The sequence below is a fragment of the Oncorhynchus tshawytscha genome, linkage group LG10, assembly GCF_018296145.1.
Source record: "Oncorhynchus tshawytscha isolate Ot180627B linkage group LG10, Otsh_v2.0, whole genome shotgun sequence".
NCBI lineage: Eukaryota > Metazoa > Chordata > Actinopteri > Salmoniformes > Salmonidae > Oncorhynchus > Oncorhynchus tshawytscha.
In genome coordinates, this window is record NC_056438.1 from 70012582 (window position 1) to 70084670 (window position 72089).

Sequence of the window (72089 nt, forward strand, 5' to 3'; positions counted from 1 at the left end):
TGGAGGTCATCCAGGAATTAAATGAGACGCTCGGTGTTGTATGGCCCAACCCTTCCATGTAGGTCATCCAGGAATTAAATGAGACGCTCGGTGTTCTATGGCCCAACCCTTCCATGGAGGTCATCCAGGAATTAAATGAGACGCTCGGTGTTGTATGGCCCAACCCTTCCATGGAGGTCATCCAGGAATTAAATGAGACGCTCGGTGTTGTATGGCCCAACCTTCCATGGAGGTCATCCAGGAATGAAATGAGACGCTCTGTGTTGTATGGCCCAACCCTTCCATGGAGGTCATCCAGGAATGAAATGAGACGCTCGGTGTTGTATGGCACAACCCATCCATGGAGGTCATCCAGGAATGAAATGAGACGCTCGGTGTTGTATGGCCCAACCCTTCCATGGAGGTCATCCAGGAATGAAATGAGACGCTCGGTGTTGCATGGCACAACCCTTCCATGGAGGTCATCCAGGAATTAAATGAGACGCTCGGTGTTGTATGGCCCAACCCTTCCATGGAGGTCATCCAGGAATGAAATGAGACGCTCGGTGTTGTATGGCCCAACCCTTCCATGGAGGTCATCCAGGAATGAAATGAGACGCTCGGTGTTGTATGGCCCAACCCTTCCATGGAGGTCATCCAGGAATGAAATGAGACGCTCTGTGTTGTATGGCACAACCCTTCCATGGAGGTCATCCAGGAATTAAATGAGACCAGGCCCAATTCCATGGAAATCCAGGAATGACATGAGACGCTCGGTGTTGTATGGCCCAACCCTTCCATGGAGGTCATCCAGGAATTAAATGAGACGCTCGGTGTTGTATGGCCCAACCCTTCCATGGAGGTCATCCAGGAATGAAATGAGACGCTCGGTGTTGTATGGCACAACCCTTCCATGGAGGTCATCCAGGAATGAAATGAGACGCTCGGTGTTGTATGGCACAACCCTTCCATGGAGGTCATCCAGGAATGAAATGAGACGCTCGGTGTTGTATGGCCCAACCCTTCCATGGAGGTCATCCAGGAATGAAATGAGACGCTCGGTGTTGTATGGCACAACCCTTCCATGGAGGTCATCCAGGAATTAAATGAGACGCTCGGTGTTGTATGGCCCAACCCATCCATGGAGGTCATCCAGGAATTAAATGAGACGCTCGGTGTTGTATGGCTCAACCCTTCCATGGAGGTCATCCAGGAATTAAATGAGACGCTCGGTGTTGTATGGCCCAACCTTTCCATGGAGGTCATCCAGGAATGAAATGAGACGCTCTGTGTTGTATGGCACAACCCTTCCATGGAGGTCATCCAGGAATTAAATGAGACGCTCGGTGTTGCATGGCACAACCCTTCCATGGAGGTCATCCAGGAATTAAATGAGACGCTCGGTGTTGTATGGCCCAACCCTTCCATGGAGACATCCAGGAATGAAATGAGACGCTCTGTGTTGTATGGCCCAACCCTTCCATGGAGGTCATCCAGGAATGAAATGAGACGCTCGGTGTTGTATGGCCAACCCATCCATGGAGGTCATCCAGGAATGAAATGAGACGCTCGGTGTTGTATGGCCCAACCCTTCCATGGAGGTCATCCAGGAATGAAATGAGACGCTCGGTGTTGCATGGCACAACCCTTCCATGGAGGTCATCCAGGAATTAAATGAGACGCTCGGTGTTGTATGGCCCAACCCTTCCATGTAGGTCATCCAGGAATTAAATGAGACGCTCGGTGTTCTATGGCCCAACCCTTCCATGGAGGTCATCCAGGAATTAAATGAGACGCTCGGTGTTGTATGGCCCAACCTTTCCATGGAGGTCATCCAGGAATGAAATGAGACGCTCTGTGTTGTATGGCACAACCCTTCCATGGAGGTCATCCAGGAATTAAATGAGACGCTCGGTGTTGTATGGCACAACCCTTCCATGGAGGTCATCCAGGAATTAAATGAGACGCTCGGTGTTGTATGGCCCAACCCTTCCATGGAGACATCCAGGAATGAAATGAGACGCTCTGTGTTGTATGGCCCAACCCTTCCATGGAGGTCATCCAGGAATGAAATGAGACGCTCGGTGTTGTATGGCACAACCCATCCATGGAGGTCATCCAGGAATGAAATGAGACGCTCGGTGTTGTTGGTATGGCCCAACCCTTCCATGGAGGTCATCCAGGAATGAAATGAGACGCTCGGTGTTGCATGGCACAACCCTTCCATGGAGGTCATCCAGGAATTAAATGAGACGCTCGGTGTTGTATGGCCCAACCCTTCCATGTAGGTCATCCAGGAATTAAATGAGACGCTCGGTGTTCTATGGCCCAACCCTTCCATGGAGGTCATCCAGGAATTAAATGAGACGCTCGGTGTTGTATGGCCCAACCCTTCCATGGAGGTCATCCAGGAATTAAATGAGACGCTCGGTGTTGTATGGCCCAACCCTTCCATGGAGACATCCAGGAATGACATGAGACGCTCGGTGTTGTATGGCCCAACCCTTCCATGGAGGTCATCCAGGAATGAAATGAGACGCTCGGTGTTGTATGGCCCAACCCTTCCATGGAGGTCATCCAGGAATGAAATGAGACGCTCGGTGTTGTATGGCACAACCCTTCCATGGAGGTCATCCAGGAATGAAATGAGACGCTCGGTGTTGTATGGCCCAACCCTTCCATGGAGGTCATCCAGGAATGAAATGAGACGCTCGGTGTTGTATGGCACAACTCTTCCACTGAGGTCATCCAGGAATTAAATGAGACGCTCGGTGTTGTATTGCCAAACCCATCCATGGAGGTCATCCAGGAATTAAATGAGATGCTCGGTTTTGTATGTCTCAACCCTTCCATGGAGATCATCCAGGAATTAAATGAGACGCTCGGTGTTGTATGGCCCAACCTTTCCATGGAGGTCATCCAGAAATGAAATGAGACGCTCTGTGTTGTATGGCACAACCCTTCCATGGAGACATCCAGGAATGACATGAGACGCTCGGTGTTGTATGGCCCAACCCTTCCATGGAGGTCATCCAGGAATTAAATGAGACGCTCGGTGTTGTATGGCCCAACCCATCCATGGAGGTCATCCAGGAATTAAATGAGACGCTCGGTTTTGTATGGCTCAACCCTTCCATGGAGATCATCCAGGAATTAAATGAGACGCTCGGTGTTGTATGGCCCAACCTTTCCATGGAGGTCATTCAGGAATGAAATGAGACGCTCTGTGTTGTATGGCCCAACCCTTCCATGGAGGTCATCCAGGAATGAAATGAGACGCTCGGTGTTGTATGGCACAACCCATCCATGGAGGTCATCCAGGAATGAAATGAGACGCTCGGTGTTGTATGGCCCAACCCTTCCATGGAGGTCATCCAGGAATGAAATGAGACGCTCGGTGTTGCATGGCACAACCCTTCCATGGAGGTCATCCAGGAATTAAATGAGACGCTCGGTGTTGTATGGCCCAACCCTTCCATGTAGGTCATCCAGGAATTAAATGAGACGCTCGGTGTTCTATGGCCCAACCCTTCCATGGAGGTCATCCAGGAATTAAATGAGACGCTCGGTGTTGTATGGCCCAACCCTTCCATGGAGGTCATCCAGGAATTAAATGAGACGCTCGGTGTTGTATGGCCCAACCCTTCCATGGAGACATCCAGGAATGACATGAGACGCTCGGTGTTGTATGGCCCAACCCTTCCATGGAGGTCATCCAGGAATGAAATGAGACGCTCGGTGTTGTATGGCCCAACCCTTCCATGGAGGTCATCCAGGAATGAAATGAGACGCTCGGTGTTGTATGGCACAACCCTTCCATGGAGGTCATCCAGGAATGAAATGAGACGCTCGGTGTTGTATGGCCCAACCCTTCCATGGAGGTCATCCAGGAATGAAATGAGACGCTCGGTGTTGTTGGCACAACTCTTCCATGGAGGTCATCCAGGAATTAAATGAGACGCTCGGTGTTGTATTGCCAAACCCATCCATGGAGGTCATCCAGGAATTAAATGAGATGCTCGGTTTTGTATGGCTCAACCCTTCCATGGAGATCATCCAGGAATTAAATGAGACGCTCGGTGTTGTATGGCCCAACCCTTCCATGGAGGTCATCCAGGAATTAAATGAGACGCTCGGTGTTGTATGGCCCAACCCTTCCATGGAGACATCCAGGAATGACATGAGACGCTCGGTGTTGTATGGCCCAACCCTTCCATGGAGGTCATCCAGGAATTAAATGAGACGCTCGGTGTTGTATGGCCCAACCCATCCATGGAGGTCATCCAGGAATTAAATGAGACGCTCGGTTTTGTATGGCTCAACCCTTCCATGGAGATCATCCAGGAATTAAATGAGACGCTCGGTGTTGTATGGCCCAACCTTTCCATGGAGGTCATCCAGGAATGAAATGAGACGCTCTGTGTTGTATGGCCCAACCCTTCCATGGAGGTCATCCAGGAATGAAATGAGACGCTCTGTGTTGTATGGCCCAACCCATCCATGGAGGTCATCCAGGAATTAAATGAGACGCTCGGTGTTGTATGGCACAACCCTTCCATGGAGGTCATCCAGGAATGAAATGAGACGCTCGGTGTTGTATGGCACAACCCTTCCATGGAGGTCATCCAGGAATTAAATGAGACGCTCGGTGTTGTATGGCCCAACCCATCGATGGAGGTCATCCAGGAATTAAATGAGACGCTCGGTTTTGTATGGCTCAACCCTTCCATGGAGGTCATCCAGGAATTAAATGAGACGCTCGGTGTTGTATGGCCCAACCTTTCCATGGAGGTCATCCAGGAATGAAATGAGATGCTCTGTGTTGTATGGCACAACCCTTCCATGGAGGTCATCCAGGAATTAAATGAGACGCTCGGTGTTGTATGGCCCAACCCTTCCATGGAGGTCATCCAGGAATGAAATGAGACGCTCGGTGTTGTATGGCACAACCCTTCCATGGAGGTCATCCAGGAATTAAATGAGACGCTCGGTGTTGTATGGCCCAACCCATCCATGGAGGTCATCCAGGAATTAAATGAGACGCTCGGTTTTGTATGGCCCAACCCTTCCATGGAGATCATCCAGGAATTAAATGAGACGCTCGGTGTTGTATGGCCCAACCTTTCCATGGAGGTCATCCAGGAATGAAATGAGACGCTCTGTGTTGTATGGCCCAACCCTTCCATGGAGGTCATCCAGGAATTAAATGAGACGCTCGGTGTTGTATGGCCCAACCTTTCCATGGAGGTCATCCAGGAATGAAATGAGACGCTCTGTGTTGTATGGCCCAACCCTTCCATGGAGGTCATCCAGGAATGAAATGAGACGCTCGGTGTTGTATGGCACAACCCATCCATGGAGGTCATCCAGGAATGAAATGAGACGCTCGGTGTTGTATGGCCCAACCCTTCCATGGAGGTCATCCAGGAATGAAATGAGACGCTCGGTGTTGCATGGCACAACCCTTCCATGGAGGTCATCCAGGAATTAAATGAGACGCTCGGTGTTGTATGGCCCAACCCTTCCATGTAGGTTATCCAGGAATTAAATGAGACGCTCGGTGTTCTATGGCCCAACCCTTCCATGGAGGTCATCCAGGAATTAAATGAGACGCTCGGTGTTGTATGGCCCAACCCTTCCATGGAGGTCATCCAGGAATTAAATGAGACGCTCGGTGTTGTATGGCCCAACCCTTCCATGGAGACATCCAGGAATGACATGAGACGCTCGGTGTTGTATGGCCCAACCCTTCCATGGAGGTCATCCAGGAATGAAATGAGACGCTCGGTGTTGTATGGCCCAACCCTTCCATGGAGGTCATCCAGGAATGAAATGAGACGCTCGGTGTTGTATGGCACAACCCTTCCATGGAGGTCATCCAGGAATGAAATGAGACGCTCGGTGTTGTATGGCCCAACCCTTCCATGGAGGTCATCCAGGAATGAAATGAGACGCTCGGTGTTGTTTGGCACAACTCTTCCATGGAGGTCATCCAGGAATTAAATGAGACGCTCGGTGTTGTATGGCCCAACCCTTCCATTGAGACATCCAGGAATGACATGAGACCATGGCCCAACCCTTCCATGGAGACATCCAGGAATGACATGAGACGCTCGGTGTTGTATGGCCCAACCCTTCCATGGAGGTCATCCAGGAATGAAATGAGACGCTCGGTGTTGTATGGCCCAACCCTTCCATGGAGGTCATCCATGGAATGAAATGAGACGCTCAGTGTTGTATGGCACAACCCTTCCATGGAGGTCATCCAGGAATGAAATGAGACGCTCGGTGTTGTATGGCCCAACCCTTCCATGGAGGTCATCCAGGAATGAAATGAGACGCTCGGTGTTGTATGGCACAACCCTTCCATGGAGGTCATCCAGGAATTAAATGAGACGCTCGGTGTTGTATGGCCCAACCCATCCATGGAGGTCATCCAGGAATTAAATGAGACGCTCGGTTTTGTATGGCTCAACCCTTCCATGGAGATCATCCAGGAATTAAATGAGACGCTCGGTGTTGTATGGCCCAACCGTTCCATGGAGGTCATCCAGGAATGAAATGAGACGCTCTGTGTTGTATGGCCCAACCCTTCCATGGAGGTCATCCAGGAATGAAATGAGACGCTCGGTGTTGTATGGCACAACCCATCCATGGAGGTCATCCAGGAATGAAATGAGACGCTCGGTGTTGTATGGCCCAACCCTTCCATGGAGGTCATCCAGGAATGAAATGAGACGCTCGGTGTTGTATGGCACAACCCTTCCATGGAGGTCATCCAGGAATTAAATGAGACGCTCGGTGTTGTATGGCCCAACCCATCGATGGAGGTCATCCAGGAATTAAATGAGACGCTCGGTTTTGTATGGCTCAACCCTTCCATGGAGGTCATCCAGGAATTAAATGAGACGCTCGGTGTTGTATGGCCCAACCTTTCCATGGAGGTCATCCAGGAATGAAATGAGACGCTCTGTGTTGTATGGCACAACCCTTCCATGGAGGTCATCCAGGAATTAAATGAGACGCTCGGTGTTGTATGGCCCAACCCTTCCATGGAGGTCATCCAGGAATGAAATGAGACGCTCGGTGTTGTATGGCACAACCCTTCCATGGAGGTCATCCAGGAATTAAATGAGACGCTCGGTGTTGTATGGCCCAACCCATCCATGGAGGTCATCCAGGAATTAAATGAGACGCTCGGTTTTGTATGGCCCAACCCTTCCATGGAGATCATCCAGGAATTAAATGAGACGCTCGGTGTTGTATGGCCCAACCTTTCCATGGAGGTCATCCAGGAATGAATTGAGACGCTCTGTGTTGTATGGCCCAACCCTTCCATGGAGGTCATCCAGGAATGAAATGAGACGCTCGGTGTTGTATGGCCCAACCCTTCCATGGAGGTCATCCAGGAATGAAATGAGACGCTCGGTGTTGTATGGCACAACCCATCCATGGAGGTCATCCAGGAATGAAATGAGACGCTCGGTGTTGTATGGCCCAACCCTTCCATGGAGGTCATCCAGGAATGAAATGAGACGCTCGGTGTTGTATGGCACAACCCTTCCATGGAGGTCATCCAGGAATTAAATGAGACGCTCGGTGTTGTATGGCCCAACCCATCCATGGAGGTCATCCAGGAATTAAATGAGACGCTCGGTTTTGTATGGCTCAACCCTTCCATGGAGGTCATCCAGGAATTAAATGAGACGCTCGGTGTTGTATGGCCCAACCCATCCATGGAGGTCATCCAGGAATTAAATGAGACGCTCGGTTTTGTATGGCTCAACCCTTCCATGGAGATCATCCAGGAATTAAATGAGACGCTCGGTGTTGTATGGCCCAACCTTTCCATGGAGGTCATCCAGGAATGAAATGAGACGCTCTGTGTTGTATGGCCCAACCCTTCCATGGAGGTCATCCAGGAATGAAATGAGACGCTCTGTGTTGTATGGCCCAACCCTTCCATGGAGGTCATCCAGGAATGAAATGAGACGCTCGGTGTTGTATGGCACAACCCATCCATGGAGGTCATCCAGGAATGAAATGAGACGCTCGGTGTTGTATGGCCCAACCCTTCCATGGAGGTCATCCAGGAATGAAATGAGACGCTCGTTGTTGTATGGCCCAACCCATCGATGGAGGTCATCCAGGAATTAAATGAGACGCTCGGTTTTGTATGGCTCAACCCTTCCATGGAGGTCATCCAGGAATGAAATGAGACGCTCTGTGTTGTATGGCACAACCCTTCCATGGAGGTCATCCAGGAATTAAATGAGACGCTCGGTGTTGTATGGCCCAACCCTTCCATGGAGGTCATCCAGGAATGAAATGAGACGCTCAGTGTTGTATGGCACCACCCTTCCATGGAGGTCATCCAGGAATTAAATGAGACGCTCGGTGTTGTATGGCCCAACCCATCCATGGAGGTCATCCAGGAATTAAATGAGACGCTCGGTTTTGTATGGCTCAACCCTTCCATGGAGATCATCCAGGAATTAAATGAGACGCTCGGTGTTGTATGGCCCAACCTTTCCATGGAGGTCATCCAGGAATGAAATGAGACGCTCTGTGTTGTATGACCCAACCCTTCCATGGAGGTCATCCAGGAATGAAATGAGACGCTCAGTGTTGTATGGCCCAACCCTTCCATGGAGGTCATCCAGGAATGAAATGAGACGCTCGGTGTTGTATGGCACAACCCATCCATGGAGGTCATCCAGGAATGAAATGAGACGCTCGGTGTTGTATGGCCCAACCCTTCCATGGAGGTCATCCAGGAATGAAATGAGACGCTCGGTGTTGTATGGCACAACCCTTCCATGGAGGTCATCCAGGAATTAAATGAGACGCTCGGTGTTGTATGGCCCAACCCATCCATGGAGGTCATCCAGGAATTAAATGAGACGCTCGGTTTGTATGGCTCAACCCTTCCATGGAGGTCATCCAGGAATTAAATGAGACGCTCGGTGTTGTATGGCCCAACCCTTCCATGGAGGTCATCCAGGAATTAAATGAGACGCTCGGTGTTGTATGGCCCAACCCTTCCATGTAGGTCATCCAGGAATTAAATGAGACGCTCGGTGTTGTATGGCCCAACCCTTCCATGGAGGTCATCCAGGAATGAAATGAGACGCTCGGTGTTGTATGGCACAACCCATCCATGGAGGTCATCCAGGAATGAAATGAGACGCTCGGTGTTGTATGGCCCAACCCTTCCATGGAGGTCATCCAGGAATGAAATGAGACGCTCGTTGTTGTATGGCCCAACCCATCGATGGAGGTCATCCAGGAATTAAATGAGACGCTCGGTTTGTATGGCTCAACCCTTCCATGGAGGTCATCCAGGAATGAAATGAGACGCTCTGTGTTGTATGGCACAACCCTTCCATGGAGGTCATCCAGGAATTAAATGAGACGCTCGGTGTTGTATGGCCCAACCCTTCCATGGAGGTCATCCAGGAATGAAATGAGACGCTCGGTGTTGTATGGCACCACCCTTCCATGGAGGTCATCCAGGAATTAAATGAGACGCTCGGTGTTGTATGGCCCAACCCATCCATGGAGGTCATCCAGGAATTAAATGAGACGCTCGGTTTTGTATGGCTCAACCCTTCCATGGAGATCATCCAGGAATTAAATGAGACGCTCGGTGTTGTATGGCCCAACCCTTCCATGGAGGTCATCCAGGAATGAAATGAGACGCTCTGTGTTGTATGACCCAACCCTTCCATGGAGGTCATCCAGGAATGAAATGAGACGCTCAGTGTTGTATGGCCCAACCCTTCCATGGAGGTCATCCAGGAATGAAATGAGACGCTCGGTGTTGTATGGCACAACCCTTCCATGGAGGTCATCCAGGAATGAAATGAGACGCTCGGTGTTGTATGGCCCAACCCTTCCATGGAGGTCATCCAGGAATGAAATGAGACGCTCGGTGTTGTATGGCACAACCCTTCCATGGAGGTCATCCAGGAATTAAATGAGACGCTCGGTGTTGTATGGCCCAACCCATCCATGGAGGTCATCCAGGAATTAAATGAGACGCTCGGTTTTGTATGGCTCAACCCTTCCATGGAGGTCATCCAGGAATTAAATGAGACGCTCGGTGTTGTATGGCCCAACCCTTCCATGGAGGTCATCCAGGAATTAAATGAGACGCTCGGTGTTGTATGGCCCAACCCTTCCATGGAGGTCATCCAGGAATTAAATGAGACGCTCGGTGTTGTATGGCCCAACCCTTCCATGGAGGTCATCCAGGAATGAAATGAGACGCTCGGTGTTGTATGGCACAACCCATCCATGGAGGTCATCCAGGAATGAAATGAGACGCTCGGTGTTGTATGGCCCAACCCTTCCATGGAGGTCATCCAGGAATGAAATGAGACGCTCGGTGTTGTATGGCACAACCCTTCCATGGAGGTCATCCAGGAATTAAATGAGACGCTCGGTGTTGTATGGCACAACCCTTCCATGGAGGTCATCCAGGAATGAAATGAGATGCTCGGTGTTGTATGGCCCAACCCTTCCATGGAGGTCATCCAGGAATTAAATGAGACGCTCGGTGTTGTATGGCCCAACCCTTCCATGGAGGTCATCCAGGAATTAAATGAGACGCTCGGTGTTGTATGGCCCAACCCTTCCATTGAGACATCCAGGAATGACATGAGACGCTCGGTGTTGTATGGCCCAACCCTTCCATGGAGACATCCAGGAATGACATGAGACGCTCGGTGTTGTATGGCCCAACCCTTCCATGGAGGTCATCCAGGAATGAAATGAGACGCTCGGTGTTGTATGGCCCAACCCTTCCATGGAGTCATCCAGGAATGAAATGAGACGCTCGGTGTTGTATGGCACAACCCTTCCATGGAGGTCATCCAGGAATTAAATGAGACGCTCTGTGTTGTATGGCACAACCCTTCCATGGAGGTCATCCAGGAATTAAATGAGACGCTCGGTGTTGTATGGCACAACCCTTCCATGGAGGTCATCCAGGAATGAAATGAGAAGCTCGGTGTTGTATGGCCCAACCCTTCCATGTAGGTCATCCAGGAATGAAATGAGACGCTCGGTGTTGTATGGCCCAACCCTTCCATGGAGTTCATCCAGGAATGAAATGAGACGCTCGGTGTTGTATGGCACAACCCTTCCATGGAGGTCATCCAGGAATTAAATGAGACGCTCTGTGTTGTATGGCACAACCCTTCCATGGAGGTCATCCAGGAATGAAATGAGACGCTCGGTGTTGTATGGCACAACCCTTCCATGGAGGTCATCCAGGAATGAAATGAGAAGCTCGGTGTTGTATGGCCCAACCCTTCCATGGAGGTCATCCAGGAATTAAATGAGACGCTCGGTGTTGTATGGCCCAACCCTTCCATGGAGGTCATCCAGGAATTAAATGAGACGCTCGGTGTTGTATGGCCCAACCCTTCCATGGAGACATCCAGGAATGAAATGAGACGCTCGGTGTTGTATGGCCCAACCCTTCCATGGAGGTCATCCAGGAATGAAATGAGACGCTCAGTGTTGTATGGCCCAACCCTTCCATGGAGGTCATCCAGGAATGAAATGAGACGCTCGGTGTTGTATGGCACAACCCATCCATGGAGGTCATCCAGGAATGAAATGAGACGCTCGGTGTTGTATGGCCCAACCCTTCCATGGAGGTCATCCAGGAATGAAATGAGACGCTCGGTGTTGTATGGCACAACCCTTCCATGGAGGTCATCCAGGAATTAAATGAGACGCTCGGTGTTGTATGGCCCAACCCATCCATGGAGGTCATCCAGGAATTAAATGAGACGCTCGGTTTTGTATGGCTCAACCCTTCCATGGAGGTCATCCAGGAATTAAATGAGACGCTCGGTGTTGTATGGCCCAACCCTTCCATGGAGGTCATCCAGGAATTAAATGAGACGCTCGGTGTTGTATGGCCCAACCCTTCCATGTAGGTCATCCAGGAATTAAATGAGACGCTCGGTGTTGTATGGCCCAACCCTTCCATGGAGGTCATCCAGGAATGAAATGAGACGCTCGGTGTTGTATGGCACAACCCATCCATGGAGGTCATCCAGGAATGAAATGAGACGCTCGGTGTTGTATGGCCCAACCCTTCCATGGAGGTCATCCAGGAATGAAATGAGACGCTCGTTGTTGTATGGCCCAACCCATCGATGGAGGTCATCCAGGAATTAAATGAGACGCTCGGTTTTGTATGGCTCAACCCTTCCATGGAGGTCATCCAGGAATGAAATGAGACGCTCTGTGTTGTATGGCACAACCCTTCCATGGAGGTCATCCAGGAATTAAATGAGACGCTCGGTGTTGTATGGCCCAACCCTTCCATGGAGGTCATCCAGGAATGAAATGAGACGCTCGGTGTTGTATGGCACCACCCTTCCATGGAGGTCATCCAGGAATTAAATGAGACGCTCGGTGTTGTATGGCCCAACCCATCCATGGAGGTCATCCAGGAATTAAATGAGACGCTCGGTTTTGTATGGCTCAACCCTTCCATGGAGATCATCCAGGAATTAAATGAGACGCTCGGTGTTGTATGGCCCAACCTTTCCATGGAGGTCATCCAGGAATGAAATGAGACGCTCTGTGTTGTATGACCCAACCCTTCCATGGAGGTCATCCAGGAATGAAATGAGACGCTCAGTGTTGTATGGCCCAACCCTTCCATGGAGGTCATCCAGGAATGAAATGAGACGCTCGGTGTTGTATGGCACAACCCATCCATGGAGGTCATCCAGGAATGAAATGAGACGCTCGGTGTTGTATGGCCCAACCCTTCCATGGAGGTCATCCAGGAATGAAATGAGACGCTCGGTGTTGTATGGCACAACCCTTCCATGGAGGTCATCCAGGAATTAAATGAGACGCTCGGTGTTGTATGGCCCAACCCATCCATGGAGGTCATCCAGGAATTAAATGAGACGCTCGGTTTTGTATGGCTCAACCCTTCCATGGAGGTCATCCAGGAATTAAATGAGACGCTCGGTGTTGTATGGCCCAACCCTTCCATGGAGGTCATCCAGGAATTAAATGAGACGCTCGGTGTTGTATGGCCCAACCCTTCCATGTAGGTCATCCAGGAATTAAATGAGACGCTCGGTGTTGTATGGCCCAACCCTTCCATGGAGGTCATCCAGGAATGAAATGAGACGCTCGGTGTTGTATGGCACAACCCATCCATGGAGGTCATCCAGGAATGAAATGAGACGCTCGGTGTTGTATGGCCCAACCCTTCCATGGAGGTCATCCAGGAATGAAATGAGACGCTCGGTGTTGTATGGCACAACCCTTCCATGGAGGTCATCCAGGAATTAAATGAGACGCTCGGTGTTGTATGGCACAACCCTTCCATGGAGGTCATCCAGGAATGAAATGAGATGCTCGGTGTTGTATGGCCCAACCCTTCCATGTAGGTCATCCAGGAATTAAATGAGACGCTCGGTGTTGTATGGCCCAACCCTTCCATGGAGGTCATCCAGGAATTAAATGAGACGCTCGGTGTTGTATGGCCCAACCCTTCCATTGAGACATCCAGGAATGACATGAGACGCCGGTGTTGTATGGCCCAACCCTTCCATGGAGGTCATCCAGGAAGAATGAAATGAGACGCTCGGTGTTGTATGGCCCAACCCTTCCATGGAGTTCATCCAGGAATGAAATGAGACGCTCGGTGTTGTATGGCACAACCCTTCCATGGAGGTCATCCAGGAATTAAATGAGACGCTCTGTGTTGTATGGCACAACCCTTCCATGGAGGTCATCCAGGAATTAAATGAGACGCTCGGTGTTGTATGGCACAACCCTTCCATGGAGGTCATCCAGGAATGAAATGAGAAGCTCGGTGTTGTATGGCCCAACCCTTCCATGGAGGTCATCCAGGAATTAAATGAGACGCTCGGTGTTGTATGGCCCAACCCTTCCATGGAGGTCATCCAGGAATTAAATGAGACGCTCGGTGTTGTATGGCCCAACCCTTCCATTGAGACATCCAGGAATGACATGAGACGCTCGGTGTTGTATGGCCCAACCCTTCCATGGAGACATCCAGGAATGACATGAGACGCTCGGTGTTGTATGGCCCAACCCTTCCATGGAGGTCATCCAGGAATGAAATGAGACGCTCGGTGTTGTATGGCACAACCCATCCATGGAGGTCATCCAGGAATGAAATGAGACGCTCGGTGTTGTATGGCCCAACCCTTCCATGGAGGTCATCCAGGAATGAAATGAGACGCTCGGTGTTGTATGGCACAACCCTTCCATGGAGGTCATCCAGGAATTAAATGAGACGCTCTGTGTTGTATGGCACAACCCTTCCATGGAGGTCATCCAGGAATTAAATGAGACGCTCGGTGTTGTATGGCACAACCCTTCCATGGAGGTCATCCAGGAATGAAATGAGAAGCTCGGTGTTGTATGGCCCAACCCTTCCATGTAGGTCATCCAGGAATTAAATGAGACGCTCGGTGTTGTATGGCCCAACCCTTCCATGGAGGTCATCCAGGAATTAAATGAGACGCTCGGTGTTGTATGGCCCAACCCTTCCATTGAGACATCCAGGAATGACATGAGACGCTCGGTGTTGTATGGCCCAACCCTTCCATGGAGACATCCAGGAATGACATGAGACGCTCGGTGTTGTATGGCCCAACCCTTCCATGGAGGTCATCCAGGAATGAAATGAGACGCTCAGTGTTGTATGGCCCAACCCTTCCATGGAGGTCATCCAGGAATGAAATGAGACGCTCGGTGTTGTATGGCACAACCCATCCATGGAGGTCATCCAGGAATGAAATGAGACGCTCGGTGTTGTATGGCCCAACCCTTCCATGGAGGTCATCCAGGAATGAAATGAGACGCTCGGTGTTGTATGGCACAACCCTTCCATGGAGGTCATCCAGGAATTAAATGAGACGCTCGGTGTTGTATGGCCCAACCCATCCATGGAGGTCATCCAGGAATTAAATGAGACGCTCGGTTTTGTATGGCTCAACCCTTCCATGGAGGTCATCCAGGAATTAAATGAGACGCTCGGTGTTGTATGGCCCAACCCTTCCATGGAGGTCATCCAGGAATTAAATGAGACGCTCGGTGTTGTATGGCCCAACCCTTCCATGTAGGTCATCCAGGAATTAAATGAGACGCTCGGTGTTGTATGGCCCAACCCTTCCATGGAGGTCATCCAGGAATGAAATGAGACGCTCGGTGTTGTATGGCACAACCCATCCATGGAGGTCATCCAGGAATGAAATGAGACGCTCGGTGTTGTATGGCCCAACCCTTCCATGGAGGTCATCCAGGAATGAAATGAGACGCTCGTTGTTGTATGGCCCAACCCATCGATGGAGGTCATCCAGGAATTAAATGAGACGCTCGGTTTTGTATGGCTCAACCCTTCCATGGAGGTCATCCAGGAATGAAATGAGACGCTCTGTGTTGTATGGCACAACCCTTCCATGGAGGTCATCCAGGAATTAAATGAGACGCTCGGTGTTGTATGGCCCAACCCTTCCATGGAGGTCATCCAGGAATGAAATGAGACGCTCGGTGTTGTATGGCACCACCCTTCCATGGAGGTCATCCAGGAATTAAATGAGACGCTCGGTGTTGTATGGCCCAACCCATCCATGGAGGTCATCCAGGAATTAAATGAGACGCTCGGTTTTGTATGGCTCAACCCTTCCATGGAGATCATCCAGGAATTAAATGAGACGCTCGGTGTTGTATGGCCCAACCTTTCCATGGAGGTCATCCAGGAATGAAATGAGACGCTCTGTGTTGTATGACCCAACCCTTCCATGGAGGTCATCCAGGAATGAAATGAGACGCTCAGTGTTGTATGGCCCAACCCTTCCATGGAGGTCATCCAGGAATGAAATGAGACGCTCGGTGTTGTATGGCACAACCCATCCATGGAGGTCATCCAGGAATGAAATGAGACGCTCGGTGTTGTATGGCCCAACCCTTCCATGGAGGTCATCCAGGAATGAAATGAGACGCTCGGTGTTGTATGGCACAACCCTTCCATGGAGGTCATCCAGGAATTAAATGAGACGCTCGGTGTTGTATGGCCCAACCCATCCATGGAGGTCATCCAGGAATTAAATGAGACGCTCGGTTTTGTATGGCTCAACCCTTCCATGGAGGTCATCCAGGAATTAAATGAGACGCTCGGTGTTGTATGGCCCAACCCTTCCATGGAGGTCATCCAGGAATTAAATGAGACGCTCGGTGTTGTATGGCCCAACCCTTCCATGTAGGTCATCCAGGAATTAAATGAGACGCTCGGTGTTGTATGGCCCAACCCTTCCATGGAGGTCATCCAGGAATGAAATGAGACGCTCGGTGTTGTATGGCACAACCCATCCATGGAGGTCATCCAGGAATGAAATGAGACGCTCGGTGTTGTATGGCCCAACCCTTCCATGGAGGTCATCCAGGAATGAAATGAGACGCTCGGTGTTGTATGGCACAACCCTTCCATGGAGGTCATCCAGGAATTAAATGAGACGCTCGGTGTTGTATGGCACAACCCTTCCATGGAGGTCATCCAGGAATGAAATGAGATGCTCGGTGTTGTATGGCCCAACCCTTCCATGGAGGTCATCCAGGAATTAAATGAGACGCTCGGTGTTGTATGGCCCAACCCTTCCATGGAGGTCATCCAGGAATTAAATGAGACGCTCGGTGTTGTATGGCCCAACCCTTCCATTGAGACATCCAGGAATGACATGAGACGCTCGGTGTTGTATGGCCCAACCCTTCCATGGAGGTCATCCAGGAATGAAATGAGACGCTCGGTGTTGTATGGCCCAACCCTTCCATGGAGTTCATCCAGGAATGAAATGAGACGCTCGGTGTTGTATGGCACAACCCTTCCATGGAGGTCATCCAGGAATTAAATGAGACGCTCTGTGTTGTATGGCACAACCCTTCCATGGAGGTCATCCAGGAATTAAATGAGACGCTCGGTGTTGTATGGCACAACCCTTCCATGGAGGTCATCCAGGAATGAAATGAGAAGCTCGGTGTTGTATGGCCCAACCCTTCCATGGAGGTCATCCAGGAATTAAATGAGACGCTCGGTGTTGTATGGCCCAACCCTTCCATGGAGGTCATCCAGGAATTAAATGAGACGCTCGGTGTTGTATGGCCCAACCCTTCCATTGAGACATCCAGGAATGACATGAGACCAGGCCCAACCCTTCCATGGAGACATCCAGGAATGACATGAGACGCTCGGTGTTGTATGGCCCAACCCTTCCATGGAGGTCATCCAGGAATGAAATGAGACGCTCGGTGTTGTATGGCCCAACCCTTCCATGGAGGTCATCCAGGAATGAAATGAGACGCTCGGTGTTGTATGGCACAACCCTTCCATGGAGGTCATCCAGGAATGAAATGAGACGCTCGGTGTTGTATAGCCCAACCCTTCCATGGAGGTCATCCAGGAATGAAATGAGACGCTCGGTGTTGTATGGCACAACGCTTCGATGGAGTTCATCCAGGAATTAAATGAGACGCTCGGTGTTGTATGGCCCAACCCATCCATGGAGGTCATCCAGGAATTAAATGAGACGCTCGGTTTGTATGGCTCAACCCTTCCATGGAGATCATCCAGGAATTAAATGAGACGCTCGGTGTTGTATGGCCCAACCTTTCCATGGAGGTCATCCAGGAATGAAATGAGACGCTCTGTGTTGTATGGCCCAACCTTTCCATGGAGGTCATCCAGGAATGAAATGAGACGCTCGGTGTTGTATGGCCCAACCCTTCCATGGAGGTCATCCAGGAATGAAATGAGACGCTCGGTGTTGTATGGCACAACCCATTGGAGGTCATCCAGGAATGAAATGAGACGGGTGTCATTCCAGGAATCCAGGAATTAAATGAGACGCTCGGTGTTGTATGGCCCAACCCTTCCATGGAGGTCATCCAGTAATTAAATGAGACGCTCAGTGTTGTATGGCCCAACCCTTCCATGGAGGTCATCCAGGAATTAAATGAGACGCTCGGTGTTGTATGGCCCAACCCTTCCATGGAGGTCATCCAGGAATTAAATGAGACGCTCGGTGTTGTATGGCACAACCCTTCCATGGAGGTTATCCAGGAATTAAATGAGACGCTCGGTGTTGTATGGCCCAACCCTTCCATGGAGGTCATCCAGGAATTAAATGAGACGCTCGGTGTTGTATGGCCCAACCTTTCCATGGAGGTCATCCAGGAATGAAATGAGACGCTCTGTGTTGTATGGCCCAACCCTTCCATGGAGGTCATCCAGGAATTAAATGAGACGCTCGGTGTTGTATGGCCCAACTCTTCCATGGAGGTCATCCAGGAAATAAATGAGACGCTCGGTGTTGTATGGCCCAACCCTTCCATGGAGGTCATCCAGGAAATAAATGAGACGCTCGGTGTTGTATGGCCCAACCCTTCCATGGAGGTCATCCAGGAATTAAATGAGACGCTCGGTGTTGTATGGCCCAACCCTTCCATGGAGGTCATCCAGGAATTAAATGAGACGCTCGGTGTTGTATGGCCCAACCCTTCCATGGAGGTCATCCAGGAATGAAATGAGACGCTCGGTGTTGTATGGCTCAACCCTTCCATGGAGGTCATCCAGGAATTAAATGAGACGCTCGGTGTTGTATGGCCCAACCCTTCCATGGAGGTCATCCAGGAATTAAATGAGACGCTCAGTGTTGTATGGCCCAACCCTTCCATGGAGGTCATCCAGGAATTAAATGAGACGCTCGGTGTTGTATGGCCCAACCCTTCCATGGAGGTCATCCAGGAATGAAATGAGACGCTCGGTGTTGTATGGCACAACCCATCCATGGAGGTCATCCAGGAATGAAATGAGACGCTCGGTGTTGTATGGCCCAACCCTTCCATGGAGGTCATCCAGGAATTAAATGAGACATGGTGTTGTATGGCCCAACCCTTCCATGGAGACATCCAGGAATGACATGAGACGCTCGGTGTTGTATGGCCCAACCCTTCCATGGAGGTCATCCAGGAATTAAATGAGACGCTCGGTGTTGTATGGCCCAACCCTTCCATGGAGGTCATCCAGGAATTAAATGAGACGCTCGGTGTTGTATGGCCCAACCCTTCCATGGAGGTCATCCAGGAATGAAATGAGACGCTCGGTGTTGTATGGCCCAACCCTTCCATGGAGGTCATCCAGGAATGAAATGAGACGCTCGGTGTTGTATGGCTTAACCCTTCCATGGAGGTCATCCAGGAATTAAATGAGACGCTCGGTGTTGTATGGCCCAACCCTTCCATAGAGGTCATCCAGTAATTAAATGAGACGCTCAGTGTTGTATGGCCCAACCCTTCCATGGAGGTCATCCAGGAATTAAATGAGACGCTCGGTGTTGTATGGCCCAACCCTTCCATGGAGGTCATCCAGGAATTAAATGAGACGCTCGGTGTTGTATGGCCCAACCCTTCCATGGAGGTCATCCAGGAATGAAATGAGACGCTCGGTGTTGTATGGCCCAACCCTTCCATGGAGGTCATCCATGGAATGAAATGAGACGCTCGGTGTTGTATGGCACAACCCTTCCATGGAGGTCATCCAGGAATGAAATGAGACGCTCGGTGTTGTATGGCCCAACCCTTCCATGGAGGTCATCCAGGAATGAAATGAGACGCTCGGTGTTGTATGGCACAACCCTTCCATGGAGGTCATCCAGGAATTAAATGAGACCCGGTGTTGTATGGCCCATCCATGGAGGTCATCCAGGAATTAAATGAGACGCTCGGTTTTGTATGGCTCAACCCTTCCATGGAGATCATCCAGGAATGAAATGAGACGCTCGGTGTTGTATGGCCCAACCTTTCCATGGAGGTCATCCAGGAATGAAATGAGACGCTCTGTGTTGTATGGCCCAACCCTTCCATGGAGGTCATCCAGGAATGAAATGAGACGCTCGGTGTTGTATGGCCCAACCCTTCCATGGAGGTCATCCAGGAATGAAATGAGACGCTCGGTGTTGTATGGCACAACCCATCCATGGAGGTCATCCAGGAATGAAATGAGACGCTCGGTGTTGTATGGCTCAACCCTTCCATGGAGGTCATCCAGGAATTAAATGAGACGCTCGGTGTTGTATGGCCCAACCCTTCCATAGAGGTCATCCAGTAATTAAATGAGACGCTCAGTGTTGTATGGCCCAACCCTTCCATGGAGGTCATCCAGGAATTAAATGAGACGCTCGGTGTTGTATGGCCCAACCCTTCCATGGAGGTCATCCAGGAATTAAATGAGACGCTCGGTGTTGTATGGCCCAACCCTTCCATGGAGGTCATCCAGGAATTAAATGAGACGCTCGGTGTTGTATGGCCCAACCCTTCCATGGAGGTCATCCAGGAATTAAATGAGACGCTCGGTGTTGTATGGCCCAACCTTTCCATGGAGGTCATCCAGGAATGAAATGAGACGCTCGGTGTTGTATGGCCCAACCCTTCCATGGAGGTCATCCAGGAATTAAATGAGACGCTCGGTGTTGTATGGCCCAACTCTTCCATGGAGGTCATCCAGGAAATAAATGAGACGCTCGGTGTTGTATGGCCCAACCCTTCCATGGAGGTCATCCAGGAAATAAATGAGACGCTCGGTGTTGTATGGCCCAACCCTTCCATGGAGGTCATCCAGGAATTAAATGAGACGCTCGGTGTTGTATGGCCCAACCCTTCCATGGAGGTCATCCAGGAATTAAATGAGACGCTCGGTGTTGTATGGCCCAACCCTTCCATGGAGGTCATCCAGGAATGAAATGAGACGCTCGGTGTTGTATGGCTCAACCCTTCCATGGAGGTCATCCAGGAATTAAATGAGACGCTCGGTGTTGTATGGCCCAACCCTTCCATAGAGGTCATCCAGTAATTAAATGAGACGCTCAGTGTTGTATGGCCCAACCCTTCCATGGAGGTCATCCAGGAATTAAATGAGACGCTCGGTGTTGTATGGCCCAACCCTTCCATGGAGGTCATCCAGGAATGAAATGAGACGCTCGGTGTTGTATGGCACAACCCATCCATGGAGGTCATCCAGGAATGAAATGAGACGCTCGGTGTTGTATGGCCCAACCCTTCCATGGAGGTCATCCAGGAATGAAATGAGACGCTCGGTGTTGTATGGCACAACCCTTCCATGGAGGTCATCCAGGAATTAAATGAGACGCTCGGTGTTGTATGGCCCAACCCATCCATGGAGGTCATCCAGGAATTAAATGAGACGCTCGGTTTTGTATGGCTCAACCCTTCCATGGAGGTCATCCAGGAATTAAATGAGACGCTCGGTGTTGTATGGCCCAACCTTTCCATGGAGGTCATCCAGGAATGAAATGAGACGCTCTGTGTTGTATGGCACAACCCTTCCATGGAGGTCATCCAGGAATTAAATGAGACGCTCGGTGTTGTATGGCACAACCCTTCCATGGAGGTCATCCAGGAATTAAATGAGACGCTCGGTGTTGTATGGCCCAACCCTTCCATGGAGGTCATCCAGGAATTAAATGAGACGCTCGGTGTTGTATGGCCCAACCCTTCCATGGAGACATCCAGGAATGACATGAGACGCTCGGTGTTGTATGGCCCAACCCTTCCATGGAGGTCATCCAGGAATTAAATGAGACGCTCGGTGTTGTATGGCCCAACCCTTCCATGGAGGTCATCCAGGAATTAAATGAGACGCTCGGTGTTGTATGGCTTAACCCTTCCATGGAGGTCATCCAGGAATTAAATGAGACGCTCGGTGTTGTATGGCCCAACCCTTCCATAGAGGTCATCCAGTAATTAAATGAGACGCTCAGTGTTGTATGGCCCAACCCTTCCATGGAGGTCATCCAGGAATTAAATGAGACGCTCGGTGTTGTATGGCCCAACCCTTCCATGGAGGTCATCCAGGAATTAAATGAGACGCTCTGTGTTGTATGGCCCAACCTTTCCATGGAGGTCATCCAGGAATGAAATGAGACGCTCGGTGTTGTATGGCCCAACCCTTCCATGGAGGTCATCCAGGAATTAAATGAGACGCTCGGTGTTGTATGGCCCAACCTTTCCATGGAGGTCATCCAGGAATGAAATGAGACGCTCGGTGTTGTATGGCCCAACCCTTCCATGGAGGTCATCCAGGAATTAAATGAGACGCTCGGTGTTGTATGGCCCAACCCTTCCATGGAGGTCATCCAGGAATTAAATGAGATGCTCAGTGTTGTATGGCACAACCCTTCCATGGAGGTCATCCAGGAATTAAATGAGATGCTCAGTGTTGTATGGCCCAACCCTTCCATGGAGGTCATCCAGGAATTAAATGAGACGCTCGGTGTTGTATGGCACAACCCTTCCATGGAGGTCATCCAGGAATTAAATGAGATGCTCAGTGTTGTATGGCACAACCCTTCCATGGAGGTCATCCAGGAATTAAATGAGATGCTCAGTGTTGTATGGCCCAACCCTTCCATGGAGGTCATCCAGGAATTAAATGAGACGCTCGGTGTTGTATGGCCTAATTATCGGTTTGTGTAACAGCAATCCAACAGAGGATATTTCTGCACACATTGTGATGTTGGCAGCCCTCTGGCCCGGGACATCCACTGTGGCCCCTCTCATTGATAGACCATGATTTATTACAAGATCAATTATAGTAACCCTTATCTCATCTGAGACTAAAGCTCTTGATCTTCCTCTCAGTCTTCTTCCACCACGCATACATACTCCTCTTCCTCTCCCAGCCACTCTTCTTCCTCTGCCAGCCACTTCTCTATCTCTGGCTGGATCCATGTTTACATTACAGTACAGCATTATTCCTAAGATGTCCCCTTTTGTATAGATGGTAATGAAATTGAAAGACTAACACCTGGGTAGGTGTTCAGTTACAATGGGAATCAGCTGTGGTTGAAAATTGTTTTGATAGTATTTAATCGTTTAGATTCAGAATATATTTCAAGACGTTATTAATGTCTTATTTAATTTTGTTATGTTAGGATCTGAACTTAAGTTCAACAGTTTTGAAAAGAGTATGTAAACATGTGCAAATTGGCCTGTAGGTACATAGAGTTTTGGTGGTGGTTGTGTCTGAGTGAGAAAAGAATTCATGAAATTTGAAAGATGTAGTCATTGAATGCATTTTGTGCCAAAGCAATGAACCAATTATCCACAGTTTAGCAATGAAGCAATGATCCACAGTTTAGCAATGAAGCAATGATCCACAGTTTAGCAATGAAGCAATGATCCACAGTTTAGCAATGAAGCAATGATCCACAGTTTAGCAATGAAGCAATTATCCACAGTTTAGCAATGAAGCAATGATCCACAGTTTAGCAATGAAGCAATGATCAGTTTAGCAATGAAGCAATGATCCACAGTTTAGCAATGAAGCAATGATCCACAGTTTAGCAATGAAGCAATGATCCACAGTTTAGCAATGAAGCAATGATCCACAGTTTAGCAATGAAGCAACGATCCACAGTTTAGCAATGAAGCAATGATCCACAGTTTAGCCCACATAGACTGCTGTTGTGTTCACTGTGTGAAGAGTTTTGAAAAAGTGACCTAAGTATTGAAAAATGGGTCCTAGCGATTGTAAAAAAAAAAACTGTAACATTGTATGTTCATGCTCTGAGGTCATGACCCCAGCTAGCCAGGGGTAGTGCCGTTGGCTTATTTAGCTGTCCATGTGCTCTGGGTTCCCGGAGCATGTTCACAGCATACGGCTGTCTGTCCAGTGAGCACTGAGCTCTAGTGCAGGGAGAGTAATCCCAGTAAGAAAGATGACAGCAACCATGAAACGGTGTATGTGAACGTAAGTAGATACCTCAGTGATACTAACCCACGTAGGTGCTTGAACGAGGAGAGATGAATCAAAGATAACTAACGAAAACAAACTATGTTTCCCCTTCTATCTGTGGATTAATCTTTGGAGTGGAGAAACACATATATTTGTATGACTAGCTCAAAACCTCCGGGAAAGGAGTTCAGCCCTGATCCGTCCTCCATGTTGGCTGTGTGAGAAAAATATAGTACCTTGTGAAGACCAGGAGAGGGCAGTACATCACACAGCTGTTGTTGGACCAGAGGTATGCAACATGGGATCCTGGGAGCCACAATGTCTCTTCACACTTTGACTGGCACTAAATGTTTTGGTGGAACTTGCAACCTTTCAGTTACTAGCCCAACACTCTAACCACTAGGTCAAGAGTGGATCCTGGGATAAGAAAAACTCCACCATTTTGTTTGTTTTTCTTAAGTTTTTATTGTACATTTTTGCCTGAATTTATCATATAGCTTATTTTGTGATTACATTTTCATTGAATTTTCACAAAACACAAAAATTAACACCAACAAACAGAACCAATCAACACAGTCAACACCATACAAATGCAGCAGGTAGCCTGGTGGTTAAGAGCATTGGGCCAGCAACCCAGTAAGGTTACTTGTTTGAATCCCCAGGCCGCAAAGGTGGAAAAATATTTTGTTCTGCGTATGAGCAAGGCAATTAACCCCCAACAACTGCTCCCTGAGCACCGATGACGTGGATTCAGAGGGCTTGGATTAAATGTGGAATATACATTGAGTTGAATTCATTCAGTTGTGCAACTGGCTAGGTATCCCCCCTTTCCTTACAAAGATCTCCAGCCCATGATACATCATAAAGAGAAAAATAAAATGTACTGAAAGATTTGTCATGAGGACAGGTGAAGTCATCCACCCATAACAACAGCATGTTTGTCATGAGGACAGGTCAGGTCATCCACCCACACCAACAGTATGTTTGTCATGAGGACAGGTGAAGTCATCCACCCACACCAACAGTATGTTTGTCATGAGGACAGGTGAAGTCATCCACCCACACCAACAGCATGTTTGTCATGAGGACAGGTCAAGCCATCCACCCACACCAACAGCATGTTTGTCATGAGGACAGGTCAAGTCTCCCTCCCACACCAACAGCATGTTTGTCATGAGGACAGGTCAAGTCATCCACCCACACCAACAGCATGCTTGTCATGAGGACAGGTCAAGCCATCCACCCACACCAACAGCATGTTTGTCATGAGGACAGGTCAAGCCATCCACCCACACCAACAGCATGTTTGTCATGAGAACAGGTCAAGCCATCCACCCACACCAACAGCATGTTTGTCATGAGGACAGGCCAAGCCATCCACCCACACCAACAGCATGTTTGTCATGAGAACAGGTCAAGCCATCCACCCACACCAACAGCATGTTTGTCATGAGAACAGGTCAAGCCATCCACCCACACCAACAGCATGTTTGTCATCCCCTCAAAATAGCAAAGAAAGATGAACAGAAGGGATTTTTGGGAACAGATTATCTTTTACATTTTACACAGATTAGCAATTAAACCAAATTAAAAGCAGGGTAGATAAATGTTAAACATTAACAAAAGCAGTTACACAAGCCGTTAAAAATGAGAATATCAACGTCATATATCATGTTATCAGGTGAGCTCACCACTGGACCAGTCTCTCCCAGGGTGGAGTGCGTGCCTTTTCACCCCCATATTTCTCCATCATGAATCTGACCTGGACCCCAGGAGACATGGTCATACTAGACTCATACACATAGACGTCATACCCAGGTATATCAGCCTGATGTGAGCCTTTTTCCTCAGAGAAATGTACAGCCCATTGCCAGGTGTTATAATCCAGGGTAGAACCCAACCCAGAAGAGTAGAACCCAACCCAGGAGTTATGAAACGTTTTCTTCCAGGCAGTGAAGGATTTCTTTACATACAGACGAGCGCAGGCCTTTCCATCCTTTACGAAGAGCTGCAGACTGGCGTCATGTCCGTTAATATCAGCAGGAATCTCTCGGTTGGCATCGTGAAACTCAGAACCTCTCCAGATCTCCTCTCCAATAGTGGACCCAAACCCCAAGTAATTCCACCATGATTTTACCTCCTTATGGAGCCGGACCTGGAGACCAGGGTTAAGGTGTACTGAGGTGTTATAGCTCCCAGTGGCTTGGCCCCCGACTGATGATCTGTCCAGCTCGCTCTTACTGTCACTGTTATTGTTCCTATGAAGAACCACCATTAAACCCTGGTCTAATAGCCTCTTGGGGATCCCACTCCAGATGATCCTGGCTTTTCCTCTATTTGTGGTTTTCACACCAAGCTTAATCAATGCATTATCCTTATCCTCCATGCCACTCTGGGGTTGAGATGTTAAACGAAGAGCTTGCTCCTTAATAAATAAGGTTTTGGGACGTGTAAAGTACAATACAATAGCCAGAAGAAGTGCCAGACCAGGTGTGTGTCCCCAGATGTTTTCCAGTTCTTGCAAACTGTTGTGGTTGATCTCTACATTATATATACGTGGAATGTCATTTTGGTCAATGGTTGGTAGACTTTGGATTTGTCTAAGGAGGCTGACATTGACACGGTATGTATTGTCTGGATCATAGGCACTTCCTCTGTTTTCATTTGGTGGATAGTGCTGTGTGACATAGACCTCGTCTGCAATGAACTGATTGGACCCATCCTCCATAACTCTGAGTATGACCCTGTCCCTGTTGTTCTCAGGTCCCCTTAAGTTGTAGAAACTTTGCGTGACATAATCAGGAAGTGCCGTCATTGAGCCAATAGAGTTCATATTCCCTAGTGAGTAGTAGATTCCGCTTTCAGGAAGCAGAAAAGGCAATGAAGGTGGTCTGTTTCCATAGAAATGAAAGCCATAGTCTCCCCTGGTTGGGTTGAAATTGAGTCTCATGTTGCCGTTGTTGTCAATGTAAATGTTGTTGGCTAGCCAGTGGAGCAGCATGAGGCCGTGTCGAGGAAAGGTTTGACCAAACTATTCCCTTGAGGTCCTTTATTGATTTAAGGGTTCCTTTGACAGCACATACTGAGGTCAGAGACAGACACAAGATGAAACAACCCAGGATGCCCCTTTCAACCATGGCCAGCCTGTGACAAAACAAATACTGTGTCAACATTTGTAAATTTTTTCAATAAATTAATAAACAAATAAATACATCTGTTAGTTATTTCTAGTGCTCGGGAATACATTAAAGGTTTTAGGAGCTCCCCCCAAAACATCAGAAAATATCTGACAAACTTTCATTTTGAAGTTAACTGTCACTATATCGGACCTTTGTCCCAATAATGTAAAATTAGTTAATAAGTCCTCACATTACACTGTATGTATAGTTTGAATCAGTAGCTTATTTCTTGTGGTTGGCAATAGGTTTAACGTTTTAAGACTCCCCAAAAAGTATTGGTCTGAAAACGTTAGCACTAAAAATGTCAAAAGATATCAGACAAACTTTTATTTTGGAGTGAACTGTAACTATATCAGAACAATATGTCCCAATATGTACGATGAGGTTTAACAAAATAACATTTGGAACTTGTAAACACGATCAATACTGTAATATGATGTAATAAGTCCTCACATCAAAATAAAACAAATTAGTTCCAATAAAACATCACTCACCTTCTTGTGCAGCCTACCACCAGAATCTAGTCTTGACTGTGTTTGTTTCTCTCGTTTCTGTCAACAGATCCCAGGATTGAAACGGACTAACAGGTGCTTCTTGTAGCCTACATACACATAACCAGTACACAGGACAGATACAAAACAAGGGTAAGATAAACTGAGTTTTACAAAGGCTGATCTGTGATGTCACTGGGTAACTCATGTTTCTATAGAAATGAAACTTATCCTTAGAGTGAGTAAATTTCACTTTCAGAACGCAGAAAATATAATGGGCGGGATCTGAGAGTTTCTATAGAAATGAAAGCCATGCTTCTTGTAGTACGCTTGGGCATTCTGAATCTTTTCGGGGAGCCACATAATTTGGCTACGTTCAGCTAAAAGAGACATTTATTTGGCTCCAAAACGTCTCCTCGTTCACTAGTGCTTAAAAATGTACTTAAAACTATGAAACAATTGCAAATCTCTCATGTAAAGCCTAAAATGTTGCCTGCCATTATATCAGATCCTGACATGTGGGTTCACATACATTTTAACTGAGCAAATGATTAGATGGCACTGCAAAAATGTGTGCACCAGAATGAGGCTCTCTGCTCACTATCCAATGTTCCTGAGGTGAAGAATTCAGATAATGTTTTGGAGCTCAAAAAGTACTAGTAACAGTATCAAAAATCAGCAAGCCAAATGAATGGCTCTTTCACCAGTGATTTGCATCATGGAAATTCTCTAAAACAGGTTCATCTCACCATCCACTTTCCTTCACCTGCACTTATCTGAGGACACAGGATAGGTGTAGTATTTCATCAAATGAGAGACTTCATTTCAACAAGTAGAGAATGTGAAAAGCTTTATTGAAAGTGAATTATCCAAGTGTTATAAATAAATAGTATTTGCATTATAAAAATTACAATTGTAATATATAACACGTTCAACCTGTACCTCAATGCACATCTGGTGTCCATTATAAAAACACAGAGGAAGAAAACAGAGGAGGGGAAGAAAGAGGAGGTGGGGGAGAGGTGTGAGAGAAAGGTGTGGGGGAGAGGGGGTCAAAGAGAAAGGGAAAGGTGGGGGAGAGGTGTGAGAGGGGTCAAAGACAGAAAGGGAAAGATGAGAACAGAGGAGACAGAGGAAGAAAGAGGAGGTGGGGGAGAGGTGTGAGAGGGGGTCAAAGACAGAAAGGGAAAGATGAGAACAGAGGAGCAGGGAAGAAAGAGGAGGTGGGGGGGTCAGAGGTGTGAGAGGGGGTCAAAGACAGAAAGGGAAAGATGAGAACAGAGGAGCAGGGAAGAAAGAGGAGGTGGGGGAGAGGTGGGGGAGAGGTGTGAGAGGGGTCAAAGACAGAAAGGGAAAGAGATGAGAACAGAGGAGCAGGGAAGAAAGAGGAGGTGGGGGAGAGGTGTGAGAGGGGTCAAAGACAGAAAGGGAAAGAGATGAGAACAGAGGAGCAGGGAAGAAAGAGGAGGTGGGGGAGAGGGGGTCAAAGAGAGGGAAAGAGATCAAAGACAGAAAGGGAAAGAGATGAGAACAGAGGAGCAGGGAAGAAAGAGGGTGGGGGGAGGTGGGGGGGTCAGAGGTGTGAGAGGGGGAAGAAAGAGGAGGTCAAAGACAGAAAGGGAAAGAGATGAGAACAGAGGAGCAGGGAAGAAAGAGGGGAGGTGGGGGGGAGAGGTGTGAGAGAGGGGTCAAAGACAGGGGGAAAGAGATCAAAGACAGAAAGGGAAAGAGATGAGAACAGAGGAGCAGGGAAGAAAGAGGAGGTGGGGGGAGAGGTGTGAGAGGGGTCAAAGACAGAAAGGGAAAGAGATGAGAACAGAGGAGCAGGGAAGAAAGAGGAGGTGGGGGGAAGAAAGAGGAGAGGTGTGAGAGGGGTCAAAGACAGAAAGGGAAAGAGATGAGAACAGAGGAGCAGGGAAGAAAGAGGAGGTGGGGGGGGGGTCAGAGGTGTGAGAGGGGAGTCAAAGACAGAAAGGGAAAGATGAGAACAGAGGAGCAGGGAAGAAAGAGGAGGTGGGGGAGAGGTGTGAGAGGGGTCAAAGACAGAAAGGGAAAGATGAGAACAGAGGAGCAGGGAAGAAAGAGGAGGTGGGGGGGGTCAAAGAGAGGTCAAAGACAGAAAGGGAAAGATGAGAACAGAGGAGCAGGGAAGAAAGAGGAGGTGGGGGAAAGACAAAGACAGAAAGGGAAAGATGAGAACAGAGGAGCAGGGAAGAAAGAGGAGGTGGGGGAGAGGTGTGAGAGGGGGTCAAAGACAGAAAGGGAAAGAGATGAGAACAGAGGAGCAGGGAAGAAAGAGAGGTGGGGGGGAGGGAAGAAAGTGTGGGGGAGAGGGGGTCAAAGACAGAAAGGGAAAGATGAGAACAGAGGAGCAGGGAAGAAAGAGGAGGTGGGGGGGGTCAGAGGTGTGAGAGAGGGCAGGGAAGAAAGAGGAAAGGAAAGGGAAAGATGAGAACAGAGGAGCAGGGAAGAAAGAGGAGGTGGGGGAGAGGTGTGAGAGGGGTCAAAGACAAAAGAAAGATGAGAACAGAGGAGAGGGAAGAAAGAGGAGGTGGGGGAGAAGAGGGGACAGAGAGGAAGGGAAGAAAGAGGAGCAGAAAGGAAAGATGAGAAAGAGGAGGTGGGGGAAAGAGGTGAGAACAGAGGAGCAGGGAAGAAAGAGGAGGTGAGAGGGGGAGGGGTCAAAGACAGAAAGGGAAAGATGAGAACAGAGGAGCAGGGAAGAAAGAGGAGGTGGGGGGGTCAAAGAGAGGTGTGGGGAGAGGGGGTCAAAGACAGAAAGGGAAAGATGAGAACAGAGGAGCAGGGAAGAAGGTGGAGAGGTGTGAGGGGGGGTCAAAGACAGAAAGGGAAAGATGAGAACAGAGGAGCAGAAGAAAGAGGAGGTGGGGAGAGGTGTGAGAGGGGGTCAAAGACAGAAAGGAAGAAGAGAGGAGGAGGAGGTGGGGGAGAGGTGTGAGAGGGGGTCAAAGACAGAAAGGGAAAGATGAGAACAGAGGAGCAGGGAAGAAGTAGGAGGTGGGGGAGAGGTGTGAGAGGGGGTCAAAGACAGAAAGGGAAAGAGCAGAACAGAGCAGAACAGAGGAGCAGGGAAGAAAGCTTATGATTCATGAATCACAGTGCAACTAAACTACGTATTCTCTCAGGTCATCACAGTTACATAATAGTATCTCTACCGGTGTCTCCTAACCAGCCTTGGGCCCCCAGTTGGGTTGTCTTTGAGCGGATGAGGTGACGATGACGGGACTAGGGATTGGCATCCTCTCTCACAGACAATACCTGCAGATAAGAGCGATGGAGAGAGAGAGAGAGATGAATGAGTCTTGTGTGTTTTTATTTCTAACACTATGTCAGTCATCACAATCGTCAGGTGGTGAAATACAAAACTGACCTTGGATCATTAACTCTGGGACTACTACATCTGTCTGTATTTCAATGTTAACCATCTCTTTAATAATACTTCCAGTTGACCCAAACAAGTGACCTCTCACCTCTGATCAAGATGTGCATCTGTTTCAGGCAGTTCAGAAGTGGGAGGGGTTCACTGACACAGCTGATATAACCTAGAGGATTTAGGGAGAAGGGGGTGTGGGATGACGTGAAGAACGGAGACACTTATTGAGAAAATACGGTAGAGACAGTGTTCAACAGGAATCTTTCTCTCTCTGTGTGTGTGTGTGCGTGGCCTCACCTAGTGTCCACACTGAGTGTTTGCAGAGTAATTTATACTGAAAAATATGCACAGACTCAGGAAGACAAACAATATAGCATAGTTACATAAATATAAATACTGGTGTCTTATTATTCCCCAGTGGTGGTCCTACAGCCTATTCTTTGAAGGTGGAAGGATCTACAGCCCACACACCTGAACGTCTTAAAATAGCCTATTTTTGTTTTGTGCAGACCTGAACAGCACCCTCACCTGAGAATTATAAATCAAATGGAGATATAGTGGGAATAGAATAACTACAGGTGACATTGAATGAAAATATATATTTTACTGCAATGTGGGTGGCTCTTAAAAGAGCCTTTGGTTGTACATAGTACATGGCACAAGATGTTGCCAGGGAACAGCACCCTCCTCGAAGAAGGAGAAAGTGAAGATCTCCAGCACACGGACAAGTGCTGCGTTGTTGGCCCCCATCCTGGCAACATCCTGCAGAGCAGTTGACCTCTCCTCTGGGACACGGCGGTGAGCTGCAGCTCCCCTCCTGGTTCTTGTGTCCATGCTCATGAAGTTATACAAGACACAGGTAGCCTTCACACACACCTCTGCGTTAGCAGGGTGGACCCTGTTAACTCACCGGAACATCTGCCAGTGGGACGCAAGAATGGCGGAGGTGCACTCCAGTCAGCCTGGTTCGGGCGAGGCGGTAGTTGAAGACCGTGTTTCTCCTGGGGATGATTGCTCCAGGGAAGGGCCGCATGAGGTTTCTCCGGAGAGGAAAGGCCTCATCTCCCACAAAGACTTTGGGCTGGGGTCCCCGGAAGTGATGCGCGGGTTGACCTAGAACCCACAGTCCCTGCGGTTATATCTGCGGGGCGGACGGGTTTAGGTTAATTAAATATTGTGTGGCTGAAGGGCAGGTGGGTTGAATAAAGAGAAGCAATACCTTAAAAAATCCATCAATTATTATGCAATTTATATAGGCTACATTGAGGGTTTTCTTGAATTGTTTTACACTATCTCATATAACTGCATAAGCTTCAACTTTAGTGCTTAAGTGTATGCATGCCAAATAGCCGTCACAGCCTATCGCCAAATAAGCCTTTTGGGAACAGGCAGAAAAAGTCAATCCACTGAGGGGAAAGGACATTGTCGAAGTATAATTCAATAAGCCAAAAGCTGCAAAAGGAGAGTTGAAAATAAAGAGAAGTGAGGGCCAGAAAAGTAATGTTTGGGAAAGATTTGGTGAAGTGGTAATAGATGATATTAGTGTCGGCTATGTTATGTGTGAGTGAGGATTGTGAGGCGCTATCCAAATTCGACAGTCACAAGATGGGACTTCAAATAGGCTATGGCTGTCACGTTCTGACCTTGGTTCTTTTGTTATGTCTTTGTTTTAGTTTTGTCTTTGTCCGTGCGTGAGTTGGGTGGGTTGTCTATGTTCCTTTTTCTATGTGGTGTTTTTGTGTTTGGCCTGGTATGGTTCTCAATCAGAGGCAGGTGTCGTTAGTTGTCTCTGATTGAGAATCATACTTAGGCAGCCTTTTCCCACCTGTGTGGTGTGGGTGATTGTTTTCTGTTGAGTGTTTGTATCTGCACCAGACAGAACTGTTTCGTTTCGTTCGTTCTGGTTATTTTGTTTTTGTGTTCATGAAAATAAATTATCAATATGGACACTTACCACGCTGCGCATTGGTCCTCCTCTTCTTCCACCACAAACAACCGTTACAATGGCATGTCAAGGGAACTGTAGCCTGCTGTTCAGATGGGTTAAATGAAACTGAAATCTGGACATTGACCAACCAGAATAACCTACTGTTTTTTTGCAAACTCCAAAGTCCTCTGATAATATTAGTACCATGTGAATCGACATGAGAGAAATGTTTGAGTTTGTCAGGTGTTACTTGCGGTTTGACCAAGAAAACAACGGATTCAATAAATTGCCCAAAATGCTGCACATAGCCTATATATGAAGGGCCTACGTGTATCAACTTCCACAGTGAATGCTTTTGTTTATATGTTTTGTGCGAATGAATTGATCACCAAATGTATCATAAAAAATGCTGTGCCTATTTAATGCAACCCCTGCTGTTAATAGATCACAAAGCAGCATACAACTGAGCTAAACGTTTGGAACAAGTTTACCTTCTAATCCATTTCCTAAAAACGCACATCAAGTCCACGTTAGATGTTGAGCTCACATCTGAAGGCTGGGGAGCATTTAGGACGTCTTCTACTGCCGATTGCTAAACTATCCTAATGATTATGATATGTCATGGAAATCAATGTATACTGAGAGAGACTTTGTCATTTCGTCAAACGATCATCTTTATTTAATAATGATTAATTATTGCAATAATGAAGATGGTCGACCACACACTCCGAAGTGTGTGTTACCGAGAGCTTAACCTTTAATCAAAAACAGAGATCTTCTATAGGAGACCCAAACATGCCTAGTCATGGCTGGTTCCACCCCCCCATGCAGATTGGGGGGCACCACAATCCATCCTGGGTTCATCCTGTGTTCATCTGCAGCCAGGGACATTTCCCAGATGCAAGAATGATTAGACACAATAAGGGATTGTTCTACTCCTCCAGGCTCTTTCTATCTCGGATCACACACACCACATCTTATCTATGGAATACCAGCTGTAGGTTTTTATCACCAAGTTATTAATCAATTGTCAGCTCAAGCTATCTATAGTAAAACCATATGCCCAGATTAGCTGCAGGGAGATAGAGTGGAGACCAGAAAAACACAGCATTAGTAGAACAGAAATGTCTTACTATTTGTTAAGTATTCATTGTTAACTATTAATATCAAACAAATCAGGTAATTTTTCTTTCACAGATCACACTTCCTCAATTCAAATATTGTGGCAACACTATACCAAAGACAGTTTGGTATGGTTTACAAACTTGGAAACCAGGCTCGAGTTTTATCAGTGTAGCCTGGACTTGTTGAAATGTCTTCATGCCTAGAAAAAAACCTCCAGGTATCAGTCATAACTGTCAATTAATCCCGTCTGAATCATCCTTTGAAATAATGGACATTCTGGGGTAATAAATACATAACCAACGTTCTCTAATAATACTAGTCCCGTGTGAATAGGGCTATAGCCTTAATAATAATTCCTGCAGAATTAAGCATTTCTTGCAGTAAAATTATACACCAAATGTAGGCTAAATTTGGACTTGGTAACAGGAGTGGAGAAATATGATTTTTTTCAATGCTGTTAGATGCCATCTGTAGAGGTTCTGTCTTCAGACTTACAGAAAACATTTGACCTCTGTTATATACCCTTTGTTGGCAATGACAAAGTATTGAGATAAACTTTTGTTGTTGACCAAATACTTATTTTCCACCATAATTTGCAAATAAATTCATTAAAAATCCTACAATGTGAATTTCTGGATTTTTTTCCTCATTTTGTCTGTCATTGTTGAAGTGTACCTATGATGAAAATTACAGGCCTCTCATATTTTTAAGTGGGAGAACTTGCACAATTGGTGGCTGACTAAATACTTTTTTGCCCTACTGTATGGGGCTTTGCTGACAAAACGGATGGCACTGTGATAGACTACATCCAGTTTGCTGAGTAGAGTGGTGGAGGCTATTTTGTAGATGACATCGCCGAAGTCAAGGATCGGTAGGATGGTCAGTTTTACGAGGGTGTTTGGCAGCATGAGTGAAGGAAGGTTTGTTGCGAAATAGGAAGCCGATTCTAGATTTAATTATTGATTGGAGATGCTTAATGTGAGTCTGGAAGGAGAGTTTACAGTCTAGCCAGACACCTAGGTATTTGTAGTTATCCACGTATTCTAAGTCAGAGCCGTCCAGAGTAGTGATGCTGGATGGGCGGGCAGGTGCGGGCAATGATCGGTTGAATAGCATGCATTTAGTTTTATTTGCGTTTAAGAGCAGTTGGAGGCCACGGAAGGGGAGTTGTATGGCATTGAAGCTCGTCTGGAGGTTAGTTAACACAGTGTCCAAAGAAGGGCCAGAAGTATACAGAATGGTGTCGTCTGCGTAGAGGTGGATTAGAGAATCACCAGCAGCAAGAGCGACATCATTGATGTATACAGAGAAGAGAGTCGGCCCGAGAATTGAACCCTGTGGCACCCCCATAGAGACTGCCAGAGGTCCGGACAACAGGCCCTCCGATTTGACACACTGAGCTCTATCAGAGAAGTAGTTGGTGAACCAGGCGAGGCAATCATTTGAGAAACCAAGGCTGTTGAGTCTGCCAATAAGAATGTGGTGATTGACGGAGTCGAAAGCCTTGGCCAGGTCGATGAATACAGCTGCACAGTAATGTCTCTTATCGATGGCGGTTATGATATCGTTAAGGACCTTGAGCGTGGCTGAGGTGCACCCATAACCAGCTCGGAAACCAGATTGCATAGCAGAGAAGGTACGATGTGATTCAAAATGGTCAGTAATCTGTTTGTTAACTTGGCTTTCGAAGACCTTAGAGATGCAGGGTAGGATAGATATAGGTCTGTAGCAGTTTGGGTCTAGAGTGTCTCCCCTTTGGAAGAGGGGGATGACCGCGGCAGCTTTCCAATCTATGGGAATCTCAGACGATACAAAAGAGAGGTTGAACAGGCTAGTAATAGGGGTTCCAACAATTTCAGCAGATAATTTAAGAAAGAGAGGGCCCAGATTGTCTAGCCCGGCTGATTTGTAGGGGTCCAGATTTCGCAGCACTTTCAGAACATCAGCTATCTGGATATGGGTGAAGGAGAAATGGTGGGGGCTTGGGCGGGTTGCTGTGGAGGGTGCCGGGCAGTTGACCGGGGTAGGGGTAGCCAGGTGGAAAGCATGGCCAGCCGTAGAGACATGCTTATTGAAATTCTCAATTATAGTGGATTTGTCGGTTGTAACAGTGTTTCCTAGCCTCATAGCAGTGGGCAGCTGGGATGAGGTGCTTTTATTCTCCATGGACTTTACAGTGTCCCAGAATTTTTTTGAGTTTGTACTGCAGGATGCAAATTCCTGTTTAAAAAAAGCTAGCCTTAGCTTTCCTAACTGCCTGTGTATATTGGTTCCTAACTTCCCTGAAAAGTTGCATATCATTGGGGCTATTCGATGCTAATGCAGAACGCCACAGGATGTTTTTGTGCTGGTCAAGGGCAGACAGGTCTGGAGTGAACCAAGGGCTATATCTATTCCTGGTTCTACATTTTTTGAATGGGCCATGCCTATTTAAGATGGTGAGAAAGGCGCTTTTAAAGAATAACCAGGCATCCTCTACTGTCGGGATAAGGTCAATGTCATTCCAGGATACCCCGGCCAGGTCGATTAGAAAAGCCTGCTCGCAGAAGTGTTTTAGGGAGCGTTTGACAGTGATGAGGGGTGGTCGTTTGCTCGCAGACTCATTGAAGGCAATGAGGCAGTGAAATGTATTTGGAGGGTGAGTTAGTTAGGATGATATCTATGAGGGTGCCCGTGTTTACGGATTTGGGGTTATATCTGGTAGGTTCATTGATAAGTTGTGTGAGATTGAGGGCATCAAGCTTAGATTGTAGGATGGCCGGGGCGTTAAGCATGTCCCAGTTTAGGTCACCTAGCAGCACGAGCTCAGAAGATAGATGGGGGGAAATCAAATCACATATGGTGTCGAGGACACAGCTGGGGGCAGAGGGTGGTCTATAGCAAGCGGCAACGGTGAGAGACTTGTTTCTGGAAAGGTACATTTTTAGAAGTAGAAGCTCAAATTGTTTGGGTACAGACCTGGATAGTAAGACAGAACTCCACAGATTATCTTTGCAGTAAATTCCAACACCGCCCTCTTTGGCAGTTCTATCTTGTCGGAAAATGTTATAGTTAGGAATGGAAATGCCAAGTTTCCAAGTTTCCAATGCCAAGTCTTCCTAAGCCAGGATTCAGACACGGCTAGGACATCCAGATTGGTGGAGTGTGCTAGGGCAGTGAATAAAACAAACTTAGGGAGGAGGCTTCTAATGTTAACATGCATGAAACCAAGGTGTTTAGGGTTGCAGAAGTCAACAAATGAGAGAGCCTGGGGGATGGGAGTGGAGGTAGACACTGCAGGGCGTGGATTACCCTCTACATCACCGGAGGAACAGAGGAGTAAGATAAGGGTTCGGCTAAAGGCTAACAGAACTGGACGCCTAGTACGTTCAGAACAGAGAGTAAAAGGAGCAGATTTCTGGGCACGGTAGAATATATTCAAGGCATAATGTACAGACAAAGGTATAGTAGGATGTGAATACAGTGGGGGTAAACCTGTGCATACAGTGATAATGAAAGATATTGTCTCTAGAAATAGCATCTAAACCAGGTGATGTCACTGCGTGTGTGGGGGGGTGGAACTAAATTGTTAGCCGAGGCATGTTGAGCAGTGCTAGAGGCTCTACAGTGAAATAAAGCAATAGTTACAAACCAGAACAGCAATCGACACAGCATGGTGACGTTAGGGAAAGGCATGCGTAGCCGGGTGATCACACAATATCTCTCATGACACCACAGGATCATGTAGGGGTTAGGGTCCCGAAGACCCTCCCCATTATTGATTAAGGGGACCTTAAGATTCATATGTTTTGTTGCAGGCCTTATAATGGATACTGTTGCTATGTGTCTAAAACGCTGCCACTATACGTTGTACAAGCATCTATATTAGTCTTTGTGGTTAAGCCCTGGCTGTTGCAAGAGTGTGCTTGCTGGCCAGGTATGAGGTAGACCGAAACTAGATGAAGAGAAGTAACCAGTGTCTAGTTTTGACATTTTGATCATGTGTGACAGTGGACAATGCTAATGAATTCAGAGAAGCTACTGTACTAGGTTACTTTATAAGGTAACCTCAGCTTGTTGCCGTATATGTTACGCCCCTGAAAACAGGGGAGAAATAATCACGAGAGTGATACGGTGTTGTTTTTTCAATTCAACTTTTAGTGCAATCATTTTACAAAAGTAACACGTTACAAAACAACAGAAAAACCATTATACAACTAACACAGCAAAATATCTTATTAACAACGCACATGTTCATTCACAATCGACATAAAATGGCAGCTCCTCTCAGTACGATGCTATTCTTCACTTCAACCGAGCAGGGATCATATTACTCTCTTCAAACTTAACTCGAACTTCCTCAAGATGTTACTAAGACACACCTTAAACACTCTTGACATGTTAGCGAGTTATTACATTTAAATTACTATTTTTTATCATCAATAACGTACCTGAAAACAGGGGAGAAATAATCACGAGAGTGATACTTGTTTTCTCGATTCAACTTTTAGTGCAATGAGAAAAGACCGCAATTTCCCCAGGAATATGGGTGGAGACCAGAGCAATCGATCTCCGGCTCATAGATTAAGAGCATTTTGTAGATCACAGATTAACACTTTTAGGCACCACAAAATAAAGTAATCAATATAATGTTTACACATTACTCTCACAATTCGTACCCTTTGTACGCTTGACGGATTTGAACTTTAACACAATTATATGAATGTTATCCATCTCTATCAACTAATACTGAATGCATGATCTTTTAACCTTAGATGTTTTAAGATCCTCACATACTATGAACTTACTAATACTTTTTAATGTATAACAGGCTATGAATATTTCCTTTAACCTGTCACATATACAAACATTGACGTAGGTGATCACACCACCAGGGAGGGATCACATGTATAAAATCAGCTGTGCCCTTAGGTGGGTTGCAGAACTTACTCTGAAACATACATGATGTATTTCCATTGTGAACTTCTGTCTGCAATTGCATTACTTAATGTTTGATTGATTTACTTAAAGAAGATGTTGTCTGACTGCTGATTTCAACAATAAGCCAATGATTGACAAGGAACAAGGAACCTACCCCGACAAGCATATGATGGATTGTAAAATAGGGCAGGGTTACACCTGTGTTGTGATAGCTAAGCTAGGTAGCTGGGTTGGATATTGAATCACTACAAGGCTGCCTACTAGACCAGTTTGGATGTCGTCTTTATTGACTTGTCACCTCACCACCACGAACCACACATAAATTACACATATTTGGCTAAGGTGTATGTACATTTCCAACTTCAACTGTACCTTGTCAGTTTTAATTTCCTAACACAAATCCAAAGTCTCCCAACCATGAGCAGAAATGACATTCTACGTGTATATAATGTAGAGATCAACAGTCTGGAGAGTCTGGAAAACAGTGTGACGACCCTCCCAATCTGTCTGCCGTATTCTGTCTTTGTTCTTGTTTCCTTATTAGGATGCCGGTGGGCGGAGTGTCAGCTACATGGGAAAAACCTGGGCCAGGTGTGTCCCAGGATAAATAGACCTCTTCCACATTCATGGAGGAGACTCTCTCCATGCAGACACCTTTGTAGATTGTGTTGTGGTTCTTGGTGGCCTGTTGTTTGTTTGCTTTGGCACCTTTCAACACCCTGCATTATCACATTCATGCATGCAAAACACTCACTTACTCTACTGATTACTGATTACACACACCATTGTATATTTTCCTTAGTTGCTTTAGTTAATAAATATATATTTTGTTACTCCTTATCTCCACATTGTCTCCCTTTGTTACGGGCTTTGAGCCGGTTCGTGACAACAGCTGGGGACACACCTGGTCTGGCACTTCTTTTGGCAATTGTTTTGTCCTTTACACATCCCCAGACCTAATTTAAGAAACAACAAACAACAGAAACAACAAACAACAGAAACAACAAACAATCAATACAAATGCAGCAGGTAGCCTGGTGGTTAAGAGCATTGGGCCAGCAACCCAGTAAGGTTACTTGTTCGAATCCCCAGGCCGTAAAGGTGGAAAAATATTTTGTTCTGCGTATGAGCAAGGAAATTAACCCCCAACAACTGCTCCCTGAGCACCGATGGCGTGGATTCAGAGGGTTTGGATTAAATGTGGAATATACATTGAGTTGAATTCATTCAGTTGTGCAACTGGCTAGGTATCCCCCCTTTCCTTACAAAGATCTCCAGCCCATGATACATCATAAAGAGAAAAATAAAATGTACTGAAAGATTTGTCATGAGGACAGGTCAAGGCATCCACCCACACCAACAGCATGTTTGTCATGAGGACAGGTCAAGCCATCCACCCACACCAACAGCATGTTTGTCATGAGAACAGGTCAAGCCATCCACCCACACCAACAGCATGTTTGTCATGAGGACAGGTCAAGCCATCCACCCACACCAACAGCATGTTTGTCATGAGGACAGGTCAAGCCATCCACCCACACCAACAGCATGTTTGTCATGAGGACAGGTCAAGCCATCCACCCACCCACCCACCAACAGCATGTTTGTCATGAGGACAGGTCAAGCCATCCACCCACACCAACAGCATGTTTGTCATGAGGACAGGTCAAGCCATCCACCCACCCACACCAACAGCATGTTTGTCATGAGGACAGGTCAAGCCATCCACCCACACCAACAGCATGTTTGTCATGAGGACAGGTCAAGTCATCCACCCACAACAACAGCATGTTTGTCATGAGGACAGGTCAGGTCATCCACCCACACCAACAGCATGTTTGTCATGAGGACAGGTCAAGCCATCCACCCACACCAACAGTATGTTTGTCATGAGGACAGGTCAAGCCATCCACCCAAACCAACAGTATGTTTGTCATGAGGACAGGTCAAGTCAACCACCCACACCAACAGCATGTTTGTCATGAGGACAGGTCAAGTCATCCACTCACACCAATAGCATGTTTGTCATGAGGACAGGTCAAGTCATCCACCCACACCAACAGCATATTTGTCATGAGAACAGGTCAAGCCATCCACCCACACCAACAGCATGTTTGTCATGAGGACAGGTCAAGTCATCCACCCACACCAACAGCATGTTTGTCATGAGGACAGGTCAAGCCATCCACCCACACCAACAGCATGTTTGTCATGAGGACAGGTCAAGCCATCCACCCACACCAACAGCATGTTTGTTATGAGGACAGGCCAAGCCATCCACCCACACCAACAGCATGTTTGTCAGGAGAACAGGTCAAGCCATCCACCCACACCAACAGCATGTTTGTCATGAGGACAGGTCAAGCCATCCACCCACACCAACAGTATGTTTGTCATGAGGACAGGTCAAGCCATCCACCCAAACCAACAGTATGTTTGTCATGAGGACAGGTCAAGTCAACCACCCACACCAACAGCATGTTTGTCATGAGGACAGGTCAAGTCATCCACCCACACCAATAGCATGTTTGTCATGAGGACAGGTCAAGTCATCCACCCACACCAACAGCATATTTGTCATGAGAACAGGTCAAGCCATCCACCCACACCAACAGCATGTTTGTCATGAGGACAGGTCAAGTCATCCACCCACACCAACAGCATGTTTGTCATGAGGACAGGTCAAGCCATCCACCCACACCAACAGCATGTTTGTCATGAGGACAGGTCAAGCCATCCACCCACACCAACAGCATGTTTGTTATGAGGACAGGCCAAGCCATCCACCCACACCAACAGCATGTTTGTCAGGAGAACAGGTCAAGCCATCCACCCACACCAACAGCATGTTTGTCATGAGGACAGGTCAAGCCATCCACCCACACCAACAGCATGTTTGTCATGAGAACAGGTCAAGCCATCCACCCACACCAACAGCATGTTTGTCATGAGGACAGGTCAAGCCATCCACCCACACCAACAGCATGTTTGTCATGAGAACAGGTCAAGCCATCCACCCACACCAACAGCATGTTTGTCATGAGGACAGGCCAAGCCATCCACCCACACCAACAGCATGTTTGTCATGAGGACAGGTCAAGCCATCCACCCACACCAACAGCATGTTTGTCATGAGGACAGGTCAAGCCATCCACCCACACCAACAGCATGTTTGTCATGAGGACAGGTCAAGCCATCCACCCACACCAACAGCATGTTTGTCATGAGAACAGGTCAAGCCATCCACCCACACCAACAGCATGTTTGTCATGAGGACAGGTCAAGCCATCCACCCACCCACACCAACAGCATGTTTGTCATGAGGACAGGTCAAGCCATCCACCCACACCAACAGCATGTTTGTCATGAGGACAGGTCAAGCCATCCACCCACCCACACCAACAGCATGTTTGTCATGAGGACAGGTCAAGCCATCCACCCACACCAACAGCATGTTTGTCATGAGGACAGGTCAAGTCATCCACCCACAACAACAGCATGTTTGTCATGAGGACAGGTCAGGTCATCCACCCACACCAACAGCATGTTTGTCATGAGGACAGGTCAAGCCATCCACCCACACCAACAGTATGTTTGTCATGAGGACAGGTCAAGCCATCCACCCACACCAACAGTATGTTTGTCATGAGGACAGGGCAAGCCATCCACCCAAACCAACAGTATGTTTGTCATGAGGACAGGTCAAGTCATCCACCCACACCAACAGCATGTTTGTCATGAGGACAGGTCAAGTCATCCACCCACACCAATAGCATGTTTGTCATGAGGACAGTTCAAGTCATCCACCCACACCAACAGCATATTTGTCATGAGAACAGGTCAAGCCATCCACCCACACCAACAGCATGTTTGTCATGAGGACAGGTCAAGTCATCCACCCACACCAACAGCATGTTTGTCATGAGGACAGGTCAAGCCATCCACCCACACCAACAGCATGTTTGTCATGAGGACAGGTCAAGCCATCCACCCACACCAACAGCATGTTTGTTATGAGGACAGGCCAAGCCATCCACCCACACCAACAGCATGTTTGTCAGGAGAACAGGTCAAGCCATCCACCCACACCAACAGCATGTTTGTCATGAGGACAGGTCAAGCCATCCACCCACACCAACAGCATGTTTGTCATGAGAACAGGTCAAGCCATCCACCCACACCAACAGCATGTTTGTCATGAGGACAGGTCAAGCCATCCACCCACACCAACAGCATGTTTGTCATGAGAACAGGTCAAGCCATCCACCCACACCAACAGCATGTTTGTCATGAGGACAGGCCAAGCCATCCACCCACACCAACAGCATGTTTGTCATGAGGACAGGTCAGGCCATCCACCCACACCAACAGCATGTTTGTCATGAGGACAGGTCAAGCCATCCACCCACACCAACAGCATGTTTGTCATGAGGACAGGTCAAGCCATCCACCCACACCAACAGCATGTTTGTCATGAGAACAGGTCAAGCCATCCACCCACACCAACAGCATGTTTGTCATGAGGACAGGTCAAGCCACCCACCCACACCAACAGCATGTTTGTCATGAGAACAGGTCAAGCCATCCACCCACACCAACAGCATGTTTGTCATGAGGACAGGTCAAGCCATCCACCCACACCAACAGCATGTTTGTCATGAGGACAGGTCAAGCCATCCACCCACCCACACCAACAGCATGTTTGTCATGAGAACAGGTCAAGCCATCCACCCACACCAACAGCATGTTTGTCATGAGGACAGGTCAAGCCATCCACCCACACCAACAGCATGTTTGTCATGAGAACAGGTCAAGCCATCCACCCACACCAACAGCATGTTTGTCATGAGGACAGGTCAAGCCATCCACCCACACCAACAGCATGTTTGTCATGAGAACAGGTCAAGCCATCCACCCACACCAACAGCATGTTTGTCATGAGGACAGGTCAAGCCATCCACCCACACCAACAGCATGTTTGTCATGAGGACAGGTCAGGCCATCCACCCACACCAACAGCATGTTTGTCATGAGGACAGGTCAGGCCATCCACCCACACCAACAGCATGTTTGTCATGAGAACAGGTCAAGCCATCCACCCACACCAACAGCATGTTTGTCATGAGAACAGGTCAAGCCATCCACCCACACCAACAGCATGTTTATCATGAGAACAGGTCAAGCCATCCACCCACACCAACAGCATGTTTGTCATGAGGACAGGTCAAGCCATCCACCCACACCAACAGCATGTTTGTCATGAGGACAGGTCAAGCCATCCACCCACCCACACCAACAGCATGTTTGTCATGAGAACAGGTCAAGCCATCCACCCACACCAACAGCATGTTTGTCATGAGGACAGGTCAAGCCATCCACCCACACCAACAGCATGTTTGTCATGAGAACAGGTCAAGCCATCCACCCACACCAACAGCATGTTTGTCATGAGGACAGGTCAAGCCATCCACCCACACCAACAGCATGTTTGTCATGAGAACAGGTCAAGCCATCCACCCACACCAACAGCATGTTTGTCATGAGGACAGGTCAAGCCATCCACCCACACCAACAGCATGTTTGTCATGAGGACAGGTCAGGCCATCCACCCACACCAACAGCATGTTTGTCATGAGGACAGGTCAGGCCATCCACCCACACCAACAGCATGTTTGTCATGAGAACAGGTCAAGCCATCCACCCACACCAACAGCATGTTTGTCATGAGAACAGGTCAAGCCATCCACCCACACCAACAGCATGTTTGTCATGAGAACAGGTCAAGCCATCCACCCACACCAACAGCATGTTTGTCATGAGACAGGTCAAGCCATCCACCCACACCAACAGCATGTTTGTCATGAGAACAGGTCAAGCCATCCACCCACACCAACAGCATGTTTGTCATGAGGACAGGTCAAGCCATCCACCCACACCAACAGCATGTTTGTCATGAGGACAGGTCAAGCCATCCACCCACACCAACAGCATGTTTGTCATGAGAACAGGTCAAGCCATCCACCCACACCAACAGCATGTTTGTCATGAGGACAGGCCAAGCCATCCACCCACACCAACAGCATGTTTGTCATGAGAACAGGCCAAGCCATCCACCCACACCAACAGCATGTTTGTCATGAGGACAGGTCAAGCCATCCACCCACACCAACAGCATGTTTGTCATGAGAACAGGTCAAGCCATCCACCCACACCAACAGCATGTTTGTCATCCCCTCAAAATAGCAAAGAAAGAGGAACAGAAGGGATTTTTGGGAACAGATTCTCATTTACACAGATGAGCAATTAAAATAAACCAAATTAAAAGCAGGGTAGATAAATGTTAAACATTAACAAAAGCAGTTACACAAGCAGTTATAAATGAGAATTTTCAACGTCTTACATCATGTTATCAGGTGAGCTCACCACTGGACAAGTCTCTCCCAGGGTGGAGTGCGTGCCTTTTCACCCCCATATTTCTCCATCATGAATCTGACCTGGACCCCAGGAGACATGGTCATACTAGACTCATACACATAGACGTCATACCCAGGTATATCAGCCTGATGTGAGCCTTTTTCCTCAGAGAAATGTACAGCCCATTGCCATTGGTAGGTATTATACTCCTGGGTGTCTCTGCCGTCTGAAGAGTAGAACCCAACCCAGGAGTTATGAAACGTTTTCTTCCAGGCAGTGAAGGATTTCTTTACATACAGACGAGCGCAGGCCTTTCCATCCTTTACGAAGAGCTGCAGACTGGCGTCATGTCCGTTAATATCCACAGGAATCTCTCGGTTGGCATCGTGAAACTCAGAACCTCTCCAGATCTCCTCTCCGATAGTGGACCCAAACCCCAAGTAATTCCACCAATTTTTTACCTCCTTATGGAGCCTGACCTGGAGACCAGGGTTAAGGTGTACTGAGGTGTTATAGCTCCCATTGGCTTGGCCCCCGACTGATGATCTGTCCAGCTCGCTCTTACTGTCACTGTTATTGTTCCTATGAAGAACCACCATTAAACTCTGGTCTAAAAGCATCTTGGGGATCCCACTCCAGATGATCCTGGCTTTTCCTCTATTTGTGGTTTACACACCAAGCTTAATTAATGCATTATCCTTATCCTCCATGTCACTCTGGGGTTGAGATGTTAAACGAAGAGCTTGCTACTTAATAAATAAGGTTTCGGGGCGTGTAAAGTACAATACAATAGCCAGAAGAAGTACCAGACCAGGTGTGTGTCCCCAGATATTTTCCAGCTGCTCCAGAATGTTGTGGTTGATCTCAACATGATATGTTTGTGGAATAACATTTAGGTTAATGGTTGGTAGACTTTGGATTTGTCTAAGGAGGCTGACATTGACACAGTATGTATTGTCTGGATCATAGCCACTTCCTGTGTTTCCATTTGGTGGATAGTGCTGTGTGACATAAACCTAGTCTACTATGAACTGATTGGACCCTTCCTTCCTAACTCTGAGTATGACCCTGTCCCTGTTGTTCTCAGGTCCCCTTGAGTTGTAGAATCTTTGAGTTACATAATCAGGAAGTGCCATAGCTCCATTGTTGTTGTTATTGTCAACAATATTCCCTAGTGAGCAGTAATTTCCACATTGATGGGGCAGAATAGGTAATGGATGGGGATTATCAGCGTTTCCACATAAATGAAAGCCATAGTCTCTCCTGGTTGGGTTGAAATTGAGTCTCATGTTGCCGTTGTTGTCAATGTAAATGTTGTTGGCTAGCCAGTGGAGCAGCATGAGGCCGTGTCGAGGAAAGGTTTGACCAAACTGTATGCCCTTGAGATCATCTATTGATATAAGGGTTCCTCTGACAGCGCATACTGAGGTCAGAGACAGACACAAGATGAAACAACCCAGGATGCCCCTTCCAATCATGGCCAGCCTGTGACAAAATAAATATTGTGTCAACATTTGCACATTTATTAAATAAATTAACAAAATAAATAAATACATCTAACTTATTTCTAGTGCTCGGCAATACATTAAAAGTTTTAGGACCCCCCCACCCCCAAAACATCAGAAAATATCTGACAAACTTTCATTTTGATGTTAACTGTCACTATATCGGACTTTTGTCCCAATAATGTAAAATTAGTTAATAAGTCCTCACATTACACTGTATGTATAGTTTGTATCAGTAGCTTATTTCTTGTGGTTGGCAATAGGTTTAACGTTTTAAGACTCCCCAAAAAGTATTGGTCTGAAAATGTTAGCACTAAAAATGTCAAAAGATATCAGACAAACTTTTATTTTGGAGTGAACTGTAACTATATCAGAACAATATGTCCCAATATGTACGATGAGGTTTAACAAAATAACATTTGGAACTTGTAAACACGATCAATACTGTAATATGATGTAATAAGTCCTCACATCAAAATAAAACAAATTAGTTCCAATAAAACATCACTCACCTTCTTGTGCAGCCTACCACCAGAATCTAGTCTTGACTGTGTTTGTTTCTCTCTTTTCTGTCAACAGATCCCAGGATTGAAACGGACTAACAGGTGCTTCTTGTAGCCTACATACACATAACCAGTACACAGGGCAGATACAAAACAAGGGTAAGAAAAACTGAGTTTTACAAAGGCTGATCTATGACGTCATGAAAGCCATGCTTCTCGTAGTAGGGATGGGCAGCAATATGGTGTTGAATGCTGAGCTATAGTCAATGAACAGCATTCTGACATATTTATTCCTCTTGTCTAGATGGGATAGGGCAGAGTACAGTGTGATGGCAATTGCATCGTCTGTGGATCTATTGGGGCGGTAAGCAAATTGAAGTGGGTCAAGAGTGACAGGTAAATTTGAGGTGATATGATCCTTGACTGGTCTCTGAAAGCACTTCATGCTGACAAAATTGAGTGCTACGGGGTGATAGTCATTTAGTTCAGTTACCTTGGCTTCCTTCGGAACAGGACCAATGGTGGCCCTCTTGAAGCATGTGGGTACAGCAGACTGGGATATTGAGAGATTGAATATGTCTGTAAATACACCAAACACAACCAACACTGCACAAGCTCTGAGGACGCGGCTAGGGATGCTGTCTGGGCCGGCAGCCTTCCCAGGGTTAACACGCTTAAATATTTGACTTATATCGGCCACAGAGAAGGAGAGCCCACAGTCCTTGGTAGCAGGCTGCATTGGTGGAACTGTGTTACCCTCAAAGTGGGCAACAAAGGTGTTTTGTTTGTCCGGAAGCAAGACGTCGGTGTTTGCGACGTGGCTGGTTTTCCTTTTGTAGTCCGTGATTGTCTATAGACCCTGCCGCATACGTTTCGTATCTGAACCGTTGAATTGCGACTCCACTTATTCTCTATACTGACAGTTTGATTGATGTGTGGGGGAGGGCCTTGCATGCATCTTGGAAGTTGGAGTATCAGTGGTCGAGTGTTTTGACAGCGCGAGTACTACAGTCGATATGTTGATAGAACTTTGGAAGCCTTTTTCTCAAATTTGCTTTGTTAAAATCCCCAGCTACAATAAATGCAGCCTTAAAGTCCAGTGGAGTCCTTTGAGGGCTGTCGTGGTATTAGCATGAGGGGCCTTGTGTAAGGGTTCTCGTCCTCCGCTTCTGAGGAGGAGTAGCGAGAAGGATCGGAGGACCAATGCGCAGCGTGGTAAGTGTCCATAATGTTTTTTAATAAAGACAATAGAACACTAGAACAAAACAACAAACGATGACGTGAATATACAAAACCGAAAACAGTACCGTGTGGACCAAACACTCACAAGGAAAACAAACACCCACAACCCAAAAGTGAAACCCAGGCTACCTAAGTATGATTCTCAATCAGGGACAACAATAGACAGCTGCCTCTGGTTGAGAACCATACTAGGCCGAACTCAAAAACCAACATAGAAAAACAAACATAGACTGCCCACCCAACTCACGCCCTGACCATACTAAAACAAAGATATAATAACAGAACTAAGGTCAGAACGTGACACCTTGACTATAACCAAAGAAAATTATCTGGGAGATAATACTGTTGGCATTTGATTGTGAAGTATTCTAGATCGAGTGAACAAAAGGACTTGAGTTCCTGTATGTTATAACAATTACACCATACATCCCCGCTCTTCTTCTTTCCAGAGAGATATTTATTCCTGTCAGTGTGATGAACTGAGAATCCAGATGGCTGGACTGACTCCGATAGTATATCCCGAGAGAGCCATGTTTCCGTGAAACAGAGTATATTACAATCCCTGATGTCTCTCTGGAAAGAAACCCTTACCCTGATCTCATCAACTTTGTTATCTAGAGACTGGACATTAGTGAGTAATATACTTGGAAGCGGTGAGTGGTGTGTGCGCCTCCTAAGTCTGACTAGATGACCGCTCCAAATTCCTCTTCTCCGCAGGTGTTGTTTTGGGGTCGGCCTCTGGAATCATTTCAATTGCCGTGGATTGTGCAAACAATGGATCAGCTTTGGGAAGTCGTATTCCAGGTCATAATGCTGGTGAGTTCTTCAAAGGCTGTATGTAATAACACATAACATTTTCTGGGCCAATAATGCAAGAAATAATACATTAAAAAAATGAAATACTGCAAAGTTTTCTAAGAACTAGAAGCGAGGCATCCGTCTCTGTCGGCTCCGTCTTGTCTACATATGTTGAAGACATCAAAACTAGGAAATAACACATGGAATCATGCAATAACCAAAAAAGTGTTAAACAAATCAAAAATATTTATATTTGAGATTCTTCAAATAGCCACCCTTTGCCTTGATGACAGCATTGCACACTCTTGGCATTCTCTCAACCAGCTTTGTCTGGAATGCTTTTCCAACATTTGTTGTAGTTTCCACATATGCTGAGCACTTGTTGGCTGTTTTTCCTTCACTCTACGGTCAGACCCATCAAAAACCATCTCAATTTTTTAAATATTTTTTTTAACCTTTATTTAACTAGGCAAGTCAGTTAAGAACAAATTCTTATTTTCAATGACGGCCTAGGAACAGTGGGTTAACTGCCTGTTCAGGGGCAGAACGACAGATTTGTACCTTGTCAGCTCAGGTCGAGGATGGGGGATTGTGGAGGCCAGGTCATCTGATGCAGCACTCCATCACTCTCCTTCTTGGTCAAATAGCCCTTACACAGCCTGGAGTTGAGTTGGGTCATAGTCCTGCTGAAAAATAAATGATAGTCCCACTAAGTCCATACCAGATGGGTTGGGGTATAGCTGCAGAATGCTGTGGTAGCCATGCTGGTTAAGTGTACCTTGAATTCTAAATGAATCACAGACTGTCACCAGCAAAGCACCCTCACACCATAACACCTCCTCCTCCATGCTTTACAGTGGGAAATATACATGCGGAGATCATCCGTGCACACACACCGCGTCTCACAATGACACAGCGGTTGGAACCAAAAATCTCTGATTTGGACTCCAGACAAAATGATCCATTTCCACCGGTCTAATGTCCATTGATAATTTCTCTTGTCCCAAGCAAGTCTCTTCTTCTTATTGGTGTCCTTTAGTAGTGGTTTCTTTGCAGCAATTCAACCATGAAGGCCTGATTCACACAGTCTCCTCTGAACAGTTGACATGTGTCTGATACTTGAACTCTGTGAAAAATTCATTTTGGCTGCAATTTCTGAGGCTGGTAACTCTAATGAACTTATCCTCTGCAGCAGAGGTAACTCTGGGTCTTCCATTCCTGTGGCAGTCCTCATGAGAGCCAGTTTCATCATAGCGCTTTATGGTATTTCCGACTGCAATTGAATAAACTTTTTTCAGTTTGACTAACCTTCATGTCTTAAAGTAATGATGGACTGTCATTTCTCTTTGCTTATTTGAGCTGTTCTTGTCATAATATGGACTTGGTATTTTACCAAATAGGGCTATCTTCTGTATACCCCCCTACCTTGTCACAACACAACTGATTGGCTCAAATGAATTAAGAAGGAAAGAAATTCCACAAATTAACTTTTAAGAAGACACACTTGTTAATTGAAATGCATTCCAGGTGACTACCTCATGAAGCTGGTTGAGAGAATGCCAAGAGTGTGCAAAGCTGTCATCAAGGCAAAGGGTGGCTATTTAAAGAATCTGAAATATAAAGTATATTTTGATTTTTTTAACACTTTTTGGTTACTACATGATGGTTATTTATTTCATATTTTTGACGTCTTCACTATTATTCTACAATGTAGAAAATAGTACTAATAAACAAAAACCCTTGAATTAGTAGGTGTTCTAAAACTTTTGACTAGTAGTATAGGTCAAATAGGGGAGAGGCGCTCTGCCATGAGGTGTTGCTTTATCTGTTTTTTTAAACCAGATTTGCTGTTCAGTTGAGCAATGTTTGACGGAAGGGAGTTCCACGCAATCTTGGCTCTATATAACTCTGTACATTTTCTTGAATTTGTTCTGGATTTGGGGACTGTGAAAAGACCCCTGGCAAAATGTCTTGTGGGGTAAGTGTGTGTGTCAGTGCTGTGTCTAAATTGACTATGCAAACAGTTTGGAATTTTCAATGCATTGATAATTATTTTAAAAGAAAGAATGATAGGGCCCTCCCGAGTGGCGCAGCGGTCTAAGGCAAGCTGCGTTACTACAGAAGCTGGCTCAGTACCCGGGTGTGTCGCAGCCGGATGCGACCGGGAGACCGATGAAGCGACGCACAATTGGCCCATGGTTGTCCTTGTCCCATTGCGCTGTAGCGACTCCTGTGGCGGGCTGGGCGACTGCACACTGACACGGCCGCCAGTTGTAAGGAAGTAGAGCTTGCAGGACTTTCTTGTGAGTGTGGTGTCAAAAAGCAGAGCATGTGTCAAAAAAGCGAAAAAACACCTACCCCATCTTCACATCCATTGAATCAATACGTTTTGACCATGACAGTTTACAAGCTAAGTCAACACCAAGTAATTTAGTTTACTCAACTTGCTCAACACCTATATTATTTATTATCAGAATCAGCTGAGGTCTAGAATATAAGAAATGATTTGTACCAAGTACAACGTTCTTAGTTTTAGAGATGTTCAGGACCAGTTTATTACTAGCCACATGTAATATTCATAAGTGTAAACATACTGAATTGTAATTAGATGGATTTTACCACTGTATCATACTGCGCTGTGATTGGTTAAGACCACCCAGGTGGTGAGGTCATGGTCAGTTGATCATGCTATGAGACACGTGAACATGCCAGTTATAGCTAGCAAATAGAGAGTTACGTTAATAAATATATTGTTGTACTGCATTTTATTCTTTTGTACGAAGCGTGCAAAACAAGACGACACCAATTTGAAAACTGTCTGCAACTCTCTGCCCCAATCTTAGACTCTAGGGGTGATAATTGCCTCTGTTAATGTTTGTTTAACATGTTTAACATGTCTGTAACCAGCTTGTTCACTTTAATGATAGATTTGAATTGTTAATCTGTGTGATGGGGAAAAAGGTCTGTTCTCAGTAAGCTATAAAAGGTCTGTTCTCAGTAAGCTATAAAAGGTCTGTTCTCAGTAAGCTTTAAAAGGTCTGTTCTCAGTAAGCTATAAAAGGTCTGTTCTCAGTAAGCTATAAAAGGTCTGTTCTCAGTAAGCTATAAAAGGTCTGTTCTCAGTAAGCTATAAAAGGTCTGTTCTCAGTAAGCTATAAAAGGTCTGTTCTCAGTAAGCTATAAAAGGTCTGTTCTCAGTAAGCTATAAAAGGTCTGTTCTCAGTAAGCTATAAAAGGTCTGTTCTCAGTAAGCTATAAAAGGTCTGTTCTCAGTAAGCTATAAAAGGTCTGTTCTCAGTAAGCTATAAAAGGTCTGTTCTCAGTAAGCTATTGAGGAAGTTCAAGGGAAAATATTATAAAAACCTGCTAAAAACATACAACAAAAAAGTCTCAGGATTCACTGTTGATGCCTTCAATATGCTCCTGGAAACAGAGTGAAAAGCTTACCGGGATGATTCTGGAGCTGGTCAATGCAGATTCTTGCCATATCTCAGAAGTCAGTCAGAGAAGTCAGTACTATTAACCTAGGATCTTTGTATCATTGTATTAGGACGGCTAATTAAAAAGAAGAGGGTAATAAAGTATTGTGCAGACACATCAACACATATAATACAAATATGTTTTATTGTCACATGCACCAGAAAGGTGCAGTGAAAAGTGTTGTATTACAGGGTCAGCAATAGTATTACAGCACCCCTGGAGCACAATAGGGGTTAAGTGCCATGCTCAAGGGCACATCAACAGATTTTTCACCTTTTCGGCTCGGGTATTCGAAACAGTGACTTTTCGGTTACTGGCTCTACGTGCTGCCCTTACACACACACACACACACACACACACACACACACACACACACACACACACACACACACACACACACACACACACACACACACACACACACACACACACACAACACACACACACACACACACACAAATTTAGGTCACACACTGACATTCATATTCATATTTAACTGAGATGCAGCATGTCATTTACATAACTTAATTAATAATGAGATTATTGTTGTTGTTGACAGAACATATTCTGTTCTCAGTGGAACAACACATACTCCAGGTGTGAAGGGAGAAAAGATAGGGAGAAGGAAGGTGTAGTGGGCTGGGGGGGCCTTGTCTATCTAGGCCAGAGGAAAATTCTCATTCACTTTATCTAATCTAACCAATGCCTTATATCAGGGTCATATTATATTATTGTAACCTAGATTCATTAATAACAGTTATTGAGTAATTTATGTCACTTATCTACAGATGTAGGATCTTAATTTGCGCCAATTTGCGAAAGCAGGAAAATAATCCTGCAACAACAGGAAATGGGATTTATTACGTGAATTATAATTGTTAAAAATGTGGGGTTCAATACATTTTTCGTAAATGAAAACTTCAGAAGCCTTTTTAATCCTCAACTACAATACAAGTTTTAAATGTCTTGCATAGCAGGAAAGTTCTCCTGCAACAGGGTGATCAAATGAAGATTCTATATTTGTAGCAACTGCTACTGATTGCTGGTCATAAGAATGTCTGAACATGGTGAGAAAGACTAAAGTTACACTTGACAGAAATATGAGTGACCAAGTAACGGCAAATATGAGCCTTTTAATGACTGCATTTGTATTGCTTTATCATGTGTGTACAGGAGTGTATGCAGTGTGTGAACATTAACAAAGCACCTTAAAGTCGGCAGGTAGCCTAGTGGTTGGAGTGTTGGGCCAGTAACCGCAAGGTTGCTAGATCGAATCCCTGAGCTGACAAGGTAAAAATCTGTCGTTCTGTCCATGAACAAGGCAGTTAACCCACTGTTCCCAGGCTGTCATTGTAAATAAGAATTAGTTCCTAACTGACTTGTCAAGTTAAATAAATAAACAGTTTCAATAGAGTGCTGTTGATATAGGGCAAAAACGGACAGAAGACTAGAAGACTAAATCCTAGTGGTACATGCAAAGGTGTGTGATGTTTGGGATGGTACTCTGAAAATATAGTTTACCAAGCTACCAATCACTTCACACTGAAGCTACTCTTAAGAAAAATATATTTTACTTAACTAAAGTTACTTTGAAAACATAGTTCACTGCATTCAAATCTGAAATGTCATTGAATATAAATTGCAGAAACAGATTAGTCTGGAGTCAGATGTTAACAGAATGTGTCATTTAGCATATTAAACACAAATAGTGAGAATTAGGCACAGAGTATTTAATGTGATGATTAGGTAGATCTGATGCCAAAAAAATAAAGTACATTCATGCCTACTTCAGCCATATGTTCTATTAAATATATTTTTTAAAGTAGTGTGTAGTTCCAGTAGACAGCTACACTGCTACATGGAGAAAAAAAATATCAACTACTGAAAACACACCCAAGATTAGAATTTAGTTCAACTACCACAAAGCTACTGCAAAATGTAGTTAAATTACTAGTTGAACTACAGTTCACTACTCCCCAACACCAGGCAGTTTAATTAATAACAACTACTTAGACTTCTTTTTATTTGGAGACATTATATACAATATTACAGGATTGATAGTTTCCATGTTCATTTGGAAATTAGAGTTAACTCCAAGTTTGTCAAATATGTTCAGACATTTGCAGACCTCAAAAGTGGTCTACTAGCTAGTCAACAACATGAACATTGACAACAATGAAACAATTTCAATCCAACCAGGATAAACTTTAGCTTTAATTTCTATGGAAATGCTGACAGACACCCTCCGTTACCTATTTTGTCCTCTGAGAGCGGAAGTCACTACTCACTAGGGAATCTCAATACCAATACACCTAATGCCAGAGCACTTCCTATTAGGCCTAATGTTAGAGCACTTCCTAGTAGGCCTAATGTTAGAGCACTTCCTATTAGGCCTAATGTTAGAGCACTTCCTAGTAGGCCTAATGTTAGAGCACTTCCAAGTAGGCCTAATGTTAGAGCACTTCCTAGTAGGCCTAATGTTAGAGCACTTCCTAGTAGGCCTAATGTTAGAGCACTTCCTATTAGGCCTAATGTTAGAGCACTTCCTAGTAGGCCTAATGTTAGAGCACTTCCAAGTAGGCCTAATGTTAGAGCACTTCCTAGTAGGCCTAATGTTAGAGCACTTCCTATTAGGCCTAATGTTAGAGCACTTCCTAGTAGGCCTAATGTTAGAGCACTTCCAAGTAGGCCTAATGTTAGAGCACTTCCTAGTAGGCCTAATGTTAGAGCACATCCTAGTAGGCCTAATGTTAGAGCACTTCCTAGTAGTCCTAATGTTAGAGCACTTCCTAGTAGGCCTAATGTTAGAGCACTTCCTAGTAGGCCTAATGTTAGAGCACAGTTATGTTTCTCAACTATGAGGAGAGAGATGAGAGAAACAGGGACAGGATCATAGTCCAAGTTATTCCAGAAAGGTTAGATCAGTCCATAGTAGTGGATAATATCTTTGTTACGGATACAGGTATCCTGTGTGTGTGTGTATCCTGTGTTCTTTTCTCTCCTTCTCCCCTCACAGGTGAAAATCATCACTCCCCAATCAGTCACCCATCAATCATCAATCAGAAGACACACCTCCTCCTGTTTCCTACCCAATCACAGTTCCTTTCCCTTGGTTTAAAAACCCTGTCAGTTGTTTGCTCTGGAGCTCAATCTCTCTGTAAATGCCATATGTCTGTAGATCTCTGTTTCACCCTCTCCTACTATGTCTCTCTATCGCTCTTTATGCATTGAGCTCTCTTTTGTTTGAGCACCTCCATATCACTTTGTCCTCACCTGTGAGTTGTTTTTGGTTATGGTGTTTGTTTGCTGGTGGGAAAAGGGGAAACCAAGACAAGTCCCCCATGGGCATACACTACCCGTAGGTAAACTTAGTTAAAAACACTAGTTAGAACTGGGCAGACCACCCACTATTTTTGGTTAGTTAGTTCGCTGTTGTTAAAATAGGCTAGTCTAGCTTAGGGGTGTTTTGGATGCTTATTGTTTCTTTCCTTGGGTCCCTTTTCCTGCCCCCCCCCCCATTACCGTGTGTTGGACGTAGATTTCAGTTGTTGTGGTTATTTCGTTCTCACTTTTACTTTGTCACGATAAATTGCATGAGTTATTTTACGGGTCTCGTTACCATCTCCCCTAGACTGTCGGGCCAAAAGGGATTCGTAACAGTCTTCATCACACAGCAACCTCATACATTCAGAACATAGGTACAGCATACGACCAACAGAACACCTACTGCATCACCCCGGCACTTTTGGACCAGCGTGTGATGATGGTTCTTTATGAGAACAATGACAGTGAAAGCAAGCTAGTCAGTGACTCGGCTGGCAGAGAATCTGGGATCTGGGACACCTCACTACCCCTCAACACTGGTCTCCAGGTCAGGCTCCACAAGATGGTACCATACTTCTTTACAAGGTTCTTTAGACGTCCTACTGTTGTCAACAAAATACGCAGGAGTCTTGAGTTACATGATGCCAATGGAGAGATTCCTGTTGATCTACAGTAAGCACCTATAGGTCTATCTCCAGCTATTTGTCAAGGACTGAAAGGCCTGCGGTCTCCTGTGTGTGGAAAAAGTCATTCACTGACCGGAAGATAAAGTTGGATAACATGATGTCTATGTGTATTACTCCAGTATGGTCATGTCTCCTGGGGTCCAGGCCAGATTCATACTGCAGAGAAGATCCAGTGAAGTAGCCTGTACTCTGCCCTGGGAGAGAGTTGAGCTTAGCGCGACCAGACCATGTCACAGAGGGATTTAGAGATGAGCTGTTATTACTGTTTTTACTGTTTTTTTTTTTACTGTTATTTAGGTTACTTATCCACTCCAAATAGGTTTGTATCACTTTCCAGTAACTCATAAGACTCAGAATATTGACAGAATATTGATGGTGCAAAGTGTATTTTGAATGAGTTATGATAGGATTTAGCTTTGGCCGGGCCATCCAATCCCAGCCCACTACACCGTCCTTCTCCCTCTCTTTTCTCCCTTCACACCTGGAGTATGTTGTTCTACTGAGAGCAGAAGTCCTTCCTCCCTCTCTTTTCTCCCTTCACACCTGGAGTATGTGTTCTACTGAGAACAGAAGTCGTTCCCTCCAATATGATCGGACTCTTAATTACGTTATTTAGCTGACATGTCCCATGTCCATGCTACATGATTCAGACCCCATGATGCTGAAATGTCAGTGTGAGCTTATTTCCCTCCCCCACCTCCCTTTTGAATTACCAATTCATATAGTGCAGTGCAGCATGTGTGCTCGTTCCTCTGTGTGTGTGAGAGAGAGAGAGCGAACGAGAGAGAGAGCGATTACCCTGTACTTTTAATTACCCATCGTAATTCATGGATCTATTAACCATGGGCCTATAGTATTAACCTCTGGTGGGTTTGGTGTGGTAATCCAGAGTTTGTGTTGATTCAACCAGTGTTTGCCTAGTGGGTAGTTTGTGTTGGGATGGTCACAGGCAGATCTGTAACAATCGCAGATAGAGAGACAGAGCTGAAAAAGGAATCAGCCATGACTAACCAGTGACCAGCCAGTCCTGGAGCTTTACGTGTTGACCGGACATGTTGTGTGCGCGAGGGTTGCAAAATAAATATACACATACATATTATTCAGTCATTGCACTCACACTGCTCGTGGGCGTCAGCGAGCATCTGCGTGGCCAGGCACTAAAATAGAAATCGGTTCTATTTGTGACGTTCAACACCCTGCAAGTCCGGCCTCTCCCATCTCCTCATAGGTTTTTAGAAGCATATACTCACATGGGTGATTGAAAGATTCATTTAGCGCCACACTCCGGTAGGTTGTAGTAATGCTGTAAAGTTGGTTGCCAACCGCCATATTAAGTCAAAAATAAGAAGAAGCCTGAGGAAGGAGGAGAGATGACGAGAAACGAATTCGGTTTACCATTTTATCTGTGGATTAATTGTGGGTGTAGAGGACCTTGTGCATTTCAGGTAAAATAAGAACCCAATGTTTATATCCCAGGACAAATTAGCTTTCGACAGCAAGCTAGCTAGCTAAATTGTCATAAATGTTGAATGATTTTTGACCTCTCCCCAAATTAATATAATTGGTTCAGAGTCTGTTTTGATATTTCTACCTGCGTGTCCTGATCGCTTCTGGTGTGGGTAAACAAAATCAACGTGCGTACGATGGCACACGGTCGCTCGCGTGTGTCCGGTTTGGTCAGCATGTTAGTATGATGTAGCAACTGATTTAGACAAACCAAAATAATTCACTCAGACCAATCAGGGGCATAAATGGGTCAGGTAAGTTAAGTGCCAGTCAAAGGACAATCAGCAGATACTGTGGCTCCCAGGAACCCATGGTGCACACCTCTGGTCTAGCTACAGCTCTGTGATGTACTGCCCTCTATTGGTCATTATAAAGTACTATATTTATCACACATAGCCAACATGGAGGACAACTCATGGCTGAGTTTCATTTCAGTAGAGTTGTTCTCGTCCTTCTACGCTAAATACCTTGCCCTGAACAGTTGGTAGCTTGTTGCTTAGGAGCAGAAGAACGTTGCCATAACTTTTCCTGAAACATAACGTCTTGTCTCCCAGGGTGAAGGCAGTGGAGGGAATCAACACTGTACGCAATTTCAACAGTGTGATTTTCCTGTTTCTAGGCAACAAGTTAAACATATCTTTGTATTTATGAAAGGTACAGTTTGTTTGTTTATTAGACATGCATCTACTAACATTTTCATTTAGGTTAATTTACACAATGGGTTAGAATACATTTATATACTAAATACACATTTTGTTTAATATAGGTAGAATGAATAAGGTTATAATGACCAGAACATGTGATAAGGGTAGAAAGAAGAAACCCACTTTTTGGAATGAAACTCAGCCCTGAGCCCTCCTTCATGTGAGAGAAACACAGTACATTCTACGACTTAGGAGGGCATGTAACAACGGTTAATGTAATAGAGTTTCTATGTAATAAAATATAATTTGCCGGATAACCTGGTTAAATGTTGAACGGTTAACGTATGAACTTTTCCACTAAATGTAATAAGTTATTACGTTACCCACTGGTTATTACGTATTCAGGCAAATACATATATTTTTTAAGAATAACAATAATAACTTCAACCAGTCTTGTAATAACATACTGTGATGGATGTTTGTGCTTTTCTAATAACCAATTTCTGAGTTCATGCAAGTGACTGACTGAATGTATACCTGGGAAGAATCCTCACTGTCAGTAGAGCAATTTGGCAGTACGCCCAGAACCTTGTTTTGAGAACAAAGGGATATCTCAGATTCAAGGTCTCAGCTTGGAGAGAAGAAGCCTTGTGAGGTATTGGTCTGTCACATGCATGAACTAAACGTTAATGATGAATTAATTATGAATTAGCTAAATCATGCAACTATAACTTGTCTGTGTCAGCAGTATATAAGAGAACTAATGAGATTGCCCCAGCGGAGCTCGCTTCAGACTGGTACTTTATGCATCTAAGTTTGACTGTGATCTCTCCAGCTTGCTGTTAATAAACAATGATTTATTTAAGATTGACTCCAGGTGTCCCATGTGTAGAATTTCCACAATAATATCAAAATCAATATTTTTTACGTATTACTTCCCTCAATTTGATACCACAAATTACACACATACATACACACACACACACACACACACCTCTACACACAGTTAGACATTGTACAACAGGCTGTGTATCATGATGAGTAACCTTGTTTGAGACCTTGTGGTGCCCAGGAGCCCCGGGTTAGAAACCAGTCTGTGCCCGGACGGGTCTCTGCTAGGAGGGGAAGGTCAAATGGGGTGAAGTGTAACACGGCTTGTTTTTCTGTTTGGTGAACCACACTTTCTTGTTGAGTAATCTTGTGTAAGACTTGTGCTAGCTTCCTTAAAGAAGAAGACTACACTTTAGACCGATTTGTGGTTGTGCCTTCCTCGAGCACAACGGCAGACACCAGCAACCCTCCAGTTGCAGGTTCACGTCCACCAGATTTTTTCCATCAGCCCCATGATTCAAACCAGCAACCCCCCCCAGAAGTTAGCCTCCCCTCCAACCTCTAGGCTACATTACACGTGGTCACCTGCAGGCCACAAGATTGTGTTACCCTGCTGAGCTTAAGCGTAGGCATTAGCTTCAGGAGCTAACACAATACTTACACAAGTTTAACCACACCTACATCACTTTTCAGGTGCCATCCCCTGCTGCCTTGGAGGGGGATTTACAATTGGGTTCAAATAGTATTTGAAATTGATAAAATACTTCAACCAGTTGTTTGAGCCTGTCTGGAGTGCCAGATTGATGGGTTCTACACTCATTGGACTATTCCATAGGTTCCATTGCACCAGGCAAGCTCAATCATCAAGTACGGCTAGTTAGAGTATTTGAAATGTACTATTTACACACAGGTCTGGTTCCAACCCCTATGCTGCCATTGTGGCCTTGAGCAAGGCATATAAACCCTAAATTGCTAATGCTACCTGGGCAATGAGTCATTATTAAAACTGTTTATTGAAAAAATGTTTTGTATTTGGATGGTTTACTGTTGAGAAGTTACAACTACAATGTGAGAATGTGTAAAGGACGTCACGCTTAGCGAGTACCACTTCAAACCAAATCAAATTGTATTGGTCACATACACATATTTAGCAGATGTTAATGTGGGTATAGCGAAATGTGTTCCTAGCTCCAACAGTGCAGTAGTATGTAACAATTCACAACAACATATACAATTAAAATAATGGAATTAAGAAATATCTAAGTATCAAAATATATTCTGATTCAGCTGATACCGAGACCCATCTCCTCATTGTTTTCACGAGCAGGGTAACCAAGGGGCCAGGGTTTCAGTCTCGAAGAACACTTTGACTGCATCTACAGCATTGTTTCGGTATTGCAGTTTAACTGAATCACGGCTGAGAAAGACAATTCCCACTGATGGCCCCATAAAGTCAAATGAGAAAATTCCTAATAAGACACTTTAGTCATCACCTTTGCGCACAAAACATCCATTGAATTATTACAATTGTTTGTTGACAGAGAGCTGAAGATATTAAACAGAGTTCCCGGAGCATGTTCACAGCATACGGCTGTCTGTCCAGTGAGCACTGAGCTCTAGTGCAGGGAGAGTAATCCCAGTAAGAAAGATGACAGCAACCATGAAACAGTGTATGTGAACGTAAGTAGGCACCTCAGTGATACTAACCCACATACTCAGTACGTAATCAAAGATTAATCAGACTAACTAGGTTTTCCCTTTTATCTGTGGATTAATTGTTGGAGTAGAGAAACACACAATTATGTATGACTGGGTCAAAAATATCTAAATGAAACTCAGACCTGATGTGAGATAAATATAGTACTTTGTAACGTCCAGTAGAGGGCAGTATATCACACAGATATGGTTGGACCAGAGGTATGCAACATGGGTTCCTGGGACCCACAATGTCTGCTGATTTTTCTCTTCTCCCTTTGACTGGCACTAAATGTAGCTGATCCTTTAATAACAATGATTGGTCTGAGTGAAGTCATCAGGATTCCCTGGTCTAAATCAGTTGCTACATCACACTGTGGTTCATGGTGATGGAGTTCCCCACCGCTCTGGGCTGACCTTACATTATGTGTTTCACTTTCCTAAATGGTGGTTCAGGACTGGCTGGTGGGTAATGGCTGACTCCGCTTGCAAACAATAGTGTGAATAGGTATGGAAACCACTATAGACCGACTACTGATATGAGATTTGTCCAAAATCACCATTGTCCAGCTCCATCATAATCCCAGTCAATCTTTTCACACTCATCTTCCAGGAACATATCATTGAAGGGCTCAAGAGTGGATCCTGGGATGATTAAAACCACCATTTTGTTTGTTTTTCTTAGGTTTTTCTTGTATATTTTCTCTGAATTTATCATAGTTTTTTTGTGATTCCATTTTTATAGAATTTTCACAAAACACAAAAATGAACACCAACAAACAGAAACAACAAAAGCAGGTAGCATGGTGGTTTTAGAGCATTGGGCCAGCAACCCAGTAAGGTTACTGGTTCAAATCCTCAGGCCGCCAAGGTGGAAAAATCTGCCGTTCTGCCCCTGAGCATGGCAATTAACCCCCAACAACTGCTCCCCGGGCACCGATGACGTGGATTCAGAGCAACTGGGTAAAATGAGGAATATGCATTTTAGTTGAATGCATTCAGTTGTACAACTGACTAGGTTTCCACTCTTTCCCTACAAAGGTCTCCCGCCCATGATAAATCAAACAGAAAGAAAGAGAAAAATACTCTTTAATGTACTGAATGATTTGTCATGAGAACAGGTCAAGTCTCCCACCCACACCAACAACCTGTAGTCATCCCCTCAAAATAGCAAAGAAAAAGGAACAGAAGGGATACCAGGTAGCTTTTTGGGAACAGATTCTCTTTTACACTTCACACAGATGGACAATTAAAATACATCTAAATGAAAAACAGGGTATAGAAATGTTGAACAAAAGCAGTTACACAAGCAGTTAAAAATGAGAATTATCAACGTCTTATATCATGTTATCAGGTGAGCTCACCACTGGACCAGTCTCTCCCAGGGTGGAGTGCGTGCCTTTTCACCCCCATATTTCTCCATCATGAATCTGACCTGGACCCCAGGAGACATGGTCATACTAGACTCATACACATAGACGTCATACCCAGGTATATCAGCCTGATGTGAGCCTTTTTCCTCAGAGAACTTTACAGCCCATTGCCAGGTGTTATAATCCAGGGTGCCTTCAGAAGAGTAGAACCCAACCCAGGAGTTATGAAACGTTTTCTTCCAGGCAGTGAAGGATTTCTTTACATACAGACGAGCGCAGGCCTTTCCATCCTTTACGAAGAGCTGCAGACTGGCGTCATGTCCGTTAATATCAACAGGAATCTCTCGGTTGGCATTGTGAAACTCAGAACATCTCCAGATCTCCTCTCCGATAGTGGACCCAAAGCCCAAGTAATTCCAGCAATTGTTTACCTCCTTACGGAGCCTGACCTGGAGACCAGGGTTAAGGGGTACTGAGGTGTTATAGCTCCCAGAGGCTTTGCCCCCGACTGACGATATGTCTAGCTCGCTCTTACTGTCACTGTTATTGTTCCTATGAAGAACCACCATTAAACCCTGGTCTAATAGCCTCTTGGGGATCCCACTCCAGATGATCCTGGCTTTTCCTCTATCTGTGGTTTTCACCTCAAGCTTAATCAATGCATTATCTTCATGCTTCAAAGTACTTTGTGATGTTACACGACATGATTGCGCCCTATATGTAAAGGACAATATAATTGCCAGAAGAAGTGCCAGACCAGGTGTGTGTCCCCAGATGTTTTCCAGTTCTTGCAGACTGTTGTGGTTGATCTCTACATTATATATACGTGGAATGCCATTTCGGTCAATGGTTGCGAGACGTTGGATTTGTGTTAAGAGGTTGAAACTGACACGGTATGTATTGTCTGGATCATAGCCACTTCCTGTGTTTCCATTTGGTGGATAGTGCTGTGTGACATAAACCTAGTCTACTATGAACTGATTGGACCCTTCCTCCCTAACTCTGTGTATGACCCTGTCCCTGTTGTTCTCAGGTCCCCTTGAGTTGTAGAATCTTCGAGTTACATAATCAGGAAGTGCCAAAGCAACGTTGTTGTTATTGTGAACAAGGTTCCCTAGTGAGTAGTAACTTTCATGTTGATGGGGCAGAATAGGTAATGGACGGGGATTATCTGCATTTCTATAGAAATGAAAGCCATAGTCTCTCCTGGCTGGGTTGAAATTGAGTCTCATGTTGCTATTGTTGTCATTGTAAATGTTGTTGGCTAGCCAGTGGAGCAGCATGAGGCCGTGTCGAGGAAAGGTGTGACCAAACTCTATTCCCTTGAGGTCCTTTATTGAACTAAGGGTTCCTCTGACAGCAAATACTGAGGCCAGAGACAGACACGAGATGAAACAACCCAGGATGCCCCTTCCAACCCTGGTCGACCTAAGACAAAACAACGGTTGTGTCAACGTTTGGAATGATACCTGTAACTTATTTCTAGTGGTTGGTAATACATTACAGTTCCAATGCAGATATTTTCTATCAATATCAAATCATTTCTGGGTAACAATGAAGTTCCTTACTATAGTAGATTTCCATTAAAGTGGACAAAAGTAGCTTTTAGCAAATAACAATCTCAAGCAAGAATTTTGCAGGCGCATATGCGGGGGTAACGGGGGTATACTTACTTCATCACCGTGCACTAAGTATATTATGCTCTCGCTATCTTCCTCTCTTTGTGGAGTTTGCTGAGGAGAGGTAGCTACAGGGCTCGAAATTAAGGGCGCCCGTCGGATTGTGTCTTTGTCTGCTGGACAATGAAAGAAAGTTTAACATGAGAAATCCAATTGAACATGAGAGAAATGCTGGTTTCAATGGCATAAGGAAGTGTTTATAAAATAGTTCCCTCAACATTTCTATGGTCTGATTTTGGTTAGGCTACTTTGAAACAAAGTAAGACATGCCTCATAAAATGACATAAACCTCCATGTTTTAAATAATTATGTTCATGGTAAAAAAGTTTCAAACGGCCTCCGCTCGGATTGCAAGGTGGGTGATGTGTGCACCAGGCACGGTTCTTTCTTTCTGTTATGAACATTTGATTTGACAAACATCCCTCAAGGATGTAAACAGAATTAAGCCTTTAAACGTTCATGTTAATTATCCTACATTATATCACCTAGACAACACTTTGAGATGTAGGCTAATTATTTATGTACAGGTAGCTGCCAAAATAAAGGAAGCACCAACATAAAGTTTCTTAATAGGGCACTGGGCCACCACGAACAGCCAGAATAGCTTCAATGCACCGTGGCACCATTCTTCCACAAGAAATTCCATAATTTAGTGTTTTGTTGATGGTGGTGGAAAACGCCGTCTCAGGCACCACTCCAGAATTTCCCGTAAGTGTTTCATTGGATTGAGATCTGGTGACACACACTTTAAACCCCCTTTGAGGCCCCTCTTTCAAAGTCACTGACATCTCTTCTTATAGCCATGTAACCACAATAACGGGCAACTGGGCAATTTTATACATGACCCTAAACATGATGGGATGGTACTTGCGTAATTAACTCAAGAACCACACCTGTGTGGAGGCTCCTGCTTTCAAATATACTTTGTGTCCTTCATTTACTCAAGTGTTTCCTTTATTTTATCAAACCGCAGCATCATATGATGCAAAATGGATCATAGGGAATGATTTCTGTATTTTGAAAGTTACACATCTTGAAAACTTGAGTGCTGACAAGAACAATATTTGGGGACTGTACAATTCATAATAGACTGGTACTATGTGGTCAGCTAGCTAGCTATACCTATTGCCAGACAGTTAATACATCATTTGGCTAATAAAAGCAGAATGTATCATGTTAAAAAGCTAACCCAATCATTGTTAAGACCAGCCATTATAAGGCAGTGTGGTAGGAAAGCATGTTGCACATTTACATCACACAGAGATTGGAACTATCGGTTCAACTCATCTTTGCTGCCTGTAGTCAAAACAAAAGAAATGTTGTTGCCTTCATTCTGATTTCATTTGGTTGTCATGGAGTTTGAAGACGTGGCTGCGATCAACAAAGACACAAAGCAGATTGAACCATGTTGCCATCTGTCATATCCACCAGGAGAAGCTGGCTCTCATAGACGGGAAAACAATATGCCTGAAATGTATTTCTGGCAGTGACAGGCATGAACAGGTATTTGGTGCATTTAAGTTGAAGATTGCTGATGTTAATTTGTACATTTATGATTAACGGGTTTTGTTACCTGTTTTAACAAACCTTTTTCAGTTTTGTATATTTGTTCAGTTTTGTATATTGTTTTTTTGTGGTGTGGTTTTTATAAAAAATATAAAAAACAGGAAAAACTTAATTTGACTGCACTGTGTCACGCCCTGGTCTTAGTATTTTGTCAACCAGACTCTTCCAGATCTGCCAGTCAACCAGACTCTTCCAGATCTGCCAGTCAACCAGACTCTTCCAGATCCGCCAGTCAACCAGGATCTGCCAAAGCCAACTACCTGCCTGGGCTTCCCCTCAGTGCCGGGCTTCCCCTCAGTCCCGAGCTTCCCCTCAGTCCCGAGCTTCCCCTCAGTCCCGGGCTGCCCCTCAGTCACGAGCTGCCCCTCAGTCCAGTGGGGTTCTGGGTGAGGACTATTAGGCCATGGTCGGCGGCGAGGGTGGATTATCCCAGGACGCGAGGGGGAGGAACTATGACATTTATGGAGTGGGGTCCACGTCCCGAGCCGGAGCCGCCACCATGGACAGACGCCCACCCGGACCCTCCCTATGGTTTTGAGGTGCGTCCGGGAGTCCGCACCTTGGGGGAGGGTTCTGTCACGCCCTGGTCTTAGTATTTTGTGTTTATATAATTATTTGGTCAGGCCAGGGTGTGACATGGGGTTATTTTGTGTTGTGTTGTGGTATTGGGGGTTTTAGTAGGTATTGGGATTGTGGCTGAGTAGGGGTGTCTAGCATAGTCTATGGCTGCCTGAGGTTCTCAATCAGAGTCAGATGATTCTCGTTGTCTCTGATTGGAAACCATATTTAGGTAGCCTGGGTTTCACTGTGTGTTTGTGGGTGATTGTTCCTGTCTTTGTGTTTGCACCTGATAGGGCTGTTTCGGTTTTCATTATTTCATTTCGTTAGTTTTGTAGTTTCTGTATGTATAGGTTTTCCTTCATTAAAATATATCATGAATCATCATCACGCTGCATTTTGGTCCGATCCTTGTTCTACCTCTTCGTCTGAGGAGGAGATAGAAGAGAGCCGTTACACACTGGCCCTTTAAAAAGTGTTCAGGACCAATAAACAGTTAAAGATCTGAAAATGTTGGTCTCATAAATATCAAATTTTCACTTTGGAGTGAAATGTCACGTTAATCTGACCTACCAGGTAAAAGATTATTGGCACCCTTGATAAAGATGAGCAAAAAGACTGCATAAAATAAATATGAATACTAAGCTATATTGTATGCAAAATCTGAAATTATATGAATTTATACTAATACAATTGCTCAGAGAATGAGATTTTCTAAAACAAGTAAAGCAAAACAATCTAAAAAAAAGACAGGAGTATGGTCCCAAGTTTTTTAAGCTATAAGGTTTTTTCTAAAATAACATTTGGAAACTTGTAAACATGATTAATACTGTATTGTAATGTGATGTAATAAGTCCTCACATCAAAAAAGTACTAATAATAATAATCATCTCACCTTCTTGTGCAGCCAAATACCATAATCTAGTCTTGACTGTGTTTGTTTCTCTCTTCTCTATCAACAGAACCTGAGAATGAAACTAACTAACAGGTGCTTCTTGTAGCCTACATACACATAACCAGTACACAGGGCAGATACAAAACAAGGGTAAGAAAAACTGAGTTTTACAAAGGCTGATCTGTGATGTCACTGGGTCACTCATTTTTCTATAGAAATGGAACTTATCCTTAGAGTGAGTAAATTTCACTTTCAGAACGCAGAAAATATAATGGGCGGGATCTGAGAGTTTCTATAGAAATGAAAGCCATGCTTCTGGTACTAGGGATGGACATCCCGAATCTTTTCGGTGAGCCGGATCATTTGGCTACATTCAGCTAGAAGAGACATTTGGTTCCCAAACGACTCTTCGTTCAGTGGCGCTTAATTTTTTTTTACCTACGACTATGAAGCAATTTCAAATCTCTCATTTGTTATATAAGTAATAATATCAAGCATCACTAGCAGACCAACACTCTGGTTAAACCGGATGCCCTCAGATAACTCTGGGCCCAGTGTCCTCAGTCAAGTTTAGAGCCTACGTGCAATAACATGATTATCCGAAGGACACACAGCTGCCATCACGCAAATATACTCCCTGTAAAACTACAAAGAGCAGCCTGCAACAATAACGAGCTTAGAAGTGCCAAGCTATCTCACTGACATTGACCCTTTCATGCACTCCTGCATAAACAGGAAACACCTGCCTAAAGCAGACACTGCTAGTTTCCTCTATCTTTCGTTCCTAGACACACAAACATCTCATAAAGCACTGTACACTCACACTCTACCCCCCCTACTGGTCGGGTGCCAAGAGCAAAGGACTTTGCTGTGCACCAATGGGGCCCGCTCTGGCTAGAGCAAGGCCCGCCTCCAACTCTTCAGGACCAGTCAGAAGATCAACACGAGAGACTCCACCTACATTATTCTGTGTATACATTCTGCTGTAAACTCTGGCTGAGCAGCCTAATTATTCGGACTCCTCACAGAGTCCCATTCCTTAGGTCCGTGCACGATAAACGGCAGGACAAAATATCTTTGACTCAATAAATTGCCTTTTGATACACCTGATTCCACTCTGTCCAGCGTCGTTGTTTTGCATTCCCTCTCCAGTATGTAAACACCAACACATGTAAAGCCTAAAAAGTTGCCTGCCATGATATCAGATCCTGACATGTGGGTTCACATACATTTTAACTGACCAAATGATTAGATGGCACTGCAAAAATGTGTGCACCAGAATGAGGCTCTCTCCTCACTACCCATTGTTCTTGCAGTGAAGAATTACCATCTTCAGAGAATATTTTTATCTGCAGATAGCTGTCAGGAGGTCAACAAGTAGTTGTAACAGTATCAAAATCAGCGAGCCAAATGAACAGCTCTTTCACAAGTGATTCGGTTCCGAAAAGATCCGTTCAAAAAGAGCCATTTGTTCGCGAAATGACCCATCACTATCTTGTAGCCTACAGATACATAACCAGTACAATTGGATTTGCTCAACTCCTGCGCAATTTCTTCCGTCCTTTTGAAAAAGGTACAAGTTAAAACAGGATAGGCGGCGAGGAAAGGGAACGTGGATGAAAATGCGCTTGTATGAGGGCCGTACGCTAGAGGACGGGTCCGTTGGCACGGCGTGTGAACAGAATTTCCCAACTTCGTGCAAATCACAAGCGGCAAACGCTGGCCAATGACCAATCATGTGGAGTGATTCCTATCATGAATATTACGCTCTGAGACTCAATGCTGGAGAGTTTCTCCAGAAAAGATGGCTGACAAAAATACTAGGGGGGACAGTTGAGTATGTTAGTTAATGTAGAGAAATGATTATGCATATTTTTTTGTCATAAAGTTAATTTACGAAAATTGCTATTTAGCAAGCTTGCTGACTGGCTCAAATTAGCCTGCTAGCTCGCTAACGTTAACTTTATGGGCATCTTGACATGAGTATGAAATTGTAATTTGTGTTTCATGTTTTAGGGTCTCCTGAGAAAACCATCAAACCAGGCTGTCGTCTTGTGAAACAGTGGATGTAAAGAATCTAGCTAGCTAAAGCATTTACTGCAAAATTGAATGGACAATTTTGTAAGCTGGCCTTGCTGATATTTTCCATGCAATGCAGTTGAAGTAATGTAGTTAGCTAACTAAGTATAAGTATGACACTGAGTCACCGATTTTATGCTATGTATTTTTTATTAGCTAAGCAATAAGTGGCCAATGCAATTTTCATATATATGGGTCCGCTGTAACACCACGCAGGGTAGAACAGAGAACTGGCCAACACCCTAAAGATATCTTCTGACAATACTCTGACATTGACTAACAAATAGCCTATCAAAACGTTGGAAATTATAAGCAGAAACATATCTAAATCAAGCAACAACAACAAATCCTGTCCCCCCTGTCCAAAAAATAGTTCTGCATACTGTAGCCTATAGCGCATTTTCTATATTTGCAGGTTAGGGTTGAGTGCAGGCCTCAGCTTTTCACTTTATCACATATTGTCAGACGGTTGCGGATAGGATATTAGCAATTGTGGGCAGGTGAACAAACAGCTGACCCGGGCACCACTCGTCCCCGGTGCTCTGCTCCAGAATCAGGCTGTCTTCGGGGAGGTCCAGGGTGCCATCCCTGAGGACCAACGGCAGATTGCCGCTCTTCCTCCCAAAGCTGCCGACATCCACTAACCGGAAGAGGTAATTGGCATCCACAACCGCCAAGAGGACAATGGAAAATGTCCCCTTGTAGTTGTAGAACAGGGAGCTGGAGTTTAGGGGGGATTGCAAGACCACGAGCTTACCATCCACTGATCCCAGACGATGAGGAAAGTTCCACCGTTCTTCAAAGCCAGTAGCTTTGGCCCTCCAGTCGTCCTTGGTTGGGACAGGCATGAATTCCCTAATGTGAACCTCTTGATGATGCACCCAACCTGCACGGTAACTGTAGGCAATGGTTTTGAAGTCATCTCCAGTTATAAGGTATCTGTAGTAATAAGGAAGATAATGTTAGACTTTTACGTCACCAGGTCATTGTGGATTACTTCAGTGTAATATCTTTCATAACACATGATAACATTGTGCATGTACAGCATGTGACCACAGAATCATATGATGGATTGTAAAATAGGGCAGGGTTACACCTGTGTTGTGATAGCTAAGCTAGGTAGCTGGGTTGGATATTGAATCACTACAAGGCTGCCTACTAGACCAGTTTGGATGTCATCTTTATTGACTTGTCACCTCACCATCATGAACCACACAGGTACTCTAGGGTTCTTTAATGTATTGTAGGGTGTTTTTTTTTAGATGCACACACAAATACAGTTAAACATGCTGCAACTTGTCTTCTTATTACTTCTGTGGATAATCGTGCACTATCCGTTCTCGGTCTTCACTGAAATTCACTGGCTGGAAGTGGGAGTTACAACTAGCAGGCTAAAGAGAATGTCTCTTGATTGGATAGAAAGTTAGGGGTGATTAACTGATGCACTGTCGGACATTCTAACTAACGGGACAAACTAGGGGTGCATAGAAAAATAGGTCTAGCCTTTTCTACAAGGACAGCATCACAAATTAATATATACAGTGCATTCGGAAATTATTCAGAGCCCTTGACTATTTCCACATTCTGTTACGTTACAGCCTTATTCTACATTTATTTTTTGAATTCCTTCAATCTACACACAATACCTCATAATGACAAAGCTAAAACAGTTGTTGAATTATTTTCAAATTAATAAAAAATAAAAAACTGATATCACATTTACGTAAGTATTCAGGCCCTTTACGCAGTACTTTGTTGAAGCACCTTTGGGAGCAATTACAGACTTGACTCTTCTTGGGTATGACGCTACAAGCTTGGCAGACCTGTATTTGGGGACTTTCTCCCATTTTTCTCAATCTCTGTCAGGTTGGATTGGGATGTCGCTGTACAGCTTGGGATAGATTGGGATGTCGCCGTACCCTTCCTGCCAATTTATCGTGTGCTAGTGTACACGAGCCGTGTCACGTTCTGACCTGTATTTCCTTTGTTTTGTCTTTATTTAGTATGGTCAGGGCGTGAGTTGGGGTGGGCAGTCTATGTTTGTTTTTCTATGTTTGGTTTCTGTTTCGGCCTAGTATGGTTCTCAATCAGAGGCAGGTGTCGTTAGAGAATCATACTTAGGTAGCCTGGGTTTCACTGTTGGTTTGTGGGTGTTTGTTTCCGTGTCAGTGTTTGTCGCCACACGGTACTGTTTCAGTTTCGTTTCTTCACGTTTCTTTTGTTAATTTTGTATTCAGTGTTCAGTGCTTTCTTTGATTGAAGTTATGGACACTTACCATGCTGCATCTTGGTCCGATCCTTACTCCTCTTCAGACGAAGAGGAGATTTGCTGTTACACCGTGAGACTCTCGTTCTCCACTTGAGCGTCATCAGGCAAATTACGTTTCCGGGGGTGAACCCCAAAATAAATGTGTAAGGTGATCAAAACAAATTACGTTAGTTGTGCAAGACATTTTATAGATAAACCATCAG

At 45.4% G+C, this 72089-nt stretch overlaps 2 protein-coding genes, 1 long non-coding RNA gene and 1 pseudogene across 3 annotated transcripts; all 4 read right to left on the minus strand.

Moving 5' to 3' along the window:
* Nucleotides 1-25184: 25184 nt before the first annotated feature.
* On the minus strand, nt 25185-28451 carry LOC112237875. The gene is made up of 2 exons (XM_024406468.2): nt 27477-28451; nt 25185-26947 (listed from the first exon to the last, which is right to left on the minus strand). Exon 2 carries the CDS (start codon nt 26802-26804, stop codon nt 25491-25493), a length of 1314 nt encoding a protein of 437 aa, XP_024262236.2. The 5' UTR covers nt 26805-26947; nt 27477-28451; the 3' UTR covers nt 25185-25490.
* Nucleotides 28452-30452: 2001 nt separating this feature from the next.
* LOC112237863 lies at nt 30453-34480 on the minus strand. The gene is made up of 3 exons (XR_002951497.2): nt 32822-34480; nt 30965-32008; nt 30453-30752 (listed from the first exon to the last, which is right to left on the minus strand). It is a non-coding gene; the product is annotated as an uncharacterized LOC112237863 (long non-coding RNA).
* Nucleotides 34481-45245: 10765 nt separating this feature from the next.
* On the minus strand, nt 45246-45873 carry LOC121847651. Its single transcript, XM_042329592.1, has one exon. It carries the CDS (start codon nt 45871-45873, stop codon nt 45259-45261), a length of 615 nt encoding a protein of 204 aa, XP_042185526.1. The 3' UTR covers nt 45246-45258.
* A 16793-nt stretch (nt 45874-62666) lies between these two features.
* LOC112237862 lies at nt 62667-64262 on the minus strand (annotated as a pseudogene).
* Nucleotides 64263-72089: the final 7827 nt, after the last annotated feature.

Coding starts and splice junctions, on each gene's coding strand:
- LOC112237875 (XM_024406468.2), bottom strand. CDS start 26,804: ATGCTGCTCCACTGGCTAGCCAACAACATTTACATTGACAACAACGGC.
- LOC121847651 (XM_042329592.1), bottom strand. CDS start 45,873: ATGCTTTTAGACCAGAGTTTAATGGTGGTTCTTCATAGGAACAATAAC.